Consider the following 63,745-nt stretch of genomic DNA (forward strand, 5'->3'; position numbering starts at 1 on the left):
ATACATATCATACAAAATCGCATAGTGATTGTTATCAAAATCCACATTCAAATTATCGTACGGAAAACGTTCTCCATTCAAGAAAACGGTTACGTTCGTTAAGTTTATATTATCAAATAATGCCATGTTTCCTTTAAAAATACCCTTTCGATTTGTTTGAAATCCGATGATTATATATCTAGGCGTTTCCAATTGTGGAGCAGTTTTGACGGCCCAATATTGCTTCGTAGTTTGAGGTAATTGAGGGTACTCGTGTATTTCCCACGATCGAAAAGGAACGTGAATGTCTACGTTTCTTTCTGATAGTTTTGTTAGTGCCAACTGTTCGCGTAGTCCCACCGCCACGTGAGGAACTCTCCATATAATTTTATTAATGATCAATTTCAATTTTTCGTCGTTCGGAGCGGCTGCTGGTTGAAAGATGACGTCCGTATCATCGTGTCCGCGAATTAGCACAAGTTCCTGTCGAACGTTCATCATGATTTTTCTGAAATCTTCTGCGAATCCTAGCAACGTTTTTAGCGGAACGCTAAGACCGAAATTTCCATTTTTATCTAAAGCCTTTGAAACACCCGCTATATCATCTTTCCAAGGTTTTATGTGCCAACCGGCGTTCTCTAATTTCACCACCTCGTTCTGTGTAGATGAGAAATAACCCTTCATGCATGAGCTTATACCGACGTTCCGCACACCATCAACATGTACTCCGTTAATAAGATATCGAATATCGCTAAACATAAATGCAACGGGATTGTTAACCAATTGCCCCGTTGCGCTGGCATCTTTTGTTATACTTCCGTCCGCGGCTAACTTACGAACGCTACCCTCGACGTATAGATAACTCTCGCTCGGTAAAGTATAATTATCTATTTCCGGAATTGAAATTCTAATTTCGTCATTGTTATCGAACGTGGTCGATCCAAACGGTTGATGCGAATGGAATTCATAAGTTACGATAGAGTGATCTGTTTTTATCTTATCCGTTACTTTTAAAATGTCCATTACTTTAACACTTCGTATCCTAACTGAACTAAATACCTTCGATTGACTGGTGATAATCGATGAATGGATCGTCTTCTACTGCCGCTACGTTGACTGATGACGCGCGCTTTATAGTTTTCTCCATTAAACAATTTTCTCGCTCTGTCTCTTCTTGACCACCGCATTCTTTTGTTTTGATATAACACTGTCATAACTAATAAGTTATACTAATAAGTTTCCGTCCTGATCAAGTATACGTACTGTTAAGCTACTAATCACGTTCGTTAAAACCGGTAAATAAATAGGCAGTTGTGGTGATTCAATTATTTTAAAACCTGCCGGAACGTTTGGGAAAAAATGATATAAAACGTGCACGGGAACTCCGTTATTATACGATCCCGTCACTAAATTACAATAAATTTGTAAGGCGTTCGTTTTATTTATGTTTACTACGAAATCGGATTCCACTTCCGTATCTATAGGTAATATTTGAGGCTTGAAGCCAAGTAACGGCCCTATAGAATTATCGCATGCAAAATTAATTCGACGCGTACTTTTTATTAAAGAATGTTGTGTGTTATTATTCCCCTTAATCCTTATTACGACTCCTTTAGCGTGTCTTTTGTCTAGCTGTTCATTCACGAACTCGGCAATATCATCAATATCGTACGTTCCAACAGGTACTATTATATTGTTTTTAAAATGTCCTGTCTTATCTTCGTATTGTATTACGTTGTTGTTTTTATTAACGTTTGCTAAACTATTAAACGTTTCGAAATTCAAAAGAGCCAACTCGTAACTACCAAATTCGTTCAAATAGATCGGAGGATTAAAATTACAAGTCAATTCAGATGACTTTCCAGTCAACGTAAATGTATATGTCGTGTGTATTGCTTCTTTCTCCATTACTTCTGAACGTCTAAACGTCTCTAGACTCTAATAGATCCTTTTATTACTTAGAAACTTCAGACACAACTGTTCGCAATTTTGATCTATTTCTCTTTGATATCGACAATAATTATACTTTACTGGACCACCCCTACCGTCTGACAGCAAATATTGTTCAATTTCTAATGGCGATCTTAAATCACCGTAACTGTCGAAATAGTATATGTCCTTGTCGTCTTTCTTATAGGCGACCCAATGAGTCACTCGTCCTTTCAAGTTGTCCAAGTTAACAATACCTCTTTCCTTCTTTTTAATCTTACTCGGGAGATTGTCTCTCATAAATATACCCCGGAAATGTGGAATTTTTAGTACTTTCGCAAACTTTTCCAACTCGACGTTAGTTAACGCACGACGAGGTATTCGAACTAGTTTTTTGAACTAGTGGTTATACCGCAACCTTTCTTATAGGGTTTATTGAAGTAACCTCTGCCGCCAAACATTATTCCCCTTTCCTTCAATAAACAAACCGCAACCTTTCTTATATGGTTTTATATAAAATCCGCTACCTACGGCCTTTGCTTCCATAGCCTTGTTATGTCTTCGTTCTTCATCTAATTGCTCTCTAGCTGTTTTCGCGTTGTTTATAGTTCTTGCAATAGCGGCAGCACCACCGCCGATACTACCTAGGACACCTAAAGCTGCGAACAGGGGAATTAAAGGTAAAAATCCTCCCGTTTTCGGAATTCGAATAACTCGACCTCTAGGTCCGGAAATTCTTTTTCTTATCTTTTTCAAAGCTCCGTACGCCGCTTTAACGTTTGTCAACAAATTCTTAGCACCTGATCTCGATATTGCGTTGCGAGCGAATCGAAGTGCATCTACAAAAGATATAGCTCCACCACGCTTTACACGCGTTCGGACTTTTTTTAAAGGTCGTCGACCCGTACGATTTCTTTTTCTACCTACGCCCATACCGACCGCTACTTTTGCTTTCATCAAGGCGGCAACTGCGGATGATGCCACTTTTTCTCCAAGAGTAGACTCTTTATTTCGTATTCGTTCTTTCGCTGCTTTATATAATGTTCTGTCTGCGTCGTGTCTAAATTTTAAATTTGAACTGACCGTATATGCTATATCGTGTTTCTTACACGCTTCGTCTAATGGATTCACGCCTCGATCTCCTCTCGATAATCTCTTTTCTAACTTGGTACCCGGTCCACAAAAATTATATCCTGGCAAATGAAGTTCTATCGGAAGTTTATCTATCAACTTGTTAAAAAATCCTCGACCAATTCGTTTGCCTGTCAAACGATAACTGTTACGATTAGGTTCTAACAAATTCATTTTATAATTTCACTCCTTCTTCCTTTTCTTCACAGTTAAAAACTAGAAATGAAGCTCTGCTGTTGTGCTTTAAGCTTTTATTCCTTTTAAATATTTTACAAAAACAGTTTTGCTCTTAATTTATACTTAAATCTATTAATATTATTAATATTATTATTATTATTCTTCAGCTACACTTAAATCTACTAATATCCTAAAAATTAATTGTTACTCAGTTAAAAACATTTCGATTACTCTACAATGCTAAAACGTTCTTGATATATATTTAATCTATAATCTACATCTAAATATTTTTCTAATAACTTATTTACGTTTCTTATCCTAGTCTTAAATCTAATTCCGTCCAACATCTTTTCTTTCCAGTCACTTATCGTTGATTGTCTGTAAGCAAACGTCCAAGTGTGCATTCGGTACACTCTATTTTTCGATTCGCAAAACGTCACTTTTTTTTTCCATTTTATTCACTTCACATCTTCATTAATGCGTGCAAATCTAAATCCAGTAATACCTTATCCATACCGTATACGAGCAGTTCTTTAGTTACGCACAAATGTTCACTTGGTGCACCGTTTGAAGCAACCAATATATTCGATTTTATATCACCTTGCATTGATGATACCACATCGATCACGCTATCGTAATAATTTTTATATTCCATACACTTTAATACTTCTACCCTACTCGAAACTAAATCGCTAAGTTTCCACAATTCGTGTAACGAGTCGTAAGCCAGGTAAAATATTTCTGACCCCCTTTCCATTTTCAACACTTTTCGTACATTTTCTATCCATTGGCTGCTGCAGGTCACGCCGCTTACAACGAAATGTGGTGGTGTCGATAAATCACCAACAAAACTATTCATAATCAATTGTCTGCTATTAATCACATTTTTCCATTCGTCTTCGGTAAAAGTTATGCATTGCCCTTTTCCCATTAATCTTATAACCGGATCAAAATGTAGATTGGCAGACATGCCAACCGATATCCATTTCGTTCGACTTTTATTTAAATAATATGTACTCTCGGAGAATAATGGCGCTTGATTACCTTTTTGGAGATTATTTTTCACTGCTTCATTTAATACTGCGTTACTTGTGAAAGGTAACTTTCCACAATTTTCTACATAATGTTGTTGATTGCTAGGAAATACGTACTTCGCTAAGTCGGAAGCCAACAAATTAACTCCATCGAATACCACATCCTCTTTTCTTTGATTATCACTTCCTAGCGACACATTTGTTGCAGTTGTCTCATTACAATTACCCTCCATTTTGATGTTTCGGGCAGGTTTTTTATTTTCACCCTTTTCAAATGAATTTACAGCAGCTCTCTTAGTTGGACATTTGGGGTTCGGTCTGGTTGCTACTAAACATCAATATTATTGTTTACATTAGTACACCTTTACATAATAAAATAAAAAATATCTCGCAGGTAAGTTATGACTCACTTATTTGTATACCTACATGTCTCAAAACCGTATACCTTTGTGTATAATAATAAATTAAGAGATATATCGAAAACATTAACAGTTCATTGAGAAGCGTCGAAGGATAAACATAGTAATTGTTTTCATCTAGGTAAACAGGTTACATATAAAGATAAATTTTTAATAACATAACCTAAATAAAGATAGATTTTTAATAATTTCGTCAAAATAACATGACCTTCTCAAGTTAATTGACCTCCTCCTCTCTTCATCGAATCTCCTCCGACCCTCAAAAGAATCGCCGATTCAAGAACCTCCTCTCCTCATCGAACCTCCTCTGACCCCCAAAAAATTTGCCGATTCAAGGACCTCCTCCTAGAACGCAGGTTCGAGGAGGAGGTTCTTGAATCGGCGAATCTATACTACTGACGTCGATTTTGGATCATTGGTGGTCGAGTTTCCGTTAAGTCACTGATTCATCGTTGTATGATTTGCGCTCGACAACGTGTGGTAACGAGCCAACAACTTATGGCCAACTTCCCTCCCCACGAGTTAACCAATCGAGACCTTTTCTTCATACTGGCGTTGATTATGCTGGACCGTTTTTTCTCCGAACTGTTCGAGGACGTAGCTATAAAACGTATAAAAGCTATTTAATCTTGTTTGTTTGTTTAAGTACCTCAGCAGTACATTTGGAATTGGCTACAGATTACTCAACAGACGGATTCATTGCTGCTTACAAGAGGTTCACAGGCCGAAGAGGTATTTCCGAATGCATGTATAGCGACAGAGGTACAAACTTTGTCGGAGCAGACAAAGAACTACGATCAATGTTCAATGCAGCATCCAATCAGTTCAAGAAGCTCGCCAACCTTTTTAGTGATAACGGTACCAGATGGAAATTCATCCGCCAGCGGCTCTCCACTTTGGTGGAAAATGGGAGGCCGAAGTGAAATCTGTAAAAGGTCATTTAAGAAAAGTTATTGGCAATACTCTACTTACTTATGAAGAATTTAGTACAGTACTAGTTCAAATAGAAGCGGTTCTTAATTCACGGCCCCTTTGTTCGTTATCTGATGATCCTAACAGCTATGAAATTCTTACACCAGGTCATTTTCTTATTGGTACTGCACTTAACGTCGTCCCCGAAGCATCTCTTTACGACGAGAAAACATCTCGCCTCTCTCGGTGGCAACACTTACGGAAAATTATCGATGACTTTTGGAAGAATTGGTCACGTTCTTATCTACAAAAAATGCAAATCCCCACCAAATGGTTCGAATCGAAAAATTTACCTCGAGAGGGACAGTTGGTTTTACTCCAGGATAAACGATATCCGCCTTCAAAATGGCTACTGGCTAGAATCATCAAATTACACGCCGGTTCAGATGGCCTCGAACGTGTCGTATCGAAGACTCCGACCACCACCCTTACACGACCACTCACGAAAATTTATTTGCTGCTAGACATCGATTAAAACTCAATACCTACTCAATTCATGTTTAAATTTTCTTCAATTTCATTTTGTATTTAGGTCGAATTTGTATTTGTATTCTTTAGTTGCCTACGGCAAGGCGGGCGGTTAATGTTAAAAGTTTAAAAGTTAATTTGTATATCCATGACCGTATCCATGGCCGTATCTATGGCCGTATCTATGGCCGTATCCATGGCCGTTTTTTCGTGTTGTTTTTTTGTCAACAATTATCAATTCGTAGCTTTTTCAACATATGTCAATGTTCTCTGTAAAAGTGAATTCTCAATACATTTTTCTATAAAAACAGTGTTAATCTCATCCTTCTTTTTCGTTAAAGTGTATGCGTCTCGAATATAAAAAGGTAAGACAATATGGTAGAACTCGGTATTTGTAGATCATCTTCTTCTTCTGTTGCTTCACCCTTACACATGGTACCTAAAAAAGATTGTCAAGACTGGCGTCCTTGTGGCGACTATCGTCAGTTAAATTTAGAAACGTTTCAACGATTTATAAATGAAGTAACTTCCGGTTTAAGTTTCATTTTTGTCTACCTGGATGATATCCTTATTGCTAGTAAAGACAAAAATGAACATTTAATTCACCTTCGACAACTTTTTGAAAGATTAGACAGTTTTGGAATCAACATTAAACCGTCTAAATGTGTTTTTGGAGTAAGTTCAATAGATTTTTTAAGCCATCATATATCTTCCAAAGGGTCTCGTCCAACTCAATCAAAAATTGAAGCAATAAATAATTTTCCTCACCTCAAAATCTGAAAGAACTCCAAAGATTTCTTGGAATGATCAATTTCTATCACAGATTTGTACCCAATTTTTCTGAAATTCTTGGACCCTTGCATTCTCTTTCGACCACACTTTGCAAACATAATCAGAAGCAAATTACTGTGTGGACAGACGAGCACACCAACTCTTTTTCACGTGCTAAAGATCTATTATCTCAGTCCGTATATATCGCGCATCCAAATCCTTCAGCCAACTTGACATTAACAACAGATGCCTCTAATACAGGTATGGGTGCAGTTCTGTCTCAGGCTATTAATAACACGACCCAACCCGTTGCTTTCTTTTCAAAAAAGTTATCACCTAGTCAAATAAATTACTCAACTTTTGATAGGGAACTTTTAGCTATTTATTCATCTATTAAATATTTCAAACATTTTTTATACGGCAACCAATTTACAATTTACACTGATCACAAACCGTTAGTTAATTCCATTCATTCCAAATCAGATAAAACGCCAAGACAAACACGTTATCTTCATTATATATCTCAATTCACTTCAGACAAAAGGTATATTAAAGGCGATTCTAACATTAGTGCAGACACAATGTCACGCATTAATATAGAATCCCTCAGTTTTTCTTATCCTGATTTAAAAGAGATTAAACATGCTCAATCTACAGATCTTCAGTTACAACATCTCTTACAAGCCCAATCGCGAGGTAATACTAATTTTACACTCGTTGAAGAAAAATCAGTTTTTCCTGATATAACTCTTCGGTGTGATGTCTCAACATCCATTCCTAAAATTTATATTCCTGTAAAATTTCGCAAACAAATTTTCCTAAAATTTCTCAATATTTCACATCTTGGTATACGTGCAACTCGTCATTTATTAAAGATGCGTTTCTTTTGGCCCCACATGAGTAAAGACATTTATCTTTGGACTAGATCATGTATACCATGTCAAAAAACTAAAATTAATAAATATACAAAATCTCCTATAGAGCATATAAATGTTCCACAAGGAAGATTTCAACATATACATATAGATCTTGTTGGACCTCTTACTCCTTCTTCTGGTTATTCATATATTTTAACTGTTATTGAACGTTTTACTCGATGGCCAGAAGCTTTTCCGGTTATAGACACTTCAGCAAGCACCATAGCAAATACACTTTTCCAAATTACTTTTCACGATTTGGTATTCCGCACACAATTACTCATGACAAAGGGCGACAATTTGAATCTCAACTTTTTTCAAAATTTGCCATGTTAATTGGTGCTACACAAATTAGTACTTCTGCTTATCATCCGCAAAGCAATGGAATTTTGGAGAGATTTCATCGTACACTCAAAAATTCCATTGTTGCACGTGGTAGTAGCAACAGGTGGTTTCACGATCTTCCAATAATTTTATTAGGACTCAGATCGTCTTTAAAAGAAGATCTGGGATGTTCTTCTGCTGAACTTGTGTTTGGACAACCGCTTCGTCTTCCAGGCGAATTCTTTCTCAAGTCAAACTCTTCGATAGACACAGATCAACTTCTTATTAGCTTGCGTGAATCTTTTGCAAACTTGAGACCAACTCAGACTAACTTTCATTCAAAATTAAAACCTTTCATACACAAAGAATTGTTTAAATCAAATTTTGTTTTTGTAAAAATTCAAGGAATAAAAAATTCTTTATCATCCAGGTTTGAAGGTCCTTTCAAAGTTATTAAGAGAATGGATAAATACTTTGTTATTCTAAAGAATAATCGTCACACTTCAATGCATATTGATCATTTACAACCAGCATTCTTGTTGAATGAAACCTTGCATGATATTAATACTGTTAAAGAAAATCCTAAAAAAGTAAAATTTTCCTTTTTATAATTTAATCAAATACTTATTATTTCAATGTATATAAGGTCTTTCTTGTGCAGAGTAAAGACAATTGTTACCACCCTCCATGGATTTCCTTTTCTTCTTCGTTCTTTTTATTTCTATGTTTGAAACATCGTCATTAATTTAAATTTTTAATTTTTATTGAATGGGGGAATAATTGTAGCGCATCACGCACTCTTATTATTTTTATATAGAAACATCATGTTATATCACCATGGGTTGTTATATCAACATAAGGTATTTTCCCATGGCGATTTTGTTATAGTCATAAAATAATAAATAAACTGGTAGACACACATAAAACACTCTATCAAATACTCCATTTTAATTTTTAATATTTTATTATACGATTAATTAATATAGAGTTACAAATAAATATACTCTATAGTCCCTATAAAAAATAAATTGGAAATAAATTGAACTATATGTGTATTATACTTACTAGTGTAACTGAGCTACACTAGTTATATAAGATTGGGAAGTCGACCATTTGTGGTATAATTCGACAAGTATGTGATGTGATCTGGTTGAAATTGAAAGACGTGGTGATGCCAATACCAGATAAAGAAAAGTGGATAGAAATATCTGAAGGATTTATGCATAACGCCAAATTTCCTCATTGCATTGGCGCCCTCGATGGCAAACATATCGGAATACAGAAGCCAAAATATTCCGGTTCTTTGTATTTTAATTATAAAAGTTTTTTTTCTATTGTACTATTGGCACTGTATGACTCTAATTATCGCTTTATCTGGGTGGACATTGGCTCTTACGGAAAGGCTAGTACTCAGGAATTATCCGAGATTCCATTTTATACAAAAAGATTACTGATAAAACTTTGGATATTCCAAAATCAAGACCTTTAACAGAAACCCACTATACAGCACTTCCTTACGTGATTGTAGCTGATGAAGCATTTGGACTGATGGAGAATGTGATGAGGCCTTATAGTGGAAACTATCGATTAACTTTAGCTCGGCGATATGTTGAGTGTTCTTTTGGTATAACTAGTAATAAATGAAGAATACTACATCGCCCAATGGATGTCAGTGTAGATTGTGCCGAAAAGATTGTAAAAGCAATTACAGTACTTCACAACTGCGTTCGAATAAGAAGTGGATTTAATCACGAAGAAAAGAAGAAACACGTAGAAAATCTTATAGGATTAAATACTATTCATACTGGACGAGCCACGTCTTCAGCTGATAATATCCGAACTACATTTACCAACTGTTTTGTAAATGAAGGAAGAATAGAGTATCAGGACGAAATGATATAAATACTTACTTCATAAAGGTTACTTACCCATATTGCTTCTATTTTCTTGTGAGTCAGTTTCTTTACAGAAAACTAAAACTAGTTCTTCCCAAGCTCGTCGTTTCAATATCTTATTTTTATATGACTCCGAAGCGATATTCCAAATAGCTGGTCTTTTTTCTACTTCATCAATTAGTAGGTCGATTTCAATATCTATAGATTTTTCAGCCATTTTTCACATCAATTTAAACAATTATTAAAGTTTAGTTAACTTAAATTATGTCAACACGATTAAAACGCCTACCGATCTGAATATAGATGTCATATATCTGTATATGGATGTCACATCAATTGTCCCATCATTGCGCGTCTAGACATTTTTGAGTTGAGCGCTGCGTTAACGCGCGCTGACGCGTGTCAATGCGCGTCATCGCGCGCTCATGTGAACGGTTGTATTTAAGTATATTGGATATCAAAGCGTGCGCTTAAAAAACACGCATTAGATTATTGTCATGTGAACGGGGCCTTATACTTCCCTTTTTAAAACTAACCTGGTTCCATTAGAAAAAATTGGGTTATACCCCAAAAACCATTTTGATGAAATTTATTTGCACATAAATCACGTAATTTGGTATGTTTGGCGGAATTTTGATTTTTCTAGCATTAGACGGGTTAATTAGACTAAAACGGAACTCTCATGGCCAATGGAAAATTAAACATTAAATTCTAAAAAATATTGACATTTGAAATGTCACTTATGTGATTCAGATTTCAAAAATGTAATAATATACAGGGTGTTCCATTTAAAAATCTAAAGTTAGTGTCACTTCCAGCGAAACCGGAATTGAAAAAAAAATTACTTGTATGTCAAAAAGTGTCCCTTATCATGTGTATAGGATGTCCCAAATTTGAATCAATTATCTTCAAAACTAAAGGACATACGGGGGTGTACCATGATCCTGTTACACCCGGTATTTACGGAAGATGAAGATCTTTATAAATTGGTCAAAAATGAAAGACAGTTTCAATGTAATTTAACTGGTTGTAAAATTTAATTTTTCGTCTGACTAGTTTCGCCTTATAGGCATCTTCAGAGACTTCGTTAAAAATGTGAAGTTACATCCATCTTATCAAAAAATAATTATAGGATTGACAGATTATGTTGTAGAACATTTCTTAATTCCGAAAAATACCATAAAATTAGTTAAACTTTTAAATTTAAAGACGAACACGTTACTGTTTAAAAATGGTTGAATTACGTCGTTGTTAAAAAAAAATATAACTAAAAAAAATAATTAAATTTTTTTTTTAACAACGGCGTCCATAATCGAGTCCATTAATCATGTTATTCGCTTGATACTCAAATACTTGGGAAGTTCTTGGTAATATTTGTAATTCTGTCAATTTAGTATAGTAAGGTAGCTCTACTTTAGGTGTTTTGAAAAATTCTTTCTCATTATCCTATTTACCTTTTACTCTTTTTATGAGATCCATACTTGATAGGTATGGATCATGTCGTATACATTGGAAAAATCGAAACAAAAAAATATATGATCATTTTCTTCTTTTAATATGTCTGGCATTGGTGCTTTGATTGCCATGTTCCCTTTTTCTACACCGTGAGGGGTTTGTATAGCAAACTCCTCCCGAATTGCATAATCTAGCATTTCTTTATAAATTTTTGAACTAATTAAACTCTTTGAGGTACCGCTATTAATTAAAACTTTGAAACCGATAAATTTTAAATAAGGTAATTTTGGATCTTGATGAGTTGTGTTTGTTATTGTTATATAGGTTTGTCGTAAAGGCTGGTTGTCATAAAATTTACATTTTCTGGAACAACCGGGGTGGTATTTTCTTCTACTTCTGTAATTGTAGGCGGTTCATATTCATAATTCTCGTAAAATTCATTTGTCTCGTCATAGTAATCTATGTTCGGGTACTTTTGTACTTCATTTTCATCCGTTTGTTCATTGTACATTTGTTCCGCCATTACATGTGCTGGCCATGGTTTCTTTACTGGTCTTTGTAGAGTAGATGCTGGTCTTTTCATTGCGGACGTATCAATGTTGCATTATTGGATAATGTTGTCGCATTACTCGCTGTTGATATCGCATTGGTGGTTTCGATTGAGGAACATTTTGCTTTTGCATAAAGCCTATTTTTCTTTTCTATAATGCATTAAAGTTTTCTACCTCCAAAGCATAACCTTCTGCTGTTTCTATGTCTGTTGGTTGCTTAATCTTTACTTCTTGGGTTAATTCTCGATCAATTGAATAGATTCCACGGAAAAACGTTTGCAAAGCCATATTATTGTATTCTTCTAGTTTTAATTGCTTTCTGCCTTCATCTTCTTCTTCAAGATTTATTTTCCCAAGTAACGCATAAAGAGTCGTTTTTAGTCGCGTTGCATATGAAGCCACACCTTCTCCTATTGTAGGCAGTGTATTATTAAGGTCATACACCAAGATATATTCAGTCCTTTTGTCCCCCAAATTATGAATTAGGATGATTTTTAATTCTGGCCATGTTGTAGGTTTTTTATTCGCGTTCACCGCTTCTCTTGCATGACCGTCCAGTTTTCCTTTAAAAATCATTAACAGTTCTTTCGACATGTCTATGTCATTGACATCTCTTAAGTATTTTTTAATTAAAAATTCGCTCGCATCAACGTAACTTGTCAGGGTATTTTTGTCACCATTAAATATTGATATGAGATTTTGATGTACCAATTTAATTTGTCTTGCCATATTGGTTGATTTTTCGATCTCTTCGATTTCTTTTAAAAGGTGTTCACAGTTGAATATAGCATTTTGTTGATTTATGTTGTCAATTTTGATTGATGGTATGGGATCGGTAAAAGGAAGCCAAAAATATGTACTTACATGAATAATCGAAAAGTTAAAATTTTCATTTTTCTCGTTTCCAAAATAGTTTGTAGTCACTGGTAGGTTATTGAATTGTTGTCTCGAACTTAAAAACACCCCTGAGATTGTTAACACTCGCGTTTCACGAATTTCACGAACTCACGTGCAACAATCCTACTGACTGCGCCAATTAATTTTCCAGTCGGGAAATTAATGTTTTTAAAAAGTTTTATTTATTACAAAATTACAAGAAACTTAAAAATGTGAATAAAAATAATTGAATTGAATTAAAATTAACACAAACTAATTTTGTTGTTTCTTCTTTCTTCACTTAATTTCACAGAGTTCATGCTAGATTAACTTCGGAACTTCGCGAGAGATTATTGTGGTGTCCGGCTGAGCATTCAGAGGTTGATGAAATAACTGCCTTCCAACTGATGCAGCTGCGTTTATATAATATTTCTTTATCTGCCTGCTGTGTCGACAATAATTACGGGGCTAGAATGGTCAACACCATACATATTTCGCGATACCCTCTTGTATAGCTCTTGTATCCTCGGCGAATGTAAACGAGTTTTTCGGCAAACGGAAGCTTTTATCGCGGTCCATACGGATCAACTGTCGCAATGAACAACGTATTTCGTCGCAACCCAGACCAGTAGCAGTGATTCCGCGAACTTTCAACTCATAACGTAGCACTTCTACCGATCTCTAATGGTCCCTCCATATCTATACCGAATTTTACCAAAATTGTGTCTATACCAACACGCTCGAACCGCAACGCATCGACAATTAATCAAAACAATAGACCCTACTTTCCGGTTTAAAGAAATTAAGCTCAACAAATCTGTATAGAAAGCTCCCGAAAATAAACAAAGGCTTTTCTTTTCGCGGCCCCACGTTGGGCGCCATTCCTATCAAGTCCGATGTCAGTTGTGTCTGCTGGGAGAAAAGCGACATCGGTGAATATGGGTGGGTCAGTTGGCCATATTCCTGTAACTTGGAAACCATTAATAGCAGTTTCATTGTTGCACTTTGAATAAAAGCTGATCCAAAAAGTGTTGAAGTTTGAAAAAGGGTTACGACTTTTCCTGGGTTGCTTCGTAACCATTTCCTCATTGCTGTAATAAACACTTAAAGGCTTCATAAAAGAAACATCGAGTGGCTGAAGTCTGTGAGAGCAATGTGGTGGTAGACATAGCAACGTAAGGCCACTCTCCCTCGCGTAATCTATAACCTGAAGGTTCTTAGTGTGTGTAGAGTGTGGCCATCTAATATAAGAAGAACCGGGAAGTCTTTTGATGCCTTAGAAAATTCTACAAATCTTCGAAACCATACAAAAAATAACTCAGCAGTCATCCATCCAGTGTTGTGCACCTCTGCCCACCCTCCTGGTGGTAATCCCAATTCAAATTCTTTCTACCTTTTTTTTCGTGGAAAAATGAGCATCGGGGGCATGTAAACTCCGTCTGCCGACATACAAATAAGGCAGGTTACAGTTTCGCCCCTTTCTGAAGATGTTAACGATCCGACTTGCCGTTTCCCTTTGGAAGCTATAAATTTTGAATGGTTTTTAGGGTTCACTGAAACACCCGTTTCATCGCAGTTAAATATTTTAGAAGCCGTTAGTTTGTGCTTGTCGATTAAATTCGTTAGCAACGAAAAAAACTTATCCACAGCTACTTTATTAAAGCCCATTGCTCTTGCACCAGATGTTTCTTCAGGTTTGCGAACAGATAAAGTAGGATGTCTGTTAAAGAATCCACTAACATAATCTTGGCCTGCCATTCCATTTGGAAATTTATTACCAATGCCATTTCTGACGGCCAGTTGATAAGCTAAGTGACGCAACTCTTTAACTGTTAGACCAAATAACCTAGCCTCCATACTTTTTAAGTAATTAACGATCTCAAGTTCCTGCTCTTCCGTAAATATGTTTTTAAATTTTCCAGCCGTTTTATCAATCTTGTAGTCAGGATTTTCTTTTCTTTTTTTAACGTATCTTTCCAGTGTGGACTGGGCAACGTGAAATTGGTTTGAAGCCTTCAAATACCCCGATTGGCCAGTAATAACCGCCTCAACAGCATTGTTCATTGCCTCTGTAGACCATGATTGCCTATTTGTTTTTCTCTTATATACTCGAACCATCTGAAGTCGGAAGAAATAGTATATTAAGTATCCAGAACAGATTTTATTAAGTATACAGATTTTTACTATTTATTTTCATAGCGTGGCCCAGCCTTGAAAATACATCAACTAGGGTAAGGTACGTCTAAGAATTTTTCTAAGTATCTTTATAGTATAAATAGTTCTTTCGTCGTCTCTCTTGAGATGTACTTCTAATGCAGTGTTTAGTCCTTGCATCAGAATAAATTTATTCATTTTGTTATCTACAATAATATCCTAAATCTCGATGGTTTTTCTGGGCTCTACGATGTCAGTTGAGTGAATGGTACTCGAAATTTCACTCTCGCTATCCTCAGGATCAATTGGTGGGTCGAAGTTCTTATCTATCTGTTTTGTTCCAATTCCTAAAGCGATTTTCTTTGCTTGTGGAAGGTATTGGTGATTTGTCTTCCCCTATGATAGCTATTGACATTTCTTTTGCCATTTCTAACAATTCTTCATCATCTAATTTTATTGGATTACCATAGAGTCAGTTAATTTTTTCGGCATCATGTTCAGTTGGTCCAGTTTGATGCGAGAGAAGGCATCTGCTTTCTTATTTAATTTACCCTTTTTGTATTTCACAGCGAAGTCGAACTCTTCCAATTTAATCTTCCACCTCATCAGTCGTGAGTTGGGTTCCTTTAGCGACCATAACCATACTAAAGGGTTGTGATCGTAAACGGCTACGGTATTGGTGGCGCTGCAACAATTAAATTAAATTATTTCGAACATTTGAGAAGAGGAGACAAGTTTTGAATAAATGGAAGTCAAACGGAGGAGTATTAATTATGAGCTACGAAATGTATAGAACCATCGTTACATGTGCCGATGACGATGACTTCAAGGTCTATTCCCGTCACTGCTTGGTCGATCCAGGACTAGACGTTATAATTTGCGACAATGGACATCGAATCGCGAATCGGAACTCTACTATTTTTTTGCACGATCGGACTATTTTGTTTATTTACGAGTAGTGTTTCTATAACGGTAAGTTGATTTTACTGGTTGCTACGGCTAAAACGACGGTAGGTAATATACTTACCGTTCTAGAACGGTAAGTATAATAAATAAAATTTCAAATAAAAATATAATTTATTTGAAATTAAATGTACAGTTATTACAGCTAGAAATAGAAATTGAAATATTGCTTTTTTCGGTATTTGTATCAACAGAAAATGTCCGTGATGTAGAAGCACAAGCTGACGATTGTAGTATATTATCAGAAACGCTGCAAGGTGATTCATTATCATCATGTAGAATCTTTTCTGCAAATTGATTTTTGTTTTGAAGAGAATCTTCAACATAACTTTCAGCCACAGTCGAAGATTTCCAACCTCCATGTCTTTTTAGTCCTAAAACGTCTACACCTTTATTGGCTAATAATGTGGCTGAAGTACGTCGAAACGAGTGACCTGTGTAATTAACTGCATTTTCCAATTTTAAGTATTCAGCCATTTTCGATGATAAAGCTCCAATAGTACCTTTACCGACTACCTGATTTTTACATTTCCCATTCCGATAATTTAGGAATAAATGCAACGACTTTGCATTGTTTGGCCGCAGTTTAATATATTTCCGAACAATTCTCAAATAATTAATTTTTTCGTTTTTTTTATTTATGACAGTAAATGTGCGCTGAATATTGGTTTTTGTATTTGAAATGGTTATAATAATAAAAGATTCACGATCTTCTATATCTTTAATAGTCATTTTATATAACTCTTCTCTGCGACATGCTCCCGCTACTCCTAATATCATTGCTACCTAAAAAAATACATTGTCGGAAATATATACTCATATTTTTACAAGTAATCTAAATTTACCTTATGGATTAAAAACAATTCGTCTAGTGCTTCAATTAAAAATTTAAACATTTCATCCTTGGTAAAAACACTAGCTTTTTTAGGTTTGTACCCAACATTTTTTCTTTTTAGAAAGGCAATTAATGTTGAAAACTTGGATATATTAATGGATTCGTGTAAAAAAATTGTCGCTTTCAACATTGAGTATTCGGCCCATAAACTACCTGCAGCTTTTAATTTTCCGTTTCTTTCGACCAAATATGCCAACAAGATTTTTTCACTCGTATTTTTATTCTTTACTCCACACCATTTTTTGAAAATTTGGTACGTCATTTCATAACGTTCCCTAGATTTTTCGGGAATTATTGCCGAACGTCCAATGTTCCAAGCTTTTTCTATATCATCACCATTTTCACTCTCAGAATCACTCAATTTGGTTATATAGTAATATATATTATAATTTATATAATTTATATTATATTAAGTTTTAATATTATTGTAAGCACTGTTTACAATACAATTTCACAAATCACACAATTTGTTTTTTTTGTAAATAAAACCAGGGCAACAGAATTAATTCAAATTTTTTACCTACTTTATAAATCATTACATATGTCAACATATTTTAGTAAATTAATTATTATTTATATTCATTTCGATCGTGCAAAAAATGTTATAACCATCACGAACGGTAAGTAATTTACCGGTTTCCGACACGTTGTCGTAAACCGGTAAATTGTACTTACCGTTCTGGATACTTAATATACTATTCAGGTATTGGGTGACGTTCGAATCAGGAAGCGAATTGTCATAAGCGACAAACCGCATGAAAGAAATCGAGCAGATTACTTGTGGAAACAGAATAAAATAATCGTTTAGGTGTCATGGTGCAGTAGAAGATAAAAATTCCATGCGATGTAATGAACTCCCCTTGCATATATAAATTGATCTGTATAATTGATCTGAGCCTATGATCGAATTTATCAGACTAGAATTTCTATCCGATTTTAACGATATGCACGGGCACGGACCATGGCGAAATGCTTTCTTGGACTATATCTTGATTTTAGTAATTCAGTCACTTGTCGCTTAATTTCTTTACGCATTTCCAGGGGTTGCCTGTATCTTTTTACAAAAACTGGTTCTTGATTCTTCATATTGAGTGTGTTTTTTTTCTGTGCGTGAAGGTAAGTTTCTGGCCTTCGGTATGAAACAGATTTTTATACTTTGTAAGTAACACTTTTAGTGCAGCTTCTTCTTCTAAGTTAAACTGTTTCTGCTATAAATAAGCTTTAATACTTTCTTTTTGCATTTGCGCCAGTCGATCGGGTTTGATATTACAGTATCCCATAATTGTACATTTCTTCAAATTCCTTTATAGGTGTAACATTGATGTTATGGGTTTGTTCGTACGTTGTTATAGTTTCTTCTGTCATATTATTTATAAGATAAAGGTTGTTCCGTTAGACACCTTTACCAAAGTAGCTGGTGATAAAATTTGTTGTTGTTCATTTGGAAGTTTTACTACGGATTGTAGTAATATCATTTACTTGATATTGGATTATTTTGGATTCTCTAGGAAATAATTTTATTTCTCCTATCTGAGTATACTAGGGGATAATTACTCTAAGTGTCGTTTGTGTTTCGTTTTCGGTATCCACACGTGCCTTTAGAGATTTCATTACGTCCATTCCTAATCATATCGTAAGTGTTTGAGAAATTGATGCAATAAAATATATATTCGTTATTCTGTTCCTGGAAAATGTCCGAAAGTATGACCTAGAGAGCTCTTGTGCCTTGTTTGATACCATGGGGCGTTTGAATGCAAAATGGATCTTCTATTGCATAATCTTCGCACATTGAATGATAAATGTGTTCATTTACTAAGCTTTTAGACGACCCTGTATCAATAAGTCAAATTCGTATATCAAATTCGGGTAAATTTATAATCGGTAATCGCACGTTTCTAAGTTCAGGACTTAATTGAGTTGTCGTTATATCATTAAGTTGTTCGCAAGGCGCTGGAGTACTTGTCACAAGAGTTTGACGCAACCTTTGAGCCTTAACAATTACATCATAGTAATCGGTTTCAAAATTAAATCGTTCTCGCTCGTTTTCTGATTCATCGTCAAAAATATCTTCAATACGCGATTGAACTTCTTGAAATTGATGGTACAATTGTTCGTTGATTTTCAGACGCGAATCGATCGCAAAAACGTCGCCCGATATGTCAAAATTATCCAAAAACGTGTTAAATCTCGTAATCGTAGCCTTAAGCGTGCCAGGCTTGCGAATTTGCTTGACACATTATGAGTAACGAGGACTCATAATGTGTCAGACAGTTACAATACCAGAAGAAAAAAAAGGGAGAAAACAAAGGAAAAAGGAAAAACCAAGGGAACCGACCTGCCGTAAAATGCTACTGCTTCCGTTGATAACGTCAGCCTTCTTGTCACGCCTTGTTCGTTGAATTTGGAACCAAGATCGTCTTCCAATCCTATACCATTCCAAATCCGGCTCGAAGGACCATTATGTTTTTGTCAGGAACCAAAAATTGTTTATGAATGAAAACTTTATTATTATTTCGTTACAATACGATGTTATACTAAACAATGCGCTTCTGTCGAATGTTAACAACTCTACTGTGAATTTTATTTTATTAGCGCCGGTAACTCGAATCTTCACTACGTACATTCTAGCAACTGTATAATTAACAATCCAACAAACAATCATTATAATAAATCGGACAATTAATTTTCCTTCTATATTAAGGATTACCTCAATCGGCTTTGTTTCTGTCATTTCGATAATATTGTAATTACCCAATTATTTCGTTAATTTTCAATATTGATTAAAATTTTGTTTCAGAATTTTTCATAATTATTAAAATACTTAAAAATATTTAAAAAAATATATTTTTCAGCAAAATACTGAAAACACTGATGATATTAACATCCCCCCAACCATTGTAGCGCAGCTGCTCAGGAGACAGGTAATGGGCGTAAACGTTCTCTGCGAAAATATTGTTAGGAATGGGTTAGGTTGCATCTTAGCCCATTCTGTAGGACCAAATGGAAAAAAACTTCAAACAATTGCTTTCTCCGATATTTACTTAAGAAGATCCCGTCGGCACACTATTTTGTGTGTTGTTCCCGCTCGTACTCTGCTAGCTTGGAAGACGGAATACCTTAAGTGGTGTTCCACCGTAAACGGCAACGGTATTGGTGGCGCTGCAAGTATTCACATTTTAAACGCAGCAAAATTATTTCGAACATTTGAGAAGAGGAGACAAGTTGTGAATAAATGGAAGTCAAACGGGGGAGTATTAATTATGAGCTACGAAATGTATAGAACCATCGTAATATGTGCCGATGACGATGACTTCAAGATCTATGCCCGTCACTGCTTGGTCGATCCAGGACCAGACGTTATAATTTGCGACAATGGACACCGAATCGCGAATCGAAACTCTACTATTTTTAAGGTATTGGGTGACGTTCGAACCAAGAAGCGAATTGTTCTAAGCGACAAACCGCCTGAAAGAAATCGGGCAGATTACTGGCCTATGATCGAACTTCCCAGACCAGAATATCTACCCGATTTTGTGGAAACAGAATAAAAGAATCATTTAGGTGTCATGGTGCAGTAGAAGATAAAAATTCCATGCGATGTATTGAACTCCCCTTTTATATATAAATTGATCTGTATAATGATCTTCAGCCTATGATCGAATTTATCAGTCTAGAATTTCTATCCGATTTTGTGGAAACTGAATGAAAAAGGACCATTTAAGCACTTTTAATCATGTATAATTATAAAAAAAAACCTTTTTTAACATTTTCTATATAACATTTTCTATATAATCAAAATTTTGAATGATGTTACGCTTGTTCAATGTTATCAGTCAGAAAAGATTAACAATACACCCAGTTCCGAAGAGTTCGTGTAAAACACTTCATTGTATATACGATCAAATGCAAGTCGATTTCGGACCTAATACAATAATGTAAAGGGAGAAATGAAAATTTATAGAAAACAAACTAAATAATAAAAAAAATTCATTTGATGTTTTGAAACTACTTCAAACTTTGCGAAATAATCTGAAGTACTTGCATATAATTTATAAAAAAAAATAAAAAAATTTATTCTTTGTCATTGCCTAATAACAAACACTACAAAGTTTTTGCGGACATTTTTTAGCTGCCAATTCACTGGAAGATTCTGTTTCGCCTTTAATTTTGTAGTTATGAAGAGCGGCTCGATCTAGGATTTGAATTTTAATATCCAAAGATGACATTGCGTAAAGGCCATCGAAGATTAGAAGAAAAACCTTACCGCAATGGTTTTTGTTCAATTTATTAAAATTTTCTACTTTCGTCATCAAAATCAAAGTAAAGAATTTTTCACGTCTAATACTAAACTATAAATGGAAACAAAACGTTTTTAGCATAATATTGGGAATCCCCCACTATGGTATTGAAAATTGAAGCCTTTTTTGTCAGAGTAGTGTTACATAAAAAAAAATCGTGAACATCAGAACTGGGTGTACGTGAAAAGAAACGTTAATTAAAAGCAAAAACTTAAATGTATCCTTTAAAATTTATAATTACTGTGTTTATTTAATATTTGTCTTTTCTACACAAATCTACAATCTGAGTTTTCCTGACGATGTCCGCTAACAAAAGGCTGTCATCAATAAACGCAAGTTATTTTATTTATTAACCGTCTTTAGTCAATTACTAATTTCTTGTTGATTCTTGATCACCATAAACTAAAGCGTTTTTTCCTACTATGTACACATTATGAGGTCGAAAGTGGTGATTCAACAAAACATGACAATGTTATGCAGAAGTGTCGTCCATACTTAAAACCTACAATTGGCTGAACAATATGGCTGAACATATTATATTTGCGTTAGCTAATCAACACATTAATGATGACTTGCAGAATGTTGTTGAGATCTCTCGCAGGCATGGCCTTAAAATTAACTCCATGAAAACTGAACTGGTTTTATTCTCAACTCAGAAATATCGTGATTCAATTAAGTCTAGCCTTGATGTTTGTGTTGGTGACGTGAGGGTACCCTTTGCAGCGTCGGCAAAGACTTTGGGCCTGATTATTGACGAAAAGCTGAGATTTATTGATCATATAAATAAATGTACTCAGAGAGCTTACGCTAATTTGCCGTCAATATATAGCAACAGAAAGTTTTTAAACAAAAAATTAAAACTATGCTTTGTAATGCTTTGGTTCTTTCCCATTTCAACTTCTGCGATGTCGTGTATTCTCCCTTTATTACAGCGCTTACAGCTCAAAGAATACAACGAGTGCAAAATTCTTGTTTGAGGCTGATTTTTGGTGTTCGGCGTCGCCAACATATAAGTCATAAGTTGCGGGAGGTAAATTGGTTAAATATGACGCAGCGACGAGCTCTGCATTCGGCGTGTTTATATTTTACAATACTAAAAACTGAAAAGCCACCGTATCTATATAGAAAAATAGTATTTCGATCAGACGTACACACAATAAATGTCCGTTTTAAAGGTACACTAACTCTTCCTGTACACTCGCTTGAATTTTTTAAAAGTTCGTTTACGTATCAGATTACAACAGTTATTAACAGTCTCCCGATAGATATCAGAAGTTGTAATACAATAAGGTCATTCAAAAATAAATTATTTGTTCATTTATTTAGTACATAATTTGATTTACGATAATATAGCAGCCGTCGCCGTGACATCGCTGAGTTTAAACATTAGAGGGTGTGCAAGGTTCTCACTACGGATGGCAGTATTATTTGCTGTTTCTTTTTCTTTTGAATTATTGTTTTATATTATTATGTTTTGGTTGTATTATTATTATTTTTTGGTATTATTTTCGTTATTATATTACGTATCTGTTTTTTTTTCTCGCTCTCTTAAGGTTAAGTTGAAAATCAGTATTATACTGAACTTCGCCTTTTCGTTCATCTTTTTATATGCATAAAATATAATTTGTATAATGTATATAGGTGTAAGTGAACGAATAAAGTCATTTATTATTATTATTATATACCTGTGTCACTACAGATCTCCTCAGGAACACCGTAATATGAGAAGTATGTGATTAGAGCATCCAAGATGTCTGATGGCTTTTTACTATTTATTTCCATAGCGTGGCCCAGCCTTGAAAATGCATCAACTAGAGTAAGGTACTTCTGGTGGCCGACTGAGAAAGCGTCTATGAATATTTTTCTGAAAGGTGCATCCGGTGTTTCCGTTATAGGTAGCGGCGGTGATTCTGGTATTCTATTATCTTTATTCCTGCTCAGTAGTATAGATTCGCCGATTCAAGAACCTCCTCCTCGAACCTGCGTTCTAGGAGGAGGTTCTTGAATCGGCAAATTTTTTGGGGGTCAGAGGAGGTTCGATGAGGAGAGGAGGTTCTTGAATCGGCGATTCTTTTGAGGGTCGGAGGAGATTCGATGAAGAGAGGAGGAGGTCAATTAACTTGAGAAGGTCATGTTATTTTGACGAAATTATTAAAAATTTATCTTTATTAAAAATGTATCTTTATTTAGGTTATGTTATTAAAAATTTATCTTTATATGTAACCTGTTTACCTAGATGAAAACAATTACTATGTTTATCCTTCGACGCTTCTCAATGAACTGGTAATGTTTTCGATATATCTCTTAACTTATTGTACACAAAGGTATACGGTTTTGGGACATGTAGGTATACAAATAAGTGAGTCATGATCTACCTGCGGGATATTTTTTAAAATTTATTGTGTAAAGGTATACGGAGCTTTAAAATATGCGAGGAGGTTCTTGAATCGGCAAATTTTTTGGGGGGATACGTTCGAGGAGGAGGTCAATTAACTTAATACTAGTAAGTGAGTCATGATCTACCTGCGAGATATTTTTTTAATTTATTATGCAGAGGTATACGGAGTTATAAATATACATGTATACAAACGCACTCGATGCATCCTCCTCCTCCCCAATAAGTTTCAGGAGCGGTGAGGGTTTATAAACGCCTGCGAAATGTGGTATTGACGTAGTTCTTTCATAACAAGTAGAAGTGTACAACATTAAATTGTAAAATGGTCGTGTGTGAGGATTGTGGAAAAAGTTTTACTCGAGTTGACAATTTAAAAAGACATCAACGATTATCTTGTATTGGCAAGAGAATCAAGCTTGACGCACCGCAAATTCCAAAAGCAGTAAAATGTGAGGCTTGCGATGATTATGTAAATAGACAATGTTACTCTGCACATTTACGAAGCAACGCACACAAGCGTAACGCTTTTGTTATAATCGATGACGGAGTGGAGAGAATAGCTGGAGCATTCGGTGACAAAATTGTCAGTTATCGAATAAGTGAAGAAGGTTTTTTTGTGGATTTGGATGAATTTTCTCATAGAATTCGAGAAAAAATACTAAATCTAATACAAAGCGCAATCGATATTCACCGAAATGTAAAATTAAATATGGAATGTTTTGGTTTGTATTTTTTACAATCAAAGGAAGACTGTGAAATAAAATCATTCAATACGAAAAATAAGGTAGTATCATTAGCGTCGGATCTGTATAAAATATATAAGGAATTTATTGATGAAATTTCATCAAAAATGTCAGAATTCCAGGAACGAGATTCAGGTAAGCGTAATGTGACATAATATACCTATATATTATAAAATAAATGTTTCAATATTTTATTTAGGATGGACTTTAATGCAAATTCTCTATATGGAGTTAAATTTAAACAAATATAATCCTATCAGAGCATCTAATTACATCGATCTACCATCACAAATAAAAGCAAAGCGTGCTGTGATAAATATACAAAACGCGGATGATGCATGTTTTGCATGGGCTGTAACATCCGCACTACATGAACCGAACGGTTTACCACAGAGGACATCTTCGTATCCGAATTACCTAGACTGCGGCTTAGACTATTCAAATATTGTTTTTCCAGTTAAATTACGAGATATACCTGTATTTGAAAAGCAGAACAAACTATCTATTAATGTATATGGAATAAATGAGTATTTTAAAGACGGTGTTATGAATTATGACATAATTACAATGTATATATGTCGACAAAAAGAAGAAAGACATATAAATTTATTATTGGTTACAAATGATTCCGGGAATAGTCACTATTGTTGGATAAAAAATCTGTCTCGATTACTATCATCGCAAGCATCGCAGAATGGTCATGAAAAGTATATTTGCGACGGATGCTTGGTATTCTTTACGTCAGAAAATAAACTTATCCGTCATCAAAGTGACGATTGCAGCAAGGTAAGGGCAATTTTACCAACAACAAATTTGAAAATAAATAAATATGGAAATGAAGAAAAGGAAAATATACTACAGTTCGAAAATTTTGAACGACAATTAAAAATACCGTTCGTGGTGTATGCAGATTTTGAAGCATTACAGAAACCGATCGCCGATGCGGAAGCAACAGAACTTAACGATGATAATTCATACTCCGTCAAATGTTTCAAACACGAACCTTATGCATTTGCATATTATATAAAATGTTCATATGACGAATCATTGTCGAAGTTTGAAATATATCGCGGATGTAATGCTGCTCAAATTTTCATGAGCAAGTTGGAACATGACGTTCTGAATATATACAAAAATTATTTAAGCCAACCAAAAGAAATGCTCCCATTACCACCTATTGATAGATTAATACATGAGATGCAGGATATCTGTCACATTTGTTCGCACAAAATAAAAGAAGGTAATAAAGTGTGCGATCATGATCACCTAACTGGGTTGTATAGAGGACCCGCACATGCTGTATGTAACATCAATTATCAATTACCAAAGTTCATACCGATATTCTTTCACAATCTTTCGAACTACGATTGTCATATGTTTGTGAAAGATATGGCATTAAAAGAAGAAGACGTGGACGTTATAGCACAGAATAAAGAAAAGTATATATCATTTTCGAAAAAAATTATCGTAGGAGAAAACATTGACAGCAAGGGAAAGCTAAGGCGGGTTCATATGAAATTGAGATTTGTGGATTCATTTAGGTTTATGGCTTTATCGCTAGAGAAGTTGGGTTCATTTTTGGAAGACAACCAATGCGTTCAAATCAGAAAATATTTTAGGAACGAAGAACAGTTTCGACTTATACGTCAGAAAGGAGTTTTTCCGTATTCCTTTGTGGATTCATTCGAAAAGCTGAATCTTACCGCTCTGCCAGATCGAAGTAGTTTTTACAATACTTTATGCGACGATAGTATAACCGAAGAAAATTATTGTCGTGCACAAACGGTGTGGAACTTATTTAACTGTCGCACTTTAGGCGAATATAGCGACATTTATTTAACGTCTGACGTTTTACTTTTGGCGGACGTATTTGAGAATTTCCGAACCATCTCGATGAAGTATTACTCTTTAGATCCATGTCATTACTTCACAGCGCCGGGCTTCGGTTGGGATGCATTATTACGAATGACAGGGGTAAAATTAGAATTATTAACGGACATAGACATGTTACACTTCTTTAAAAATGGTATTCGCGGTGGATTAAGTATGTGCACTAAACGCAGTGCGAAGGCTAACAATAAATTAATGATGGAATTTGATGAAACCAAAGACCCATCTTATATTTTGTATCTCGACGCTACGAATTTGTATGGACACGCAATGAGACGAAAATTACCGACGGGGGGATTTCGATGGCTATCAGATGAAGAGATTCAAAAGTTAGATATTTACAATACGGAAGACGATTCCGAAAAGGGTTACGTGTTCGAGGTAGATTTAGAGTATCCGGAAGCAATACATGATGAACACAACGATTTGCCATTTTGTCCAGAACGGATTGTACCCCCAGGTTCAAAAAATGCAAAGTTAATAGCAAATTTGGAAAATAAAACAAAATACATCATTCATTACGTGAATCTAAAGCAGTGTATCAAGTTCGGATTGAAACTAACGAAGATTTACAGAGTATTAGAATTTAAACAATCCAACTGGATGCGGAGCTACATCGATTTCAATTCCGATAAACGTGCGAAAGCTAAGAATGAATTTGAAAAAAATCATTACAAAGCAATGAATAACATCGTATACGGTAAGACAATGGAAAATGTGGAAAAGCGAGTGGATATAAGACTAGTTACCCACTGGGAATGTCGTCATAAGAAACCGGGCGTGGAAGCCCTAATAGCTAAACCAAATTTTAAATCTTCGAAAATATTTTGCGATAATTTGATAGCCGTTCAATTGAACGTCGCGGAAGTTCGTTATTGCAAACCGCTGTATGTGGGTTTCAGTATATTAGAGCTTTCGAAAACCGTAATGTACAGCTTCTTCTATGATTACTTAAAACTTAAATATGGAAATAACATAACACTTTTATACACCGATACTGATTCCCTAATCCTAGAAATTACTACTCCCAATGTATATGAGGATATAAAAGAAAATATTGAATTTTTTGACACGTCCAATTATCCGTTAGAGAATATACACAATATACCTCGCGGTCGATCTGTGTTGGGAAGAATGAAAGATGAATATCCAAACAGGTGCATAACGTCATTTGTTGGAACAGGAGCTAAGGCGTACTGCATCACCTTGTTGAATGATAATGTAAAGAAGGCTAAAGGAGTAAAGAAATATGTTATAGATAAACATTTAAGCGTGACCGATTATAAACGTGTGGTTGAATGTGGCGGATCGGTTCATAAAAAAATGTACATTTTTAAGTCAGAATTTCATACTATGTATACCGAATTAAAGAATAAAATTGCTCTTTCATCGTGCGATGATAAACGATACATATTACCGAACGGATGTAATACTTTGGCGTGGGGTCATTGGTTGATAAAAAGATTGAATGCGAATAAATGAATTTAATTTAAAAAAAAATTGTAAAGAATAATAATAATAATGTATTTGTAATGTTCGATTGTTAATAAAGTCTTGTAAACTTTTAAATAGGTCTTTATACGTTTTAAAGAACGTTAGTTTTTGAGATCCAAGAATTATGAGACGGACCTAATCCTAACCATTTCACAAACACTTGATTTCCTTTTCGCCGTAGCACTTTTTCCACCAAGTAGACGTCAGGATATTTAACTTTTTGTAATTCCTCTCGATAAAAACCACCCATAATTTTTTCATTGGATGCATCTTTGAGCAGATATGTTGTTGGGAAAGTATTACGAACAGAATGTATTGTAAACACTTCGTTAGACCAATTGGGAGTATAGTTTTTGGTGAAGGCGTGTCGATGCTTGCTCACTCTGACGTGATCACCGACATTAAATTTTTTGGTATAAGGATCGACAATTTTTATGTAATTATATACAGTTTTTAACAGTGTCGATGCGTTTCTGTTATTTACCTCGCTAGGTTTCATTCCTATCGTCCTGTGAACTTGGTTGTTATAATCCAGAATTAATTTGGGAAGCAATTCCAACCAACGATAGTTACCTTGCATACTAAATTCTTTCCACATTTTTTCTTTTATTGTTCTATTAAACCGTTCAACAATAGAACTCTTTAAATTGGAAAATGAACTGTAGTGATTGATGTGATATCGTGACATGAGCTTTTTAAAATCCTCATTGTAAAATTCTTTTCCGTTATCCGTTTGCAGATTCTTCGGTATGTTTTTCCGCTTTTCCGATAGAATTGTTTCCATAGCTCGCGTAACTTCTTTGCCAGTTTTGTTTTTTAGTGGTACAGCCCATCCATACTTTGAGAAAGCATTAATAACTGTTAGAATATATTTAAAATTACCATTTGCTTTTGAATAAGGTATCATCTCCACTAAATCAGCTTGAAATAAGTCCGTTAAACCTTTTATAATAACACGTCTGCGTTTATACTTTTTCCTCGCGGACGCGTGCAACTCGTTTACGACGGACCTTTTAATATCGCTCATTTTCTGGATATTTCAATGAGCAGTTCTACCATAAATGGTTTCTTGAGTAAAGTGGTCTTCGTTGTGGGTTTGCAAACTATTTTATCTCCAAAGAAGAGAACATTTAACTTTTTATTTGGATCGAAGATACTCCCGTTAATAATCATTTCAACGTCTCCTTCAAATCGGTATTTCACTATTTCACCAATATATAAAAAGTTTATATATTTACTTACGTAACCTAAATTTTGAATAATGTAATAATTATCCGTTGTATCCGTAGTTCCATCTCCGCTAAACGTAAGTATAGTTGGTTGTTTGAAATATCGTTGTAAGTTTTCACGTTTATTAAAATGAGCAGCAATGTTGTGTCCGTGTACGTGTTTACCAAACTTATCGATCGTCATACTAGACGAATGTTTTCCGAACTTGCTTAAACTCATCTGCTCTAGTTCACAAACGTCGGTGTTTTAAAACAAAAAATGTGAGAGACGTATATTTATGATAATATTTTAACGTATAATCTCGGCCTCTGTTAGCTCCGATATTATTGATGATATTTCATTGACATGTGCAGAATGACCTGCAGTTTGCGAGGCCATCAACAAACGCAGTCTGTCGACAAGTTCGTTGGGATCGTCCCAATACTCGTATTCGATAAGAGCCCCAGGAACGACTTGTTTTTGTAATGCACCACCGACTTTTTTCTTCGGATTCGGCCAGTATTTAGCCCAATGCACCTTGGGTTTGTTACCTTCAACGATAGGCTTGATAATATTCTGAAATTTCCCACTGTCGTCCTCAGTAGTCATACCTGCCTCTGGAATGTAATTAATGTACGGAGCATTTGAACGTAGTAAGATATCTTTGTAGTTGCGCATGTCCTGAATTGTAAATTTGCCCGGTTCGTTTTTAAATAGTAAATCATATAAACCAACGGTTCCCGTATATTTGAAGTTTCCAACGTGAATATCCTGATCCTCAAAGTGAACAGGACTGACTCCAATGTAGAAACCTTCGGGAGTTTCGCGAACACCGTATAAACGATCATAATCATCTTTTAAATCAGTTGTTAAACCAACAATATACGTTCTGGGCAAAGGATGAAACTGACTCAAAGCGGCTTGTACCTCTGGAGACTCCAATCTTTCTTCTATTTCATCTTTAAGTCGTTCTATTCGATTATGTGCGTCCGAAATAAGAGCTCCGGTATCCTCGCTAGAATCGAGGAGTTCTTCTTCTTCGCCCGGCGGAACTTCATATACTTCTTCTTCTGCATGAGCTAATGGACCAAGAGGAGAAGACGTGGGAGAAGATACCAACCTTTTTTCAGGAGTCGATGTAGCAAATTTTCGTCGTTGTTCTTTTAATGGAACTTTCGGTTTTCGAATAAAATATTCGGTCTCGGTTTTAGCTGGTACGTCAGAAATATCCGGCGAGTAGCGTTGTATCTTAGATATCAATTTTTCTTCTTTTGGAGATAAACTTCGTTTTGGAATGGATAGTAAAGGCGCAGTGTCAAGTTTTGCGACAATATCCTGTAAGGGCCTTGCGATGGGTGCATATGCGGTTTCCGACCGAATCCTTGACTCCTCTAAGTCTTCTTTTAAAGAACGAATTTTGTCTCTCACGACTTCTCGTGCCGCGATAAGTTCTGCAGCTATCGTCTTGTTCATTGTATGATGTATGTGAAGTTACTACGAACTGTACAGCTGAAGTCGTTAGTTTTAAACTTCAATGAATTTATCAAAACCCTTACGGTAACGTCCCTTAGATACACTACAATCTAAATCAATAACTAGGATGCCGTGTCTATTCTCCCAACAAGCATCGCTAATTTCCTTTAGCCGATGAAACTCCATATCGCTCATTATGTGATCTTCAAATACGTGTTTTAAATTTGTTAAGTCTTGTTTAAATAACACCAAAAAGTTACAATTATCGCGAACTAATTGTTTTGGAATTGCACTATAACTTTGACAAATTAGAAAACAATCAATGTTTTTATGTCGACCATACGAAAAAAATTCCTTAATGACATTTTGACCTGTACAGGAAACATCGTCAAATACGACTACCGAATATTCTTTCGCATCTTCCGGTCGAATGAACTCGTCTATATTAGAAAATTCATAGTAACCGCAATCTTTTATAGGTTCAATTAAACGTCTTAAAAAATCGTACTTATTTTGGTATAACGAATTAGAGCATAAGTACAAGTTTAGGAAGCGCAACCCATTACGTGCAACTAAAAGCGATAACATAGCATTTGTTTTTCCGACACCTGAGGGTCCTACAATTAAACCTCGCTTACATTTTCCACCAAATAAATTGCTGTGTCTTGTAAAGTGTTCTTCGACCGAACCATTACTAAAATTTACTATAGGCAGTGTTAGAAGTTGCGGTAAACATTTTAATTTCTCGTCGATCATGATTCTCGTACTAAATGAATTGGATAAGACTGAATGAAAATATAGCAAAAGAAACTATATATACATATATTTAAGAAGAAGAATAATAATAATAATAATAAAAATAAGTATAATACCTTAACCATTTAACCTAACATAACCTAACCTAACCTAACCTAAGGAAGAGGAGGAAAAATGGTTACCACTCCTCCTCCTCTTCCTGTTCATCCCGCACTTCATACGGGGGCGGAGGCGCTGCAGGTGTCGGTGTCGGAGGTTCTATCCCAGTCGAACAATGGTGTATGTGCATGTTTTGAACATGCACCTGCCCTCTCACCACTGCCGACTCTGAGACAATACTGTTTACCTAAGAAGATTATGAAATTAAAAACGTGCAAAAAAGATTATAGATATAGCCTACCAGCTGAAACAGGGTATCTACTTTGACCTCCAAAGACGCAACTCTTCGCTCCAACGTGAGCACCCTCCCGAAGTTGTTGCTACCGGACATCTTTTTTAGCTAGGAAGGGAAGTTATTAGTATGTAAAGAAGACAAAATGAATTCTGCTTTTTTCATTTCAACGGTTAATGTTGCAACGGTGATGTCGAGTGACGTTGTTAAAGAGTGGTTAGAACTCGACGCCAGCCCTTCCCTAAACTGTGCAAGTTCTCTCAAAGAGGTCTGCAATTGAAGTACCTTTGCATGAAGGTCTTTATAAAAATTTTGATACAAAATATTAATTTCGGTCAAAATCTCCTCTTTGGTTGTTTCTACTGCTGCACACATTGCATTTGAAAAAAGGCTGGCAGGTACATCGGAAATGACTGAAGTAGCGGGAATTGTGTCCACCCTTAAGATTTGTACTTTCGGGCTTAATGAGGGAACTTCTATGGTAGGAATGTTTATGTTAGTAGGGGGAGTGGGAATCGACGAAGCTTTAGAAGAAGAAGCCTTAGAAACAAAAGCTGCATTAATAGCTTTAAGGTATGTCCGGTTTTCGGTGCAGTGTTGGGATACCGCCATTAAAGAAAGAGAGTCGTTGGACTCATCGCCGCTAGCCACTTCCGAGTGTGTCACTTCAACCTTTGACAGAGTCGCAGGTTCAACTGACACACGCTTGTGTTTGGTACTTCGCGAACGAGCACGGGTCTCCCGTCGAAGCTCTCTATACTTATCTGGCGGTAACCACACACCTGCACCCTTCTTCCGGTGTTCACGGTTCCCCGACTTTCGACGAAGTGAAAGTGAAAGGTGTTTCACATTCTTATCGTCGACTTTCGAGGAACCTGCGATGTTTGGAAGCGCCGTAGCTTGCTGCACATTAGATTCAACGTTTGGATCCATCGGCTGCTCATTAGGCTGCACGTTTGGATCCAGAGCCTTCTCAACAGTCGACATGTTCAACAGGTTTATGTCAAAACTAGGTCTAAATCAATAACTAGGATGCCGTGTCTATTCTCCCAACAAGCATCGCTAATTTCCTTTAGCCGATGAAACTCCATATCGCTCATTATGTGATCTTCAAATACGTGTTTTAAATTTGTTAAGTCTTGTTTAAATAACACCAAAAAGTTACAATTATCGCGAACTAATTGTTTTGGAATTGCACTATAACTTTGACAAATTAGAAAACAATCAATGTTTTTATGTCGACCATACGAAAAAAATTCCTTAATGACATTTTGACCTGTACAGGAAACATCGTCAAATACGACTACCGAATATTCTTTCGCATCTTCCGGTCGAATGAACTCGTCTATATTAGAAAATTCATAGTAACCGCAATCTTTTATAGGTTCAATTAAACGTCTTAAAAAATCGTACTTATTTTGGTATAACGAATTAGAGCATAAGTACAAGTTTAGGAAGCGCAACCCATTACGTGCAACTAAAAGCGATAACATAGCATTTGTTTTTCCGACACCTGAGGGTCCTACAATTAAACCTCGCTTACATTTTCCACCAAATAAATTGCTGTGTCTTGTAAAGTGTTCTTCGACCGAACCATTACTAAAATTTACTATAGGCAGTGTTAGAAGTTGCGGTAAACATTTTAATTTCTCGTCGATCATGATTCTCGTACTAAATGAATTGGATAAGACTGAATGAAAATATAGCAAAAGAAACTATATATACATATATTTAAGAAGAAGAATAATAATAATAATAATAAAAATAAGTATAATACCTTAACCATTTAACCTAACATAACCTAACCTAACCTAACCTAAGGAAGAGGAGGAAAAATGGTTACCACTCCTCCTCCTCTTCCTGTTCATCCCGCACTTCATACGGGGGCGGAGGCGCTGCAGGTGTCGGTGTCGGAGGTTCTATCCCAGTCGAACAATGGTGTATGTGCATGTTTTGAACATGCACCTGCCCTCTCACCACTGCCGACTCTGAGACAATACTGTTTACCTAAGAAGATTATGAAATTAAAAACGTGCAAAAAAGATTATAGATATAGCCTACCAGCTGAAACAGGGTATCTACTTTGACCTCCAAAGACGCAACTCTTCGCTCCAACGTGAGCACCCTCCCGAAGTTGTTGCTACCGGACATCTTTTTTAGCTAGGAAGGGAAGTTATTAGTATGTAAAGAAGACAAAATGAATTCTGCTTTTTTCATTTCAACGGTTAATGTTGCAACGGTGATGTCGAGTGACGTTGTTAAAGAGTGGTTAGAACTCGACGCCAGCCCTTCCCTAAACTGTGCAAGTTCTCTCAAAGAGGTCTGCAATTGAAGTACCTTTGCATGAAGGTCTTTATAAAAATTTTGATACAAAATATTAATTTCGGTCAAAATCTCCTCTTTGGTTGTTTCTACTGCTGCACACATTGCATTTGAAAAAAGGCTGGCAGGTACATCGGAAATGACTGAAGTAGCGGGAATTGTGTCCACCCTTAAGATTTGTACTTTCGGGCTTAATGAGGGAACTTCTATGGTAGGAATGTTTATGTTAGTAGGGGGAGTGGGAATCGACGAAGCTTTAGAAGAAGAAGCCTTAGAAACAAAAGCTGCATTAATAGCTTTAAGGTATGTCCGGTTTTCGGTGCAGTGTTGGGATACCGCCATTAAAGAAAGAGAGTCGTTGGACTCATCGCCGCTAGCCACTTCCGAGTGTGTCACTTCAACCTTTGACAGAGTCGCAGGTTCAACTGACACACGCTTGTGTTTGGTACTTCGCGAACGAGCACGGGTCTCCCGTCGAAGCTCTCTATACTTATCTGGCGGTAACCACACACCTGCACCCTTCTTCCGGTGTTCACGGTTCCCCGACTTTCGACGAAGTGAAAGTGAAAGGTGTTTCACATTCTTATCGTCGACTTTCGAGGAACCTGCGATGTTTGGAAGCGCCGTAGCTTGCTGCACATTAGATTCAACGTTTGGATCCATCGGCTGCTCATTAGGCTGCACGTTTGGATCCAGAGCCTTCTCAACAGTCGACATGTTCAACAGGTTTATGTCAAAACTGTTTAACAGAAAGGATTCCTGGCTGGCGAAACCCGGAGCAGTTAAATCAATTTGACTAAAACCGTCTTGAGACATCTTGATAAGAAAAGAAAATTAATTAATTTTATTTTAATAAAAAAAACATGTATACTTACATCGCTTGATGAAAAATACAGTTGCACGTTAAAATCTAACTGCAGAGGGTGCTTGTCAACAAAGTGCTGAATGATAGGATATGAATGATAAAACGTTCGAAAAAATAAAGTTATGCTTACCAATAAAAGTTAACTTGAAAAAATAGAAGGAGCTATAGGAATGAAAAACACAAGATTAAAAACAATATATGTCAAGAAAGGAGACTATACTTACCAGAAAAAAGTTGCAAAGTTGCTGAAATTACGATGTTAAAAACTGATCGGTCTAATCGAACTGATCAGCAGTAAGCTCCTGTAGGAATTGGGAAAAAAATATCAATTTAACATAACAAACAAATAAACAAGTTGTACTCACAAAAACAAAGTAGAACGAGCTGTCATGATGAAATAAAGCAAGAATATATTATATAAACATGGAAGTAGAAAAGGTTACTTACCAAATAAAACACAGCAAAAAAAGAGAAAGCTGAATGAACAAGGATGTCTAGGAGTGGAAAAAAACAATTTTAAATATTATATAAACATGCAAAACAAATATAGTTTTACTCACCAAAAAAGAGAAAGTTGTAGAAAGAGCTGTAGTGATGGAGAGAAAATGAACGTTATATAAACATGATAATAAAGAAGGTTGTACTTACCAAAAAAACTGAAGAACACAAACACTTAAGTGACTTTCAAAGGCTGGGAGGTGCCTTCTTATAGTAGAGTAATGAAGGGGGGCGTGGGGTGGGGCGTGACAAGGGGGAGGAGTGGGGAATGGGCGGAGTTAGAGTGGGGGTACTTTTTTTCTGGCTCTACTTTCCTGGCAACCGGGGGGGGGGGGGGAATTTTAGATTTCCCCCACTCCCATCCCCACTCTTCCATCTCCACTTTGGGAGGAGCCTGAGGAGGAGCATGGGAGGAGCATAGGAGGAGCTTCAATAAACAATCCTTTTCCCTTTTTCTTTTCTTTTTTTTTTTTTTTTTTTTTTTTTTTCTTCCTTTTTTCTTCCTTTTTTTCCCCTTTCTTTCTTCCTTTTTTTCTTCCAATTTAATACTTTTTCAATGTACAACCCAAGTCATACCAACCCAACCCAATGTATACATACCATGTATTCATTTAGATTAACTATTTTTTCTTTTAAATTAAAACAACTTTTTACACTTTTTACAATCTTTTATTATTATTATTAATTTACAATCTATAACTGACAATGTTTATATACTAAACCATACATAAAGAACAATCCTTTCTTGCCGATGGTGGACCATCAATATGCGTTTCCCAATGAGGCAAATTATAATGTTCAAAACAGGGCAGCTTGCTTTGTAATCGCTCATCGTTTCTATACTTCAACGGTAATTTAAACCAAACCGCCGCCAAATCTAATGGCTTTACTTTATTGATATAATAATCGATTGGTAAATAACATAATTCGTAGTTTTTAATATTCGCAAAAGATAAATCAGATTCGTATCTTTCCATAATATCCCACACTTTATTAATTATAAAAGTTGAAAGTCCCAATCTGGTAACTAACCGCCAAAGACGTTCCATCTTGAACTGCTCTACCGCTACTACCCGTCTGCCTTTCTCAATTCGTTTACATATAGTTATAGATGTCTGAATACGTATGAAAATAAATAAAAAACATTCGATAAGGAGCACATACTTGGTCTCTTTTTATGATAGGGACACATCGGCGCACCAACCTCCAATTTGCATTCATTTTCCGGCAATTCTTTTACCGGTATTGTTAAAATTCTTCTTAAAAATGTAGCTTTCTCACGTCCTTTTACGTACGCTACTTTTGTCGAACGACACAAATAATAAACGATCTCATCGAAACGAGACGCAGGAACAAACCCGTCGTTCCAATCAATACAATGATGATGACTCATTAACCAATTCGCCGTATTGCGAAATTTGGTAGATAGTGAAGAAAAGCTTCGACTAGGTTGAAACACGTAATGACTTATACAATGATTACTGTCGTAAGAAGCCAGTTCCTTTGGGATAAATTCTTCATCGTTTATCGTGAAACCTTGAATGTCCAAAATAATAAAATCCCTTTGAAAAACCATAATATCCATAATATACCACTATATGCAAACGTTTCCTTCGATGTTTAGAGATACACTAAATGACGTTGCTTCAACAGTACCACTATATTAATTGCTTAACCATTTTCGTAAGAGGCGAATACACAAATGCTCTGTCATGCAGAATTAATGCGTAAGCTGTCGTACCTTCCGGAATTGGATTTTTCGTTGAATACTCGATTTTTATTTCTACTCCGCTTTTATGTATTGCTTCCTGTTGATACGTGCAATCGATTCCAATTAACGGCGCGTAAGTTTTAAATTCTTCCGGTGAAAACAAAGGTTCGCTTTCTTGATAGTAGTATGCTTGCTGAAATCTTGAATACATATCATACAAAATCGCATAGTGATTGTTATCAAAATCCACATTCAAATTATCGTACGGAAAACGTTCTCCATTCAAGAAAACGGTTACGTTCGTTAAGTTTATATTATCAAATAATGCCATGTTTCCTTTAAATATACCCTTTCGATTTGTTTGAAATCCGATGATTATAAATCTAGGCGTTTCCAATTGTGGAGCAGTTTTGACGGCCCAAGATTGCTTCGTAGTTTGAGGTAATTGAGGGTACTCGTGTATTTCCCACGATCGAAAAGGAACGTGAATGTCTACGTTTCTTTCTGATAGTTTTGTTAATGCCAACTGTTCGCGTAATCCCACCGCCACGTGAGGAACTCTCCATATAATTTTATTAATGATCAATTTCAATTTTTCGTCGTTCGGAGCGGCTGCTGGTTGAAAGATGACGTCCGTATCATCGTGTCCGCGAATTAGCACAAGTTCCTGTCGAACGTTCATCATGATCTTTCTGAAATCTTCTGCGAATCCTAGCAACGTTTTTAGCGGAACGCTAAGACCGAAATTTCCATTTTTATCTAAAGCCTTTGAAACACCCGCTATATCATCTTTCCAAGGTTTTATGTGCCAACCGGCGTTCTCTAATTTCACCACCTCGTTCTGCGTAGATGAGAAATAACCCTTCATGCATGAGCTTATACCGACGTTCCGCACACCATCAACATGTACTCCGTTAATAAGATATCGAATATCGCTAAACATAAATGCAACGGGATTGTTAACCAATTGCCCCGTTGCGCTGGCATCTTTTGTTATACTTCCGTCCGCGGCTAACTTACGAACGCTACCCTCGACGTATAGATAACTCTCGCTCGGTAAAGTATAATTATCTATTTCCGGAATTGAAATTCTAATTTCGTCATTGTTATCGAACGTGGTCGATCCAAACGGTTGATGCGAATGGAATTCATAACTTACGATAGAGTGATCTGTTTTTATCTTATCCGTTACTTTTAAAATGTCCATTACTTTAACACTTCGTATCCTAACTGAACTAAATACCTTCGATTGACTGGTGATAATCGATGAATGGATCGTCTTCTACTGCCGCTACGTTGACTGATGACGCGCGCTTTATAGTTTTCTCCATTAAACAATTTTCTCGCTCTGTCTCTTCTTGACCACCGCATTCTTTTGTTTTGATATAACACTGTCATAACGTTAGTCAAATTTAAATAATTCAATTTATCGATCTCAGGTGAACTCTCACTGTTATTTCTTCTTCTCTGAAGTCTACCAAGTTTCCGTCCTGATCAAGTATACGTACTGTTAAGCTACTAATCACGTTCGTTAAAACCGGTAAATAAATAGGTAGTTGTGGTGATTCGATTATTTTAAAACCTGCCGGAACGTTTGGGAAAAAATGATATAAAACGTGCACGGGAACTCCGTTATTATACGATCCCGTCACTAAATTACAATAAATTTGTAAGGCGTTCGTTTTATTTATGTTTACTACGAAATCGGATTCCACTTCCGTATCTCTAGGTAATATTTGAGGCTTGAAGCCAAGTAACGGCCCTATAGAATTATCGCATGCAAAATTAATTCGACGGGTACTTTTTATTAAAGAATGTTGTGTGTTATTATTCCCCTTAATCCTTATTACGACACTTTTAGCGTGTCTTTTGTCTAGCTGTTCATTCACGAACTCGGTAATATCATCAATATCGTACGTTCCAACAGGTACTATTATATTGTTTTTAAAATGTCCTGTCTTATCTTCGTATTGGATTACGTTGTTGTTTTTATTAACGTTTGCTAAACTATTAAACGTTTCGAAATTCAAAAGAGCCAACTCGTAACTACCAAATTCGTTCAAATAGATCGGAGGATTAAAATTACAAGTCAATTCAGATGACTTTCCAGTCAACGTAAATGTATATGTCGTGTGTATTGCTTCTTTCTCCATTACTTCTGAACGTCTAAACGTCTCTAGACTCTAATAGGTTCTTTTATTACTTAGAAACTTCAGACACAACTGTCCGCAATTTTGATCTATTTCTCTTTGATATCGACAGTAATTATACTTTACTTGACCACCCCTACCGTCTGACAGCAAATATTGTTCAATTTCTAATGGCGGTCTTAAATCACCGTAACTGTCGAAATAGTATATGTCTTTGTCGTCTTTCTTATAGGCGACCCAATGAGTCCCTCGTCCTTTCAAGTTATCCAAGTTAACAATACCTCTTTCCTTCTTTTTAATCTTACTCGGGAGATTGTCTCTCATAAATATACCCCGAAAATGTGGAATTTTTAGTACTTTCGCAAACTTTTCCAACTCGACGTTAGTTAACGCACGACGAGGTATTCGAACTAGTTTTTTGAACTAGTGGTTATACCGCAACCTTTCTTATAGGGCTTATTGAAGTAACCTGTGCCGCCAACATTATTCCCCTTTCCTTCAATAAACAAACCGCAACCTTTCTTATATGGTTTTATATAAAATCCGCTACCTACGGCCTTTGCTTCCATAGCCTTGTTATGTCTTCGTTCTTCATCTAATTGCTCTCTAGCTGTTTTCGCGTTGTTTATAGTTCTTGCAATAGCGGCAGCACCACCGCCGATACTACCTAGGGCACCTAAAGCTGCGAACAGGGGAATTAAAGGTAAAAATCCTCCCGTTTTCGGAATTCGAATAACTCGACCTCTAGGTTCGGAAATTCTTTTTCTTATCTTTTTCAAAGCTCCGTATGCCGCTTTAACGTTTGTCAACAAATTCTTAGCACCTGATCTCGATATTGCGTTGCGAGCGAATCGAAGTGCATCTACAAAAGATATAGCTCCACCACGCTTTACACGCGTTCGGACTTTTTTTAAAGGTCGTCGACCCGTACGATTTCTTTTTCTACCTACGCCCATACCGACCGCTACTTTTGCTTTCATTAAGGCGGCAACTGCGGACGATGCCACTTTTTCTCCAAGAGTAGACTCTTTATTTCGTATTCGTTCTTTCGCTGCTTTATATAATGCTCTGTCTGCGTCGTGTCTAAATTTTAAATTTGAACTGACCGTATATGCTATATCGTGTTTCTTACACGCTTCGTCTAATGGATTCACGCCTCGATCTCCTCTCGATAATCTCTTTTCCAACTTGGTACCCGGTCCACAAAAATTATATCCTGGCAAATGAAGTTCTATCGGAAGTTTATCTATCAACTTGTTAAAAAATCCTCGACCAATTCGTTTGCCTGTCAAACGATAACTGTTACGATTAGGTTCTAACAAATTCATTTTATAATTTCACTCCTTCTTCCTTTTCTTCACAGTTAAAAACTAGAAATGAAGCTCTGCTGTTGTGCTTTAAGCTTTTATTCCTTTTAAATATTTTACAAAAACAGTTTTGCTCTTAATTTATACTTAAATCTATTAATATTATTATTATTCAGCTACACTTAAATCTACTAATATCCTAAAAATTAATTGTTACTCAGTTAAAAACATTTCGATTACTCTACAATGCTAAAACGTTCTTGATATATATTTAATCTATAATCTACATCTAAATATTTTTCTAATAACTTATTTACGTTTCTTATCCTAGTCTTAAATCTAATTCCGTCCAACATCTTTTCTTCCCAGTCACTTATCCTTGATTGTCTGTAAGCAAACGTCCAAGTGTGCATTCGGTACACTCTATTTTTCGATTCGCAAAACGTCACTTTTTTTTCCATTTTATTCACTTCACATCTTCATTAATGCGTGCAAATCTAAATCCAGTAATACCTTATCCATACCGTATACGAGCAGTTCTTTAGTTACGCACAAATGTTCACTTGGTGCACCGTTTGAAGCAACCAATATATTCGATTTTATATCACCTTGCATTGTTGATACCACATCGATCACGCTATCGTAATAATTTTTATATTCCATACACTTTAATACTTCTACCCTACTCGAAACTAAATCGCTAAGTTTCCACAATTCGTGTAACGAGTCGTAAGCCAGGTAAAATATTTCTGACCCCCTTTCCATTTTCAACACTTTTCGTACATTTTCTATCCATTGGCTGCTGCAGGTCACGCCGCTTACAACGAAATGTGGTGGTGCCGATAAATCACCAACAAAACTATTCATAATCAATTGTCTGCTATTAATCACATTTTTCCATTCGTCTTCGGTAAAAGTTATGCATTGTCCTTTTCCCATTAATCTTATAACCAGATCAAAATGTAGATTGGCAGACATGCCAACCGATATCCATTTCGTTCGACTTTTATTTAAATAATATGTACTCTCGGAGAATAATGGCGCTTGATTACCTTTTTGGAGATTATTTTTCACTGCCTCATTTAATACTACGTTACTTGTGAAAGGTAACTTTCCACAATTTTCTACATAATGTTGTTGATTGCTAGGAAATACGTACTCCGCTAAGTCGGAAGCCAACAAATTAATTCCATCGAATACCACATCCTTTTTTCTTTGATTATCACTTCCTACCGACACATTTGTTGCAGTTGTCTCATTACAATTACCCTCCATTTTGATGTTTCGGGCAGGTTTTTTATTTTCACCCTTTTCAAATGAATTTACAGCAGCTCTCTTAGTTGGACATTTGGGGTTCGGTCTGGTTGCCACTAAACATCAATATTATTGTTTACATTAGTACATTATCTACTTGTATTACATTTGAATTACTTACTCGTTACGTTAAAAATCCTCTGTACTAAATGCACCAAAAATCTACACGATATTTTTAATATGTACTAAATACACAAAAACCTTACTCTGAAGCACAACACTCTGCGGTACAACTTCGACCAACGTTTGTATTTATAGCAATACATAAGGTTGCTGGTGGGGGGAGTAATATTTCACATCATTACCGAATATATCTATTATACATGTTCTAACACGTCATTATATCGTGAGACGTCAGACAAAACGCATGACAAATTTATTAAGAAGCTCTTAAAAAATATCTCGCAGGTGGATCATGACTCATCTACTAACAAGTTAGTTGACCTCCTCCTCAAACCTGTCCTCCCAAAAAATTTGCCGATTCAAGAACCTCCTCGCATATTCTTAAATACCCGTACACCTTTACATAATAAAATAAAAAATATCTCGCAGGTAAGTTATGACTCACTTATTTGTATACCTACATATCTCAAAACCGTATACCTTTGTGTATAATAATAAATTAAGAGATATATCGAAAACATTAACAGTTCATTGAGAAGCGTCGAAGGATAAACATAGTAATTGTTTTCATCTAGGTAAACAGGTTACATATAAAGATAAATTTTTAATAACATAACCTAAATAAAGATACATTTTTAATAAAGATAAATTTTTAATAATTTCGTCAAAATAACATGACCTTCTCAAGTTAATTGACCTCCTCCTCTCTTCATCGAATCTCCTCCGACCCTCAAAAGAATCGCCGATTCAAGAACCTCCTCTCCTCATCGAACCTCCTCTGACCCCCAAAAAATTTGCCGATTCAAGAACCTCCTCCTAGAACGCAGGTTCGAGGAGGAGGTTCTTGAATCGGCGAATCTATACTACTCTGCTCCATATGTCACAATCCTTGACGTATCGTGAGATGGCTCTTTTTCTACCAATAATCTTTCTGCAAGTATTTTAGCGTTTCCTCCACTCCTCGATGATTAGTTACCCCGTTGTGATAATCGGCGATTAGTTGCAACTGTTTATCCACTTCTTTTATAACTCTAGCTCTTCTTAAACAGCGAACTATTCGTAGCCCCTTGTCATTCATTCACTGGGAATATCTTACGCAGAGTTCTTGGTAAAGTTCCTCTTCTGCTACGTAAATGTGTGATGTACTATCAGCAGTCATGTATTCTACAAATAATTGATTTATTGCCTCCTGACGGGCAATTCTGGGTATCTTTATAGTATAAATAGTTCTTTCATCTTCTCTCTTGAGATGTACTTCCAATTCAGTGTTCAGTCCTTGCATCAGAATAAATTGATTCCTTTTATTGTCTAGAATAGTATCCTGAGTCTTAATAGTTTTTCTTGGCTCTACGGTGTCGGTTGAGTGAATAGTACTCGAAATTTCACTCTCACTATCGTCAGAATTAATTGGTGGCTCGAAGTTCTTGCCTATCCGTTTCGTTCCAATTAATAAACCCAAGCGAGTTTCTTTGCTTGTGGAAGGTATTGGTGATTTGTCTTCCCCTATGATAGCTATTGACATTTCTTTTGCCATTTCTAACAATTCTTCATCGTCAGTAGAGTATTAATGCCGGTTCTGGACCGGAAGTGAATCCTGAATCCCGATGGTCCTGCGCATGCGCGCAGGAAGTGACGTCATAGCGCGGGAAATTTGAAATTTGCTTAAGGATCATCCTTAAGGATCGAAGGATCGGTCGACGGTGGCGCCACCTAGCCATCCTTAAGGATCGGTCGACGGTGGCGCCTCCGGAAACGATCCTTAAGGATCGAAGGATCCGCGGGAAATTTGAAATTTACATCCTTAAGGATCATCCTTAAGGATCGAAGGATCGGTCGACGGTGGCGCCACCTAGGCATCCTTAAGGATCGGTCGACGGTGGCAACGGTAACTTTTTTATGTGACGCCATCTGGTGGTGAAAGGGGGGTGTGGATGAGCGATTGATGGCGCGCAGCTTAACGGTAACTTTTTTATTGCGCCACCTAGCGTGGGGAAACGCTACCTGGCGGCGGCAGTTCGTGTGTCGTCACCTAGCGGTGGACAGTTAGGTGGGGGGGCGTTACCTGATGAGCGATAGATGACGTCCATCGGGCGCCATCTATCGCTCATCAGGCAAAAAAAAACACTCATTTTATTATTAACATTTTACAAAGTCGATAAGAACGTTTACATTTATTTACTTTCTAACGTTTTTACGAAGCCGATGAGATGCGCTGGATTCCCTTTTCCAACGTCTTTTGATCCTTTGAATATTAAGCTCATACCTCCTCCTCCTAGTTCAGTAATTTCGCCATCTGTAATCACCTCCGCGATACGTTTCGGTAAAAATACGGTGAATCCATCCTCCAAATCAACGACAACTGATGGCCATGCGCATGATGTAATCCGCTTCGCAGACTTAATCGTATACAATTTATCCACCTCTAATTCGGATATGTTCTTCTTCGGGGAAAATTGATACTGTCCTAATTGGCTTAACCGTGACATACTAATAGCTTTTATAACGTGAGCGAGCGATGCGAGTAGTAGTAGTAGAAGAACTGAGTTTCGTATGAAAATTTTAACCAATTTATACCATCGAGAAAAACCTTGAATGTGAGGCGCAGCGCGGCGGGGTTTCACGGTAAATACAAAGTCATCAGAAATGTGCTGAGGATGCGTTCTCAAAGTCACGTAGGTTACCAGAGACGTATTCAAATCAAATTCGAGATAATAATTTTTATTAATTTTTTTCTAAGTACGCGTGTGCAATGAATAGTTCCAAAAAACTATTATATTTTATTAACATATAAATACACATATAAATTAACTTTGCGATTTAAAAAAGAATAAAATGTAGGTAAACTAAAGAAAAGGTTTTTTTATTTCTTTAAAAAGTTATATAAAATAGTTACATTATATAGAGTAATTAAAATTGTACAATAAAACTATCAAACGTAATAATTATATACTTAAAATTATATTAACATCACTTAACACGTTATACTATAATGACCCCAAGCTAATGTATTAATCCCATTATCACAAATATATCGCTTGGAGTCATTTGGTGAAAGAACCAATTTATTTTGTAATACGGTAAATATGTTGTGATTAAAACTTCTAAATAATGTTTGTTTTTTAAATAAAACCGATTTGGAATTTAAACAATCTAAATAATTTTGAAAAGAGATGTGATGTTTAACAACGGTCTTCTTAACGCCTTTGGATTTTTTGGTAATCCGCCCATCAGCAACCCTATTGGCGTATACCTTCGACCTCAAACTAACAAATTCGACCATTATGTTTCCACAATTCTCATCTTTCATTTTGCCTAAAACTGCTTTATTGTGCAAGGGGATGTCAAACCGATTATCGGGACTGTAGTTAGATGTGTCAAATTTATTTATATTTAATTTCACATCTCTATATTTAGGTTTTAAGAAATCATAATAAAAATCATACATTAATAATTTTGAAAGTTGTAAAACCGTAAAACCAACGTATAGAGGTTTATCGTAAACGACATGAAGACGATCCATTTGAATTGCTGAAAACGTTTCCGTGAATACTTTAATAGTTTTAAAATTTAATTTTGCTATTAAACTCCGAGCTCCTAAACGGGGTCTACCTACCACTTTACCAGTATGCACATCATCCCAACTGGTCACTAATCTTACATCGACTCGCTTATCGACGTTTTCCATTGTCTTGCCGAATACGGAATTATTCATCAACTTAAAAAAATCTTTTTCAAACGCATTCTTTGCGGATTGACGTAATTCCGTATTTTTATCCATGTAAGATTTCAACCACGCAGACTGTCTGAACGATAAAACTCTATTAATTTTGCGAACTTTAAGACCGTGAGCAATGGCTTGTTTTAAGTTTCTATAATGGATCACATAATTTTTCTTATTAAATAAATTCGGAATTAATCTCCTTTCACTTTCACATCGATTATTGGGGGCAATTAAATTCTCAGTTAAAAACGGGAGATCGTTGTGTAAATCGTGGAAAGCTTCAGGGTATTCAATATCTACGTCTAAAATATATCCAAAATCAGAATTATCAGGTATATTATTAAAATCCAAATTTTGTATGTCATTTTCAGGTAACCATTTAAAATTGGAAACGGGCATAAATTGGGACATCGCCCACCCATACAAATTATTAGCGTCCCAATACATTAAGAAGTTTGATGGTAAATTGGGGTTATAATCATCCATATATTTATTATTGGCTTTAGCGGACCATAGGGAGCATTGGGAAATGCCTCCGCGGATACCTTTCTTTATAAAATGGACTTGATCTATATCCGTCAATAATTCTAATTTAATTTTGGTGAATTTCAACATTGCATCCCAAGAAAGTCCTGGGGCAGTATAATAATGAGCGGGATCTAAATCGTAGGTTTTGAAGCAAACTTGTCTGAATTTTTCAAATACATCAGCAAGTAAAAGAACATCAGTTTTTAGATACAAATCCGAATAATCTTTTAAATTTTGGCAATTAAATTTTTCCCACACAGTTTGAGCATGGGAATACTGCTCATCGGTTATATCTTCAAATGATAGTTTGTTGAAAAAAGCGTTTTTTGGTGGCAATGAAGTTACGTTTAATTTATCGAGTGAATCCATATAACCGTAGGGGAATATTCCTTTCTTGCTCAGTAATCTAAACTGATCATTGTGTGGAAAGAATTTACGTATATTTATTAAATCAAATTCGTCAAGGTTACCAGCTAAGGAATCTAATGATGAGGCCATAAACCTAAATGAATCTACAAATCTTAGTTTAAAAAAAGTATTTTCAATGCGGCCCCCCTCCACTTCCCCTTTATCGACTAGTATCCGTTTACTGAAACTGATGTATTTTTAAACTAAGATTAGAACTAAAACTAGAACTAACACTAGAAACTTTCGGGTTTTGCCGTGCGTCTTTTAATAAAAGGTTTGACGTTTCGGATGCCATGTTGCAACCTTCTTCAGAAACTGGTTCGAAGTGGTCACTTCGGTCACTTTCTTTAATAAATAAATGGCAATCGTAACCACTAAAATTATGAAAAAATATTGGAATAAAATTTTGAAGTTGAAAATTTAAATTACAATTTCTATGAGCGGGCCCACGGTACCTGCCGCTTATGTGACAATAATCGTGAACCTTAACCTGATCTGAAGTGATAGGATTTTGGCAAATAAAACAATTTTTAGCTGAATCGAAATTCCGTTGCTCATCGCTCGTTAAAGGTAGCATTGGTTTTACGGTTTTAAAGTATTTATTATAAATAAATTTGACATCGGCAATTAATTTAGAGATAAAAACTTGAGGTGCATCAGGACCTGTATACGATTCAAACTTATTGAACTTGGAATCAATGGTGGAAACAATATAGTACGCGAAACTATACGGTTGATGCATCTCAATTTTTTCCGTGAAAGACTTGGAAGAATGTGGCTCACAATGATCGATCGGTTTTAAAATCGATTCAAAGTCGGCGTATATGACAAAGGGGACCATCTGAGTGAATTTATAGTTATTAAACTCTAAAATGTTCTAAGTTCTATGTTAAGCCGAAATAATTTGGTTTTGATTTTAAATTTGTGGAGGGTACAATACCCTCCACAAATTTACATAATTACAATCGTTAATCTGATGTGCAGTTAAATGTTCAGCTGATGAAAACCGTGTTAAACATCCATCACAAAGGTGCATAGAATGTTCATGGTGTGTAGCCTGACTTGATATTAGCCTCGATAGATTTTTAATTAAAACGAAATGACCTTTTCCAGCTTCATATATATAAAGTAAATTTATATGAATATCACGTCTTTGTTTAGTAAAATAAATTGGTCCTTCCACCGAATAACTTTTTGATTCCTTAACTAATTCATAAATATTAATACTTAAATTATTTAATTTTTCCACTTTAACGATATCTCTTACACTAATGGGAAATGTAACCCCTTGTAAATTAAGTACTTGGCTATAATGACGGTAGCTCGAAGTCCGATCTCGATGAAGTTTCACGGAATGAAGAGCCGCCGTCAAACACCACGCTAGACATGCATCATCTTCATAGTTCTTAATATTAATACATGCCTTTTTATTAGCGATTTCATGAGGTAAACGAATGTATGATGACCCGGGTATAGGTTCAAACTTATTGAGGTTTAACATGAGATAGGATATTGAGTGGAAAGCCCATCCAGATCCACGCTCCTGAAACTCCTCGCTTTGAGTTAAAATATCACGAGTCATCTCATCATAAACCTCATTCAACATAGTAGATGAAGTGATAACTTTAAATTTGGTATTAAAATTTTTCTCTGGCGTTATGACTTCCTCATTACCATCATCATCAAATCCAGACTTAATAAAATTAGCTAATAACTCAATCTGAGCTTTTATCGAACCAATCTCATTGAGATGTTGTCCAATCAGTCTATTAACTGTTCCACAACATTTCAATAGATATGACTGTATATCATCATCAGATTGTGCTCCACTAATTTTATAGCAAACTACCCTATTTTTATAGCAAGACATCATTTTTTCGACATTCTTATCGATTAATTCAGCATGCCGCGTTTGCAGATGAGTTTCAAGTAACGTGAGTGACGGTAAAAACTCACCGCAAACCTCGCATGCCTTACCTATGTTCTTGGTAATCGAATGTGGTGGTAGTGTTAAGCCTCGACGACGTTTAGTGAATGGTGGTGATTGTGGTGATGATGATGATGTAGGAACTTGCATCTCAATAGTGGATGGTGGTGGCGCTCGACGTTTAGATATGATTGACAATCCATGAAGCGATCGTTGATGTGCGGTTAAGTCAATACTCAAAGTTGTAACGGTTTTATTTGAAATAATTTGAAAACGCGAAATTTTTTTTGGAAAAAAGTTATTTATTTTAAATATGTTTGAAGGGTTACATATAGATGAGGGGTTAAATTTTCTTAAATTTTCGGATCGTGGTTTTTTGGCGGCGGGCCGTTCTTGAAAACGTAGAGATTTTGGAGAAGTGGTTGAAGCGTTGAGCTAGCGACGAAAGTTTAAATTTTATTAACATCCGCGTGCGTTTTTTTACATTGAGATCAAATTAAGGGTTTAGTAGTGCCCTCCAAAGTTATTTTGGGATTGTGGATCTCATTGTGAATTTTTTTCGACGATTAATTCTTGTTAGTTTTTGCAAATTTTCGTCGGTACTCCTTTGGGAGGATTTTTCAAACCACGTTTTGCGTTTTTACGCGTGCTTCTAATAAATTTTCGTGCGTGAAGTGAGACGCTTCTTGTATTGGATATTTATTTTTGGTCTAAATTTTTCCGTCTACGACCTGTCGATTTCGGTCCATCAATCCAAAAGGCGATTTTTCCGGATAAAGAATTATCGGAAAAGTAAAATTTTCAGCGTGTGTAGAATTTCCAAGGTCAGATTACTTAATTTTCTCGTTCCCGGAACACTCGTCGAGTCGTCTTCTTCGTAACCTGTTAACAAACAAAAAAAAGCGTGTTTTTCAAATATATATGAACGTTATATATCTTTTGAGAGAAATATTGAATTAAATATATAATTTAATATAATAAGGTTTGAGATAATAAAAAAGAAAAAGAAAAAAATATATAAAAAAAAAATAGAACAGTTTATTGTTACTTACCTAGAATTATGTTTGATATTTTTATACTCACCTTGTTTCCGCCACAGCGGTAACAATAAAAACCGGTGCCGATTCGGTAATTAAAAAATAAAGAATAAAAAACCAAGAAAATTAATATAACAAGAGTTTAATTACTCACCAAAATATAACAACAAAAGGAAAATGTTAATAAACGAATGAGTAACAAAATAGTTAGCGAAAAGGTCGAAGAAAATATAATTGCATGTAAGAATGCGCACAAACGAAAAGCGGAAGAGATACTAGCGATACTGGATCTCTTTTAAAGTAATGCGTAGGTGGGGGTGCGAATTACAGCGAATTACATTGCGAATTAAAAGTATTTTAAATAGTTTAGCGCGGACTAAACATTCCACCCACCAAAAAAAAGTATATGCGGTTTTTTTCTTACAAAATAAAAGTCGTGGGCATCTCGAAGTGCGATAAAGAATGCGATAAATGCGGTAAATATAATAAATATGAAAATGCGGTAAGTAAATTAATAATAAATGAAAAAGAAAGAAAAAATTATTTTTTACAGGTAATCGCTGGTACATTTTCACAAAGATTTTCGTCCAACGGTAATGGACATAACTTTACGACCGGCCGTTTATACTCACTATGGACCGTCCGCACTGTTGCCACACGTATCACACCGTCCGTTCCTGGATGCACATCAACGACGCGGCCTAACTCCCATTGAAGTGGTGGCTTGGAGTCATGGTGGATAACAACCAAAGTTCCAGGTGTGATCGCAGGCAAGTTCTTATTCCATTTATACCTTCGTTGAAGTGTGTGCAGATATCCTCCACTCCATCTCTTCCAAAAACTCTGCACCATGCTCTGCAGAAGTTGCCATCGTGTCAGACGCCCGATATTAATTCCACTAAGAGCAGGATCAGGTACAACTGAATTTAATGGTTCTAGGACCAAAAAATGCCCCGGTGTCAAGCTTTGAAAATCATTGCGGTCAGAACTCATTGCTTGTAGTGGCCTGGAGTTTAACACGGCTTCTATCTGTGTCAGCACCGTATACAATTCTTCGTATGTCATTATCTGGTCTCCAATGACTCTTGCCAGATGGGTCTTCACGGATTTAACACCAGCCTCCGTTAAACCGTTAAAATGAGGTGACGAAGGTGGATTAAAAGACCAATTTAAGCCAAGCTCCATATTTGCTAATTGTGCCAAGTCTTTCAAACGATTGTTAGCCCCAACGAAATTTGTACCCTGATCACTGAATATCATTTCAATCCGGCCACGACGTGAAGTAAATCGGCGTAGAGCTGCGATAAACGCTTCGGTTGACAGATCTGACACCAACTCCAAGTGCAAGGCCTTTGTAGCAGAGCAGACGAAAATCGCTATATATGCTTTTGTTGTCTTAGCACCTCTGTATTTATTTAAGGAGACTGAGAATGGGCCCGCAAAAGCAACACCCGCCACAGAAAATGGTTTCAATTGTGACACGCGATACTTTGGTAAGTCTGCCATTATAGGACTATATGATTTAGGTTTTGCTCTGAAACAACGTATGCATTTTGATAAGACAGGATAGATGGCAGAACGAGGAGATAATATCCAGAATTGCTGCGATAAAAGAGCATGTAGAGTACGATAACCTGGGTGCAAATATCGACGATGGGCATCCTCAATAATTAATTCAGTCAAACGACATTTACTAGGAAGCAGTAAAGGATGTTTAGCATCAAAATCCAAATCGGAATACCTCAATCGACCACCCACCCTGAGCAATCCTTCACGGTCTATAAATAAGGCTAATTTTCGGAAGGGATGTGGCAGAACCTTGTTTTCCCGAATGCGCTGAAAGAGCGTGTCAAACTCTGATTTTTGAACTTGGCCAATTAATTTATACAATGCATTTTGCAATTCAAAGGTAGATAATTGCAGTGAATAATGTCGGTTGCGCAGCTGACATGCGGAAATAAAGCGTAATATGTAGCCAATAATTCTCTTTATTTTTTCCAAAGATGAAAACCTCTGAAGCAGATCATTCAAAAAATCAACTACCACCCCGACCGCAGCAACAACACTCGGTTTAGCTTCAACAAGAACACCCGGTGTCTCATCAATAGACTTAATCGATGGCCAATTACTGGAGGGATCCGAAAGCCAACAGGGTTCAGACCACCAAGAATTCATAGTAATCAATTCAGAAGGAAATAGTCCTCGAGAACCACAGTCGGCAGGGTTATCAGAAGATGGTACATGTCGCCAATGTTTTGAATGAAGCACGTCCTGAATATGAGAGACCCTGTTTGCCACAAAAATCTTCCAGCGGCAAGATGGGGAGCTAAGCCAAAATAACACAACCCGTCAATCAGACCACGCGTAAACAGACGAAAACTGTATGATAGGTGTAAGACAAGAAATCACTACAGCAGCCAAATCAGCGAGCAGCACAGCCGCACACAATTCTAGGCGAGGAATGGAAATTGATTTAGGGGAGCTACTTTAGATTTGCCGCATACAAAACGTGTTGTAGTTGACCCAGACATATCCTCAATGCGAATATATGCAACAGCACAATATCCAACCTGAGATGCATCACAAAAGAGGTGCAGCTGGATGTCTCTCGAAGATTCAGATGAGATTATGCGAGGTATGCGTAATTTCGATATTAGAGGCAACTCAGACTTGAATTTCTCCCAGACTCCCTTTATATCAACAGACGGCACTTCATCCCAATCAACGCGATCAGCCCATAAACGCTGCATGAGTGACTTGGCCTTTAGTAAGCAAGGAGTCAATAAACCCAGCGGATCATAGATTCTGGCAATTTCGGACAAAATTGCTCTTTTTGTACAATATATATTATGATTAGCATAAGAATAACAGAATTCATCCGTAGTAGGATCCCACTGTAATCCAAGCACTTTGACAAAAGGTTTGAACAGTAAACTCGGAAACAGTTGCCAATATATCTCGACTATTACTGGCCCACTTGCGCAACTCAAAACCACCCCGAGCCAATAAATCTATTAAATCTCTCTGAAGACATAACGCAGAATTCAAATTGTCCACGCCCGTAACAATGTCGTCAACGTATACATCACGAAGTAAAACTGCAGATGCATGAGACAAGCCATCAGACTCTAGCTTGGCTAGCTCCTTCAAAGTTCTCAACGCCAGAAACGGGACCGATGAAACACCGTATGTAACAGTGTTCAGGCGATAGTGTTGAACAGATTCCTTCTCATCAAATCTCCATAAAATTCTCTGATAATCTCTATCGGAAGGTCGAATCAAGATTTGGCGATACATTTGCTTTATATCGCAAATGAATGCAATTGCATGGCATCGAAATCGGAGCAAGATTTGGACAATATCCTGTTGAAGCTTCGGACCAATTGACATAATGTCGTTCAAAGAAACACCCGTAGACGTTTTGGCAGACGCGTCGAAAACAACTCGAAGCTTCGTCGACGGACCATCAGGACGCAAAACACAATGATGCGGCATATAGTAATTGGTGGTTGTATCGGAGAAAGGAGATGTTATCAATGTCATATGCTCAGATTTGAGATAATCGAACATGAATTCAGAATAAGCGGACTTTAATTCGGAATTTCGAGAAAGGCGCTTTTCAAGGAGTAAATATCTTCTAAGCGCTTGATGGTAAGAATCCGCCTTGTTGTCCGCCTTGTGCACGTTGACAATTGTTAATAAAATGTGATTCACATACCGCCTCTTCCGGAGATAAAGAAAGTTGTGTCTCAACCTGTTCGATTTCCCAGAAACGTTGCAAACATGTCTCCAATGATGAATCAACTACAGCGCAACAAGCGGTGACTTCGGAAGAAGCAGAAGACCCTGTATCAGTCCCCATCAACAACCAGCCAAACACCGATCCCACAGCAACAGGTTCACCAGGCCTGCCAGTCACTCGCTGACCATCCAATACATAAGGCACCAGTTCAGCACCCAAAAGCAAATCAACAGGCGCGGATCGAGAATACTGATCTTCATCAAAATGCAAATCTTTAAGATGCGCATACGATAAAAAAACAGCTTCCATTTCAGGACTGTCCGTAATCGCACGACCGACACCCAAAGTTTCTAAAAGGCGATTTGATTGAATATTTCGCCTTAAAATCGCCTTGTTTAATTTGTTGGCCAAGGTAATGCAAAACCTGGACCACACACCCCGGAAAGGCACGTCAACATTTTTTTTTTTTTTAATCGCGGAGGTTTCGTCGTGCACCCGGATCACCTTTACGTCTACTTAATTCAACGAAAAGCCCAAGTACACGCTAGCCGAAAAAGCCTCGCACGAAAACCACTAAAAACTAAGATTAACCGAGAGATCCGGCTCGAAGGACCAATGTTTCCGCCACAGCGGTAACAATAAAAACCGGTGCCGATTCGGTAATTAAAAAATAAAGAATAAAAAACCAAGAAAATTAATATAACAAGAGTTTAATTACTCACCAAAATATAACAACAAAAGGAAAATGTTAATAAACGAATGAGTAACAAAATAGTTAGCGAAAAGGACGAAGAAAATATAATTGCATGTAAGAATGCGCACAAACGAAAAGCGGAAGAGATACTAGCGATACTGGATCTCTTTTAAAGTAATGCGCGAAGAAGTTTGATAATGCGTAGGTGGGGGTGCGAATTAAAAGTATTTTAAATAGTTTAGCGCGGACTAGACACACCTGAAATAATTGGTTATTTATTATTATTTGGTTTAGTTTATTTTTATTTCATTTTCTTACTTTTTTGATTTTGTAAGATCACAGTTAACTCGAGTAAACTTTGGTTAAATTAAATTTTTTGTTTCTTATAATTTTTGAATGATTATTATTATAATTGATTTATTTATTTTTTTTACTTTCACGAAAAGTTACTTTATTTTTTTAATTCTTTTAATAGAGTATTATTATTATTATTATCCGTTTTGTTTTCTTTGATTTTCGTCACTTTCACTTCAGAGTGGGTCCTGTTGTGATTGGCATTGAGACAAGGAATACTATCGTAGATCCACTGGCGCCCTATAAAAAAAAAAAGAAATCTACCCCTTCTCTACTGAGATTGCCGGCACCTTGCTTTTCGTGGCGTTTTGTTTTGAGTTTTTGATTATTAATTTTTTTTGTACGCTACATTTTTTGGCGCCCAACGTGGGGCCTGAAAGAAAAAAAGTAGGTTTTTGCTAATATTTTTGGTTATATTCATTGTGCTTTGAAATTATATTGTTTGAATTTGTAACTGATTGATTATAATATAAGTGATTGTTATAAGAGTAGTTATTGGTGGTTATTATTTTGGTGAATTTGATCGCAACTATGAGTGTTCGCGCGGCAAATAACCGGGAAACAAAAAAATTATGTGTTGGTTCTTAAATGAAACAAAATTATAATGAAGACAAATAATAAAACAAAAAAATCGCAAATGACTAAATTTAATAAATGAAATTGAAATTATAATTACCTTTGATTTAATCTAACGGTAAGCGTGGGTGGACGTGCTTGCAGAGCGTGGTTATTTTTTAACGATTGGCACGTGCGATCGAAAATGTGATTTTTTTTTGGGTGTTTTAAAGTTGAAAACTCCAGGTTGAGCCGACGCACATGCGCACATAACTCAGACCTGGGGTGAAGATAAAAAGGTTAAATGTAGGACAAACATTCCACCCACCAACAAATGTGACCGTGAACATTTTTAAATAATAATTAAAGAGGTAAGTAAAATAAACTAAAGTAAAATACATAAAAACAATGACTTTGAATTTAGAAACTTAGAGGTATAAACAAAGGTAGGGAAGTTTATCGTTTTTAAATTGGTAACGGACAAATCTTAACCGTCGGTCGCTTCAAGTGTCCATGATTGGTTTTGAGTGTTACGACGCGAACAATTCCGTCTGCTCCTGGGTGCAACGCTTCGATCCGTCCTAAGTTCCAGTGAAGCGGAGGTAGATTTTCATTTTTTATGAGAACCAGGTCCCCAACGGATGGATTCGAAGATTTGGTCGTCCATTTTGATCGCTGTTGGAGTGTGTGGAGGTAATCACGTCGCCATCTCTTCCAGAAATCCTGATTCATGCGTTGAATCAATTGCCAGCGGTCCAACCTATTGAGAGGTACGTGTGACAGATCGGGATCTACAATAGAATTGTTTATAGATTCAAGCATCAAAAAATGAGCTGGCGTAAGAGCTTGAAGGTCGTTAGGATCACTGGAAAGGGGGGTTAGAGGTCGTGAGTTAAGAACGGCCTCAATTTGAGTGAGAACCGTATAAAGTTCTTCAAAGGTGAGTACTTGTTCTCCGATGATCTTTACTAAATGACTCTTTGCCGATTTCACTCCTGCTTTCGCTAATCCATTGAAATGTGGCCCTTCCGGGGGTTTTAAATTTCCAATTCAAACCCAATTCAGTGCCTGACGCCTCCGCCATTTCTTGTAGTTTGTTAGATGCTCCAACAAAGTTAGTTCCTTGGTCTGAAATCAACAATGAACAACGGCCTCGGCGAGAAATAAATCTCCTTAGAGCGGCTAAAAAGGCATCTGTTGACAGACCTGAAACTAATTCGAGGTGAATAGCTTTGGTGGCGGTACAGACAAACACACAAATATATGATTTCACCCGCTTTGAACCTCTACTTCTGTTCAATGTTGTGAACACCGGCCCGGCGAAGTCTACGGCAGCACTGGAAAAGGCCTTCACTACTTCAATTCTATAACGAGGGAGATCCGCCATCACAGGTGCATAAGAACGTGGTCGTGTCTTGAAACATTGAAGGCATCTGGATATCACGCGCTGAATTACTGATCGAGAGGCGATGATCCAGAACTGCTGATTCACCAAACTCAACAATGTTCGATAACCCGGATGTAGAAACTGATGATGAATGTCCTCCACTACTAGTTCACTTAATCGCGAATTGCGAGGTAACAACACGGGATGTTTCTGCTCAAAAGGTAATCCAGACTTTTCCAAACGTCCACCCACCCTGAGCAAACCGTCTCGATCGATAAATAAAGCGAGATGACGAAATGGTTTTGGAAGAACTTTATTATTTCTGATATCAGAAAATAATTCGGAAAAGTTTTGATGCTGGATATGACCGATAAGTGAATAGTTTCTCTTTTTTCTTTGACACTGAAGAATAAATCTTTTACAATAAGCGATAATACGTTTGATTTTTAGTAAAGACGAGAATTTACTCAAGAGAGTGTCAAAAATAGTGGTTTTAATTTCTGTAGAGTGTACTAAAATATTTCTCTGTTCATTCTGGTGGTTTAGGATTGAATGATGACTGGGAAGGCCAATTATCGGAGTGATCAGAGAGCCAAGACGGACCCTGCCACCAAAGTTCAGAATCAATTAATTGTGCAGGGTTCAAACCGCGAGAACTGCAATCGGCGGGATTGTCAGAGGACGGAACATAACGCCAATGTTGTCTAGGTAAGATTTCTTGAATGGTATTGACACGGTTAGCTACAAAAACTTTCCATGTTTGAGGTTCAGATGAAAGCCATGAAAGCACGACTTGTGAATCTGACCATGCCGTTACAGATTCAAAATGAATACTTTGGGATAGAATTTCATGAATGTTTTCAAAAAGTTGGGTTAGGAGAACAGCTCCACAGAGTTCCAAGCGTGGAATGGTAAGAGTTTTTAATGGTGCTACACGAGCTTTAGCACAGATAAAATAAGTAAGAAATTGATTAGACTCGTTTTCAGTTCGAATGTAAGCAACAGTGCCGTAGCCTATTTGAGAGGCATCACAAAACAGATGTAACTGACACCTGACGAGATTATCCGCGATTATGAAACGGGAAAGATTAAACCTTGACAATAGGGAAAGCTTGGTTTTAAATTCTTCCCATGTTTTCTTTATATGATCTGGAGGAGTATCATCCCAGGAGATCTGCAATTGCCAGAGTTGTTGCATAATATGTTTGGCTTTCAATGTACATGGGGTTAGAAAACCCAAAGGGTCATAGATACGAGCCATTGCAGATAAAATAGATCTTTTAGTGCATGAACTATCGCGAGGAGTATAGGAGTAAAGGAACTTATCTGTTTCTGGATCCCATTGGAGACCTAGGACCTTTACACATCTAGTGTCTTCATAATCCAGTGAAATTGGACATTGTAAATCGGCCTTTGACATTTCTCGGAGAACTTCAGGACAGTTACTAGCCCACTTTCTCAATTGGAATCCACCATTTCCCAACAAACTAATCAATTCTTGTTTTAAATTAAGTGTTTCTTCTACTGACTGAGCTCCGGTAACAATGTCATCTACGTATACGTTAGTTTGTAAAACTTTAGAAGCATTTGGAAATCCATTGGAATAGATGTTTGATAATTCAATTAGCGTTCGTAAAGCTAAGAATGGAGCAGATGCTACTCCATATGTTACAGTGTTCAATTCATAGGTTTGTATGGGATCATCAAGAGAGAATCGCCATAAAATATTTTGAAAGCTTCGATCATGAGGTGATACCAGAATCTGGCGATACATTTGCTTGATGTCACAAATGAAAGCGTATTTAAATAGTCCAAAATTAATTAAAATGTGTATAATATTTTGTTGCAGTTTAGGTCCAATCAGCAACATATCATTTAATGACTTTCCTTTGGAGGATGATGCGGACGCATCAAAAACTACTCGCAGTTTAGAATTTGGATCTTCATTCCGAAGGATACAATGGTGCGGAATGTAATAATTATTGGACCTAGGACAGGGTGAAGGAACTAAAGACATATGATTTGATTTTAAATAATCTTTCATGAACTCGATGTACTTATCACGAAGAGAGACATTTTTCAGAAGGATTTTAACGGTTCCGTTTGAGGTTATTGAATATCTTAGATTTCGTTCTTTAAATCGTTATTTTCCGTATTCATATTCTAATAGTTCGCGCCTTTTTTAGTGGAGTTGTTGCGTGCTTCTTTTTGATTGGTCGGATGAATGCGGAACGTTAAATTTCCGGTCGCGATTTGGGAGAGACGTAAAAAGGTCGTGGTCTCGAGAAGATCTTGTCTCACTGTCGTTAGTGGTTCAGTTAAGTTTTAGAATGGTTTAGTCCTTTTGAAGAATCAATCATTGAGTTTGGTTGTTACTGGGATTGTTCTTCGACCATTTGATGGGATTTGTGGACTTCCGTATCTATTATTAGTCGATAAATTTCGACGTCGCAATTGCGGATATAAAACTGGATCACGTACGTTAACAGCGACGCCATCATCGTTTCAACGAAGGTTATTTTATTGGAGGCGTTTGCGGTAGTTTTGGTCCTCCGTGGAATGTCTTAATCGTGTTGAACGATTGTCAACCCACCAATCGACGAGATCATCTTCCCCTTGGTAAAGAATTTTAGTGGAAGAATTTTTAGAACGTCATCTTGAAACTGCGTCATCGAAAGTCGTTTGAAAGACATTTGAAATCTGTTGATGGCAGATTTGGGTCATCCATAACCTCAATATTTTGGTACCTTTGTTATCTGTTTGGAGAAGATTATTCTGAATTGGATTGGAATTGGAACCGTGGCATGCTGTTTGGGCCCGTAGAAGATTAAGGCTAAGTTGTATTTTTTTGTTTTATGTGAACATCAACTTTATTATTTTTTTGTATAAAATCTGAATTTTGATCAGAGAAGTTAGAGTTACTCAACTTCTAAAATCTGATATATATTAATTGTTAACTTTTTTTGTTGTCTTGACAATTCAAAGTATTTTTTTATTATTTACATTTTTGTAAGGGTAATTGCATTTGGGGTTATAATTCTTTTTTTATCGTTTATTTTTGATATCCCCTTACTGTTCAAATTGGCCAATCTGAAAAGTTTTCGCGATAATGTTTTTTTGTTCATTTATTCTAAATAAAGTTAGAGTAGTATAGATTCGCTGATTCAAGAACCTCCTCCTCGAACCTGCGTTCTAGGAGGAGGTTCTTGAATCGGCAAATTTTTTGGGGGTCAGAGGAGGTTCGATGAGGAGAGGAGGTTCTTGAATCGGCGATTCTTTTGATGGTCGGAGGAGATTCGATGAAGAGAGGAGGAGGTCAATTAACTTGAGAAGGTTATGTTATTTTGACGAAATTATTAAAAATTTATCTTTATTAAAAATGTATCTTTATTTAGGTTATGTTATTAAAAATTTATCTTTATATGTAACCTGTTTACCTAGATGAAAACAATTACTATGTTTATCCTTCGACGCTTCTCAATGAACTGTTAATGTTTTCGATATATCTCTTAATTTATTATTATACACAAAGGTATACGGTTTTGAGACATGTAGGTATACAAACAAGTGAGTCATAACTTACCTGCGAGATATTTTCTATTTTATTATGTAAAGGTGTACAGGTATTTAAGAATATGCGAGGAGGTTCTTGAATCGGCAAATTTTTTGGGAGGACAGGTTTGAGGAGGAGGTCAACTAACTTGTTAGTAGTAGATGAGTCATGATCCACCTGCGAGATATTTTTTAAGAGCTTCTTAATAAATTTGTCATGCGTTTTGTCTGACGTCTCACGATATAATGACATGTTAGAACATGTATAATAGATATATTCGGTAATGATGTGAAATATTACTCCCCCCACCAGCAACCTTATGTATTGCTATAAATACAAACGTTGGTCGAAGTTGTACCGCAGAGTGTTGTGCTTCAGAGTAAGGTTTTTGTGTATTTAGTACATATTAAAAATATCGTGTAGATTTTTGGTGCATTTAGTACAGAGGATTTTTAACGTAACGAGTAAGTAATTCAAATGTAATACAAGTAGATAATGTACTAATGTAAACAATAATATTGATGTTTAGTGGCAACCAGACCGAACCCCAAATGTCCAACTAAGAGAGCTGCTGTAAATTCATTTGAAAAGGGTGAAAATAAAAAACCTGCCCGAAACATCAAAATGGAGGGTAATTGTAATGAGACAACTGCAACAAATGTGTCGCTAGGAAGTGATAATCAAAGAAAAGAGGATGTGGTATTCGATGGAGTTAATTTGTTGGCTTCCGACTTAGCGGAGTACGTATTTCCTAGCAATCAACAACATTATGTAGAAAATTGTGGAAAGTTACCTTTCACAAGTAACGCAGTATTAAATGAAGCAGTGAAAAATAATCTCCAAAAAGGTAATCAAGCGCCATTATTCTCCGAGAGTACATATTATTTAAATAAAAGTCGAACGAAATGGATATCGGTTGGCATGTCTGCCAATCTACATTTTGATCCGGTTATAAGATTAATGGGAAAAGGGCAATGCATAACTTTTACCGAAGACGAATGGAAAAATGTGATTAATAGCAGACAATTGATTATGAATAGTTTTGTTGGTGATTTATCGACACCACCACATTTCGTTGTAAGCGGCGTGACCTGCAGCAGCCAATGGATAGAAAATGTACGAAAAGTGTTGAAAATGGAAAGGGGGTCAGAAATATTTTACCTGGCTTACGACTCGTTACACGAATTGTGGAAACTTAGCGATTTAGTTTCGAGTAGGGTAGAAGTATTAAAGTGTATGGAATATAAAAATTATTACGATAGCGTGATCGATGTGGTATCAACAATGCAAGGTGATATAAAATCGAATATATTGGTTGCTTCAAACGGTGCACCAAGTGAACATTTGTGCGTAACTAAAGAACTGCTCGTATACGGTATGGATAAGGTATTACTGGATTTAGATTTGCACGCATTAATGAAGATGTGAAGTGAATAAAATGGAAAAAAAAAGTGACGTTTTGCGAATCGAAAAATAGAGTGTACCGAATGCACACTTGGACGTTTGCTTACAGACAATCAACGATAAGTGACTGGAAAGAAAAGATGTTGGACGGAATTAGATTTAAGACTAGGATAAGAAACGTAAATAAGTTATTAGAAAAATATTTAGATGTAGATTATAGATTAAATATATATCAAGAACGTTTTAGCATTGTAGAGTAATCGAAATGTTTTTAACTGAGTAACAATTAATTTTTAGGATATTAGTAGATTTAAGTGTAGCTGAAGAATAATAATAATAATATTAATAATATTAATAGATTTAAGTATAAATTAAGAGCAAAACTGTTTTTGTAAAATATTTAAAAGGAATAAAAGCTTAAAGCACAACAGCAGAGCTTCATTTCTAGTTTTTAACTGTGAAGAAAAGGAAGAAGGAGTGAAATTATAAAATGAATTTGTTAGAACCTAATCGTAACAGTTATCGTTTGACAGGCAAACGAATTGGTCGAGGATTTTTTAACAAGTTGATAGATAAACTTCCGATAGAACTTCATTTGCCAGGATATAATTTTTGTGGACCGGGTACCAAGTTGGAAAAGGGATTATCGAGAGGAGATCGAGGCGTGAATCCATTAGACGAAGCGTGTAAGAAACACGATATAGCATATACGGTTAGTTCAAATTTAAAATGTAGACACGACGCAGACAGAGCATTATATAAAGCAGCGAAAGAACGAATACGAAATAAAGAGTCTACTCTAGGAGAAAAAGTGGCATCGTCCGCAGTTGCCGCCTTAATGAAAGCAAAAGTAGCGGTCGGTATGGGCGTAGGTAGAAAAAGAAATCGTACGGGTCGACGACCTTTAAAAAAAGTCCGAACGCGTGTAAAGCGTGGTGGAGCTATATCTTTTGTAGATGCACTTCGATTCGCTCGCAACGCAATATCGAGATCAGGTGCTAAGAATTTGTTGACAAACGTTAAAGCGGCGTACGGAGCTTTGAAAAAGATAAGAAAAAGAATTTCCGAACCTAGAGGTCGAGTTATTCGAATTCCGAAAACGGGAGGATTTTTACCTTTAATTCCCCTGTTCGCAGCTTTAGGTGCCCTAGGTAGTATCGGCGGTGGTGCTGCCGCTATTGCAAGAACTATAAACAACGCGAAAACAGCTAGAGAGCAATTAGATGAAGAACGAAGACATAACAAGGCTATGGAAGCAAAGGCCGTAGGTAGCGGATTTTATATAAAACCATATAAGAAAGGTTGCGGTTTGTTTATTGAAGGAAAGGGGAATAATGTTGGCGGCACAGGTTACTTCAATAAGCCCTATAAGAAAGGTTGCGGTATAACCACTAGTTCAAAAAACTAGTTCGAATACCTCGTCGTGCGTTAACTAACGTCGAGTTGGAAAAGTTTGCGAAAGTACTAAAAATTCCACATTTTCGGGGTATATTTATGAGAGACAATCTCCCGAGTAAGATTAAAAAGAAGGAAAGAGGTATTGTTAACTTGGATAACTTGAAAGGACGAGGGACTCATTGGGTCGCCTATAAGAAAGACGACAAGGACATATACTATTTCGACAGTTACGGTGATTTAAGACCGCCATTAGAAATTGAACAATATTTGCTGTCAGACGGTAGGGGTGGTCAAGTAAAGTATAATTACTGTCGATATCAAAGAGAAATAGATCAAAATTGCGGACAGTTGTGTCTGAAGTTTCTAAGTAATAAAAGGATCTATTAGAGTCTAGAGACGTTTAGACGTTCAGAAGTAATGGAGAAAGAAGCAATACACACGACATATACATTTACGTTGACTGGAAAGTCATCTGAATTGACTTGTAATTTTAATCCTCCGATCTATTTGAACGAATTTGGTAGTTACGAGTTGGCTCTTTTGAATTTCGAAACGTTTAATAGTTTAGCAAACGTTAATAAAAACAACAACGTAATCCAATACGACGATAAGACAGGACATTTTAAAAACAATATAATAGTACCTGTTGGAACGTACGATATTGATGATATTGCCGAGTTCGTGAATGAACAGCTAGACAAAAGACACGATAAAAGTGTCGTAATAAGGATTAAGGGGAATAATAACACACAACATTCTTTAATAAAAAGTACCCGTCGAATTAATTTTGCATGCGATAATTCTATAGGGCCGTTACTTGGCTTCAAGCCTCAAATATTACCTAGAGATACGGAAGTGGAATCCGATTTCGTAGTAAACATAAATAAAACGAACGCCTTACAAATTTATTGTAATTTAGTGACGGGATCGTATAATAACGGAGTTCCCGTGCACGTTTTATATCATTTTTTCCCAAACGTTCCGGCAGGTTTTAAAATAATTGAATCACCACAACTGCCTATTTATTTACCGGTTTTAACGAACGTGATTAGTAGCTTAACAGTACGTATACTTGATCAGGACGGAAACTTATTAGTATAACTTATTAGTTATGACAGTGTTATATCAAAACAAAAGAATGCGGTGGTCAAGAAGAGACAGAGCGAGAAAATTGTTTAATGGAGAAAA

The 63,745-nt window shown here is 36.3% G+C and overlaps 7 protein-coding genes across 7 annotated transcripts in view; 2 read left to right on the forward strand and 5 right to left on the reverse strand.

Annotated features, from left to right (window-relative positions):
- LOC139432695 (uncharacterized) overlaps nt 1–1,002 on the reverse strand; it is a 1,260-nt gene extending 258 nt beyond the window's left edge. Inside the window, exon 1 of the mRNA XM_071201458.1 lies at nt 1–1,002. This exon is cut by the window's left edge and continues 258 nt beyond it. Within this exon, the coding sequence (XP_071057559.1) occupies nt 1–1,002 (1,002 nt within the window).
- A 4,532-nt stretch (nt 1,003–5,534) lies between these two features.
- LOC139432696 (uncharacterized) lies at nt 5,535–6,116 on the forward strand. The gene has a single exon (XM_071201459.1). The coding sequence runs from the start codon at nt 5,535–5,537 to the stop codon at nt 6,114–6,116; it is 582 nt and encodes a 193-aa protein (XP_071057560.1).
- Nucleotides 6,117–16,096: 9,980 nt separating this feature from the next.
- LOC111415502 (uncharacterized) lies at nt 16,097–17,214 on the reverse strand. The gene is made up of 2 exons (XM_023047226.2): nt 16,861–17,214; nt 16,097–16,801 (listed from the first exon to the last, which is right to left on the reverse strand). The coding sequence occupies exons 1-2, from the start codon at nt 17,170–17,172 to the stop codon at nt 16,130–16,132; spliced, it is 984 nt and encodes a 327-aa protein (XP_022902994.2). The 5' UTR covers nt 17,173–17,214; the 3' UTR covers nt 16,097–16,129.
- A 6,076-nt stretch (nt 17,215–23,290) lies between these two features.
- LOC139429099 (uncharacterized) lies at nt 23,291–27,805 on the forward strand. Its single transcript, XM_071194598.1, has 2 exons — nt 23,291–24,481; nt 24,546–27,805. Exons 1-2 carry the CDS (start codon nt 23,926–23,928, stop codon nt 27,716–27,718), a joined length of 3,729 nt encoding a protein of 1,242 aa, XP_071050699.1. The 5' UTR covers nt 23,291–23,925; the 3' UTR covers nt 27,719–27,805.
- A 5,499-nt stretch (nt 27,806–33,304) lies between these two features.
- LOC139429100 (uncharacterized) lies at nt 33,305–34,882 on the reverse strand. Its single transcript, XM_071194599.1, has 3 exons — nt 34,757–34,882; nt 33,621–34,697; nt 33,305–33,566 (listed from the first exon to the last, which is right to left on the reverse strand). Exon 2 carries the CDS (start codon nt 34,695–34,697, stop codon nt 33,720–33,722), a length of 978 nt encoding a protein of 325 aa, XP_071050700.1. The 5' UTR covers nt 34,757–34,882; the 3' UTR covers nt 33,305–33,566; nt 33,621–33,719.
- Nucleotides 34,883–44,820: 9,938 nt separating this feature from the next.
- LOC111415503 (uncharacterized) lies at nt 44,821–48,583 on the reverse strand. The gene is made up of 4 exons (XM_071201460.1): nt 47,462–48,583; nt 46,962–47,347; nt 46,761–46,880; nt 44,821–46,600 (listed from the first exon to the last, which is right to left on the reverse strand). The coding sequence occupies exons 1-4, from the start codon at nt 48,581–48,583 to the stop codon at nt 44,821–44,823; spliced, it is 3,408 nt and encodes a 1,135-aa protein (XP_071057561.1).
- Nucleotides 48,584–50,010: 1,427 nt separating this feature from the next.
- LOC139432697 (uncharacterized) lies at nt 50,011–50,976 on the reverse strand. Its single transcript, XM_071201461.1, has one exon. The coding sequence runs from the start codon at nt 50,974–50,976 to the stop codon at nt 50,011–50,013; it is 966 nt and encodes a 321-aa protein (XP_071057562.1).
- Nucleotides 50,977–63,745: the final 12,769 nt, after the last annotated feature.

The sequence above is a fragment of the Onthophagus taurus genome, chromosome 2 (genome assembly GCF_036711975.1).
Source record: "Onthophagus taurus isolate NC chromosome 2, IU_Otau_3.0, whole genome shotgun sequence".
In the NCBI taxonomy this organism is placed as follows: Eukaryota; Metazoa; Arthropoda; class Insecta; order Coleoptera; family Scarabaeidae; genus Onthophagus; species Onthophagus taurus.

Bases quoted from the DNA above. Each gene is read 5' to 3' on its own strand.
- LOC139432696 (XM_071201459.1), top strand. From the start codon at position 5,535: ATGGAAATTCATCCGCCAGCGGCTCTCCACTTTGGTGGAAAATGGGAG.
- LOC111415502 (XM_023047226.2), bottom strand. From the start codon at position 17,172: ATGACGTACCAAATTTTCAAAAAATGGTGTGGAGTAAAGAATAAAAAT. The intron at 16,802-16,860 runs GTAAATTTAGAT...GTATTTTTTTAG, and splicing joins AATTGTTTTTAATCCATAAG to GTAGCAATGATATTAGGAGT.
- LOC139429099 (XM_071194598.1), top strand. From the start codon at position 23,926: ATGGTCGTGTGTGAGGATTGTGGAAAAAGTTTTACTCGAGTTGACAAT. The intron at 24,482-24,545 runs GTAAGCGTAATG...TATTTTATTTAG, and splicing joins ATTCCAGGAACGAGATTCAG to GATGGACTTTAATGCAAATT.
- LOC139429100 (XM_071194599.1), bottom strand. From the start codon at position 34,697: ATGTCTCAAGACGGTTTTAGTCAAATTGATTTAACTGCTCCGGGTTTC.
- LOC111415503 (XM_071201460.1), bottom strand. From the start codon at position 48,583: ATGCAAGTTCCTACATCATCATCATCACCACAATCACCACCATTCACT. The intron at 47,348-47,461 runs GTAAATTTGTGG...AAATTCACTCAG, and splicing joins AGATTAACGATTGTAATTAT to ATGGTCCCCTTTGTCATATA. The intron at 46,601-46,760 runs GCAAAACCCGAA...AGATTCATTTAG, and splicing joins CTTTTATTAAAAGACGCACG to GTTTATGGCCTCATCATTAG.
- LOC139432697 (XM_071201461.1), bottom strand. From the start codon at position 50,976: ATGGCAGACTTACCAAAGTATCGCGTGTCACAATTGAAACCATTTTCT.